Genomic DNA, 72,089 nt, shown 5'->3' with positions numbered 1-72,089 from the left:
CTTCAAACTTCAAGCATTTACAACTACTTCAAACTTTCATGCTAGGCTTTCTCAAGCCAACCTAAAGTTTGTACTCTATTTTATTTAACTATTTTATATAAACATGTACATATTTTACTAGTGGGACTGTTTCCAGACTCACCAGACAGGATTCAAAGTATTGACATTTGAAATATGACTCCTAATAAGCAAGTTTTAGTTACATTTAAATGCTGTTTCGGCTAAAGAAGGTATTTCAATTGTATGCTATATGATATAAATATGATATGTAATATGGTATAAAAATAATATGAATGTTTAGAATATATTTTATCTAGTGTTTATGCTGCCTCATTATCATCAACATCAACAACATCATTATCATCAACAAAGCTTGTGCTTGCAAATATGTGTTCAGGTTAAATGAGTAAAATGCACTTTAAATAAGCCCATATTAGAAAATCACCATCTTATAATGATTTCTGATGGATCATGTGACACTGAAGACTACAGTAATGAAAGAAAATTCAGCTTTGATCACAAATTGCATTTTACAATATATTCAAATTTAAATTGTAAAAAATAGTTCAAAATATCAGTGTTTTTACTGTATTTTGGATCAAATAAATGCAACCTTGGTGAGCAGAAGAGACTTATTTTAACGGTAGTGTAAGTCTACAATTAAGTAAAGTCTTTATGTAAAGAAAATGTATAGTCAGATTACTTATTTTAACTTTCTTTTAACATGATTTTGATCATTAAGTCTCCACACATTCATTCTCTTTCTGTCAAATTCCTCATCGATGGGCCCAGGGGAGGGGTATTTGTCTGTTGAAACGAGGAATGGATACAAGGAAAGAAAACAAGGACAGAATCAATGCGAGACGTTTCCTGACCAATGATTTGTGGTTAAGATCATTAAAAGATTAAAGGTGCAGTATGTAACAATTTTCATGTAATATTCACCTTTTTTGCCACTGTGTGAATGGCTCATAACACAACTTAAAAAATGAGCCCCTCCCAGACTTCCTAGGTTACCTATCCTGTGGGCCGCTTTTGCCAGGATAATCCAAAGGATGTGATGCTTATGTGCGCTCCCGAGAGCCTTGCCTTAGTGGTTCTCTTCCGATATTCAACAGCAACAACAAACTGCAACACTAGGTAACGTTATCTTAGAGATGGAATCCAGCAAATGTCCCAATAGCGTCTGGCTGCAGACTTGCACTCTCAGACTTGCACGCTCAGACACGAGCGCTTCCGCTGCAAGTGACGTCACTTGCACGCTCAGACACTAGCGCTTCCGCTTCAGCGTAAACTATTGACTTGTTAAAAGTTTAAATAATGTAAATCGCTGGTACAATTTTCTGAATTGGCTGCAAAATGACAATTTTATTATTATTATTATTACTGAACAAAACGAGCTAATGCCTGTCAGTCTAACTCTGTTTACTTTAAACAAAGACTGGCTGTGTCGGATTGAGAACAGATCATTCAAAAATCGTTTCAGTAAACATTATATATATATATATATATATATATATGCTTTTCGTTACATGATAAGATTTTTACATTTTACCTTAATATACGCTATTTTTTATCTCTGATACAAATAAAAAAAAACAATGTTATGCCTAACAACCACTCACGGTATTAAATACATAAAGGAAACTATTTAATAGAGTGCTATTACATGGTTTGCACGTTCAACCCAGTGTAGTTCAATAGCGTTTGGACCGTCCCGTCCTGTTTTAATGTCTACATTTTTTGTAAAATACGTACTGTAAAATACATGCAATATTCGGTCATTCGACCTTGCATCTCAGTTCAGTTCAGCACAGCTCATTACATTAGCGGAAGCGCTTGTGTCTGAGCGTGCAAGTCTGAGCGTGCAAGTCTGAGCGTGCAAGTCTGCAGCCAGACCCTTCTCAAATGTCCGGCTCCCAGCACAACAACGACTCCTACACAAACTCATAGTAAGCCAAAAAAACAACATTTATCTACTGAATCCCATCTGGCTAAGCGGGAACATTATCGTGGTCGAGCGAAAACTATAGTGAACATCAGCAGGGCATTTGATTCCTGGAGAGACCTTCATTCAGTTTTAGGGATCAAAACTGACCCAGAATTGGCAAAGCATATGAAATATAGTGCCATAAGGATTGATCTCATTTTTGCTAACTTGATCTTGGCTGCTAATGCTGACGAATTGCAAGCTACCTTGCTTCGTATCTTTCAAATAATTTCAATGATCTTTTCTTTATACTAAATGTCAGTTATACAGGATCAATTTAAGCAAATATGCTGTTTTTTTATTCGTAGTACAACATTTGACATGCAAAACATACAATAGTGCAAAAGTAACTGTCTGGTATAATTCGGTAGTGTGTAGCTGTTTGTGTGGATCAGTATGTTATGTTAGCTGATAAGTAGTTTTAGTTTAGTCTCAAAGTATGTAGTAAAACAATCACAACAGTAATTTTGTTACTAACATCTGTCAGTATGATGCCAGTGGATCATGTTCAGTCTCTTTGTATGTTACGTCATTGTTTTGGTCGATGCTCGTTCGAGTCCCTATGGAGTGTGTTTATGTGCATGAGCAACAGGTAGCAGCTGCAGTTCACTTAATGGCAACAGGTGTCATAAACAACAAGGGTTCTGAATATTACATTCTGCACCTTTAATATTTTGCCATTTTGGGAAATTGTTATTTTTTGTCCAGGAGTGTACAACCTATGATTGACATCAGAAAACATAATAGCGTCACTGTATCATATATTTAGACAGTTATGGCTGTAAATGTTTATTTTGTGATTGTTTGAAATAGAATAAAGAAAATGTCTAGGAGAAGCAACACTAGTGGTCTCTTTTGAGCGCCAAATATGCCTCTGATCTATGAAAAAAGGCCAATGAGAAGTTGGCAGACAGTATTTGCATACCCCGCCTCCGCACATACAGGTATAAAGGTGAGGAAATACTATGAGTTCATTCAGGATTTTTCTGAGGAGCCGGAAATGGTCCGGCCACTACAGTGGCTCGGCTTAGCGACATGGCCGGGAGGACACAATGTCTCGTTCCCTTCATCAGGGAACGGAGGTTACATACGTAACCTAGACGTTCCCTGTCTGTCGCTCTCTCGACGTTGTGTCGGAGAAGCGACACTAGGAGTCCAATTTCAATCATGCCATGTGCTGAGCCGTCTACGTTTTCTGCTGACACAGGAGCGGGCAGGTATTTCACGTGCACAGGCGACCAGCTGTGTCAGACTGGACGTAACCTTCCCCAATGCCCCAACCTGGGAACGGGCTGAGCCTGGCTGGGCCTCTTTTCTCTCTATGTTTCTCCGCATAGAGCAATAAATGGCCGGGGCCCTTACATGCATCGAGGGAAGGGGGTCTTACCCAGTTTCCTATTCTTTCAGGGGGAGAAGACCCTGCGGAGACCACACCTGCCTGGAAGGGGAGGTAAGAGTGGTGAATACATCACATGGGTTTATACATGTGGAAAGTAGCGCAGTGGTAGATCCATACTCAAGGAGGGGGGAGTTGCTACAACATGGCGACAGGAGGTCAGCTGGGACTGCCTAAGGGAGACGCGGGTCCACTTTTGTAAGGGGACCGTACCGCGAATAATACCCACAGGGGGAGTCCTCGTAGGAGTCCTTGACATGTGGAGCACCTATTCCAGTACAGGGTAGATTAAGTACCCGTAATGGACTGGGTCGGCGAGTTCCTCCGCTGAACTGCAGACCCAAAAGGGCTAGGGAGGAATCATTCAGGGATCCTAATGAGTGGGATCTCCTGGGAGAGAAAGCACACAGTTTTACCTCTGCCGAGGGAAAGGGCACTGGGAGCAAGCGATCCACCCCACCAGTTTGTCAGCGTGCCACCGAGTTCTACCGGCTCGGACCTGAGAAGACACGGGATGAAACTGACTCAACCCGGAGATTGTAAAATCTCGCAAAGGTATTAGGTGTTGCCCAACCCGCAGCTCTGCATATGTCCGCCAGGGAGGTACCCCTGGACAGTGCCCACGAGGACGCAACACTTCTTGTCGAGTGTGCTTGGACCCGCAAGGGGGGAGGCACGGCCTGTGTGTGATAGGCCAATGAAAGCTTCTGTTTGGAGACAGCATTCCCTTTCTGCTGTCAACCAAAGCAGACAAAGAGCTGCTCAGAACATCTAAAGCTCCGCGTGCACTCGAAATAGTCACAACGCGCAAAGCACGTACCGGACACAGCAGAGGCTGCACTTGCAGGTTCAATACCTGGTCTCTAAAGGGCTTCTTAATTCTGAAGACTGTTGTGTGTGAAAATACCAAAAATACTCAAACTAGCCCGTCTGGCACCAACAATCATGTCACGCTCCAAATCACTGAGATCACATTTTTTTCCCCATTCTGATGGTTGATATGAACATTAAGTGAAGCTCCTGACCCGTATCTGCCTTTATGCACTGCTGCCACATGATTGGCTGATTTGTTAACCGCATGAATAAGTGTGTGAACAGTGAACAAGTGTTCCTAATAAAGAGATCATTCAGTGCATGTTAAAGATTTTTTAACCCTTTAAACAGTGCTCTCATTAACATGACGTTTCAGAACACAACTTTCTGCAAAACTCTGAAATATGTGTTCTTAAGTGCATGTAATTTGAGTCTATAATGTGGCTCGTCCTGTTAAACACTTGATAATCGTAGATGTATTTCACTTCAAGCAGCGTAACTGCTCCATGCTCCCTACACACTGAGCAGGGAATGTCTGTAGCTGTGGTCTGACTCCCAGTGTCCCTCCACAGTGTTCACTGCTCCCTACTCACTATATTCACACAGTCGCTGTTTGGGATTGACAACCACAATTACTTTACAGGTGTGAGTCTTGAAATATTCTGTTCACACAACAGCTTTCAGTAGCTGCTTGAATAATTTCTGAATGAATGAATAACTGAAGACACAACCATATTCTAACATCTGTAACCATAGTGACAGTGATTGAAGTAAATATCAAGTTTTTGTGTTGTTCTTGTGAGCAGCTCTGGTGGAAGACAGCGAATGGATCTTCAGATGGCACTCACATTTCCGTCTCCATGGGTAAACAAAACCTCATGATTAACACTGGACACACGCGTGTATGGTTCAGTATAGCTCTCACATTATATGACGTGACAGACAACTAGTTGTCAAGAGTGGCTCCGTTCACACATCTCGTTCACTACACACATGAGCAAACTGCATAGAAAACACACCTGAGGTAAATTACTTCATCAGTACTCTGCTTCACAATGACTGGTTTGTAAATTTCCCTCTCCACTTCCTGTGAAGTGATGTGTTGAAGTAGATTTATTCCCTATGCTGTCTGAAGTGCCCTTCCAACTGAATATAAACGTGCCCTTCGGATTAGAATCTCACTTAAGACGGCTAAATACCATGTGAAGTCCACTTCACGGGACACTATCGGTCGATTGATTCTGATTTACAAATATTACAATTTCCAATTATCTTTTAGGTTGAGATCAGTTTTCACCCATAAATGATTCCTTTATATGGGTTTTTTCACTATTTGAAATCTTTTTCGATTTTTTGATAAAAAAGTACCACGCTTTCACATTTAAAACGGTTTAAGACTCTCCAGTGTTTCTACATTCTATGTTTAAATTTAACCTAATGCATTAACTAGCAACAGTAACCAAGGGGGGTGGGGCTTAGTGAAGGGTCAATTGTGATCTGATAAACATGGGATAATGTCATCATGATGCATTGATCTGTGTTCTCTTGGACACATATAGTATATTATAGTTTAGACATGAGACAATACCAGATAGCAAACTGGACAAAAGATGAGGATTTTGACCAAGAAAGTCAGATCTCGGCTGACATGTCGGGTTTGTTGGTTTGCTCAATAAAAACCTTTGACACCTGGAACCCCGGACAATGAGAGTTTTGTTACTGAGAGAGAAAAGGAGTCTTCAATACTCCACAACAACAGCAGCTGCTAGATGGTGCCGCTAGCTCACGCAGTGCTGACTGAAGCAGTCAATGCAGACTGTTTTATAATGCATCATTTTGTCAAGTCAAGTCAAGTCAAGTGGTTTTTATTGTCGTTTCAACCATATACAGTTAGTACAGTACACAGCAAAACGAGACAACGTTCCTCCAGGACCATGGTGCTACATAAAAACAACAAAGGACCAACATAGGACCACATGAGACTACACAACGAAATAAAATACCTATATAAACTACCTATATAAAGTGCACGTGCAAACATGTGCAAAAAGTACGGGACAGTACAACAAATTACTGACAATGAACAGGACAATAGACAGTGCAGCACCGACCAGTACTCAGTAGTGCAAAAAGATGACAGTTTCTAAAAATGTAAACATAACATACTATGAGATAATGTTCTATGCACATAGCAGTTATTGAGGTAGCAGACAGTTATAAAGTGACAGTAATTAAAGTGCAACTCAGGACACGTGTGTGTCAAACCAGTCTCTGAGTATTGAGGAGTCTGATGGCTTGGGGAAGAAGCTGTTACACAGTCTGGCCGTGAGGGCCCGAATGCTTCGGTACCTCTTGCCAGACGGGAGGAGGGTAAAGAGTTTGTGTGAGGGGTGTGTGGGGTCGTCCACAATGCTGGTTGCTTTGTGGATACAGTGTTTTTTGTAAATGTCTTTGATGGAGGGAAGAGAGACCCCAATGATCTTCTCAGCTGTCCTCACTATCCTCTGCAGGGCTTTGCGGTCCGAAACGGTGCAAGTCCCAAACCAGGCAGTGATGCAGCTGCTCAGGATGCTCTCAATAGTCCCTCTATAGAATGTAGTGAGGATGGGGGTTGGGAGATGTGCTTTCCTCAGCCTTCGAAGAAAGTAGAGACGCTGCTGGGCTTTCTTGGTGATAGAGCTGGTGTTGAGGGACCAGGTGAGGTTCTCCGCCAGGTGAACACCAAGAAATTTGGTGCTCTTGACAATCTCCACAGAGGAGCCATCGATGTTCAGCGGAGTGTGTTCACCTTGTGCTCTCCTAAAGTCAACAACCATCTCTTTTGTTTTGTCGACATTCAGGGACAGGTTGTTGGCTCTACACCAGTTCGTCAGCCGCTGCACCTCCTCTCTGTATGCTGACTCGTTGTTCTTGCTGATGAGACCCACCACGGTCGTGGTCATCGGCGTAACTTGATGATGTGATTCGAGCTGTGCATTGCTGCACAGTAGTGAGTCAGCAGAGTGAACAGCAGTGGACTGAGCACACAGCCCTGGGGGCCCCAGTGCTCAGTGTGGTGGTGGTGGAGATGCTGTTCCCGATCCGGACTGACTGAGGTCTCCCAGTCAGGAAGTCCAGGATCCAGTTGCAGAGGGAGGTGTCCAGGCCCAGCAGGTTCAGCTTTCCAATCAGGTGCTGGGGAATGATTGTGTTGAATGCTGAGCTGAAATCTATGAACAGCATTCGAACGTATGAGTCCTTATTGTCTAGGTGGGTGAGGGCCAGATGGAGGGTTGTGGTGATGGCATCGTCCGTTGAACGGTTTGAACGATACGCAAACTGCAGTGGGTCTAGTGAGGGGGCAGCTGGGTCTTAATCTGCCTCATGACGAGCCTCTCGAAGCACTTCATGATGATGGGTGTAAGTGCGACGGGACGGTAGTCGCTGAGGCAGGACACTGAAGACTTCTTTGGCATGGGGATGATGGTGGTGGCCTTGAAGCACGTTGGAACAACGGCGCTGCTCAGAGAGATGTTGAAGATGTCGGTAAGAACATCTGCTAGCTGGTCTGCACATCCTCTGAGCACTCTGCCAGGAATGTTGTCTGGTCCAGCAGCCTTCCGTGGGTTGACTCTACGTAGAGTTTTCCTCACATCTGCCGTGGTAAGACAGAGCACCTGGTCGCTGGGAGGAGGGGTGGACTTCCTCGCCATCACGCCGTTCTGCACTTCAAACCGAGCGTAGAAGTCGCTCAGCGCATCTGGAAGGGAGGCATCTTTGTCACAGGCAACTGATGTTGTCCTGTAGTTGGTGATGGCCTGGATGCCCTGCCACATGCGCCGCGGTCACCGCTGTCCTGGAAGTGACTGTGGATTCTCTGGGCGTAGCGCGCTTTGCCTCTCTGATTGCCCGTGACAGTTTGGCCCTAGCTGTTCTTAGGGCTGCCTTATCGCCTGCTCTGAAGGCGGAGTCTCGGACCTCAGCAGCGTGCGCACCTCCGCAGTCATCCACGGCTTCTGGTTGAGCGTGTGGTGATGGTCTTGAGAAAGTGACATCATCAATGCACTTGCTGATGTAGCTGGTCACTGATGCTGTGTATTCCTCCAAGTTGGTAGAATCGCCATATGTTGCAGCCTCCCTGAACATGTGCCAGTCAGTACACTCAAAACAGTCCTGAAGAGCAGAGATGGCTCCTGCTGGCCAGGTTTTCACCTGCTTCTGAAGCGGTTTTGTGCGCCTGATCTAGCCGGTCTGTATGCTGGAATTAACATAACAGAGATGTGGTCTGAGTAGCCGAGGTGGGGGCGGGCTCCGCCCGCACGCCTGGGATGTTTGTGTAAACAAGATCAAGCTGCTTCAGCCTCTCTCGTTGCAAAGTCCACATACTGATGGAATTTAGGGAGCACTGTCTTGAGATTTGCATGGTTGAAATCTCCGGCGACAATAAACAGTCCGTCGGGGTGAGCCGCTCTGCAGTTCGCTCATAGCCCCATACAGTTCACAGAGCGTTCCTTAGCGTTAGCGCTGGGGGAATGTAAACTCCGGTTATGCAAACAGTGGTGAATTCCCGTGGTAGATAAAAAGGTCTGCATCTAACAGTCACAAGCTCCAACAGCGATGAACAGTAACTAGCGACTAACATAGAGTTCTTGCACCATTCCGTGTTGATGTAAACACACAAGCCACCACCGCGAAGTCTTACCGCGAGAGAGCTGTATTTCTGTCGGCACTGAAACGAGGCGAGCCCGCTCTAGCTGAATGGCGGCATCCGAACTCTGTCGCTGAGCCACGCCTCGTGAAAACAAAGACGCAGCAGTCTCTAAACTCACGCCTGCGTAGCCTGCTGGAGTCGGATATAGTCCAGTTTATTGTCCAGGGAGCAAACATTTGAGAGCAGGATAGACGGGAGAGCCGGCCGGCTAGGGTTTGTTTTAGCCTAGCATGGACCCCCGCCCTCTTTCCGCTTCGCTCTCGCGACACCGCTACGACGTCCTCTCCCCGGCCACCGGCATCAGGCGACGCCGAGGGCTGGAGGCCTGGTCTCCGCAGCAAGCCGAGTACGCGTAGCGCCTCCTGCAGGTCATCATGCAGCTTGGTTTTTGCATGATTCTTATATTTGAGTAGTGTCTGGCGATGGTAGACACGAACACTGGTTGCTCCGATGTCCATGTGTTGCAAAAGTCGGGCTTTTTTAACAAAAATAGCACCGTTGTGGATCCGGAGTGGCCGCTGCGTGCTACCGCGCCGCCATCTTGGATCATCAATCATTTTGTGTTTTAGTAATAATCCTGCAAGTTCATATTGTGATTTCAATCTTAACTCAGTCTATAATGCTGCATGAACGGATGTCATATGCATGTCTCAGAGGTCAACATCTGTAGATTTTAAAGAGTGTTGAATGGTTTTCTCTCAACATGTACTTACTGCCAGTGCAGCTTTTACAACTGTCACGCTAGTTTTTCCACATTAAAGAGAAAATGAGAATGAATACAAATATTTCATGTTCTTGGTAGTGCCGACCGCTCTTCATTGTGTGGCTAGTATTATTTCTGGATTGAGCAATTCAATTAACAGTTTTTACAGAAAATGTTCTCCCAAAATAGTCTACATGTATTACAAGAGCTTCAAATGTGGGTGCATGCATCTGTGCCCCTGTATGTTATCAGACACACTGAAGAAGTTTAGTGGAGTTCTGGCGTATGAACACTGCATGTATGCGCTTTCAATCATTTTTAATAGCAGGAGAAATTTCACCAGTATAAGTCTCATGCCAGAGTTCACTGTCACTGAAATGAATTTTAAATTTTATTAACTGTTTTTATTCACCGGACACCTTTTACAAAAATCATCCAGCTGACACTACATGGAGTGGTGGTGGCGTAGTGGACTAAAGCGCATAACTGGTAATCAGAAGGTTGCTTGTTCAATCCCCACAGCCACCACCACTTTGTCCTTGAGCAAGTCACTTAACTCCAGGTTGCTCCGGGGGGATTGTCCCTGTAATAAGTGCACTGTAAGTCACTTTGGATAAAAGCGTCTGCCAAATGCATAAATGTGAAATGTGAAACGTACTAATGAAGAGATTATTATCAAGTCAGGGATGAATCAGTTTTAGAGTTTTTAGCACACGGGACAATGTACTTCTAGTCCCTTTAAAAAGACTGTGAGACTGCTATGAAGGGGACTGCTCTTGGTGTCCTTTGGACCTTTTTCTTTATTGTTTATTTTGTGCATCATCACCCCCTGCAGTACATTACATCTGTGTCCATGCATTCTGCTCTACACTACTGACTGTACTGATACATACACACAACATCTTTATTGTTAATTAAAGATCTTATGTTTCATTAATAAATCCTTGAGTTACTTTTTAAAACCCATGTGTCCCTCCTGTGTTGCAGCCTTTGAGCCGCGGGTCGTAACACTTACTGCAATAAAATATATAATGTAAGGCATTATACAGTGAGTCACACGCAGTAAATACACCACCCGGGCAAGACCGTCACACTATCATTTGTTAAATCTGTGAATGGTCAGATCAGTCAGACTTATTTAATAACACACAGAGACCCAATCTGATTTAGTAATTAGGATACTCTCACTCTCACCCCCAGTGGTTAAGATGGGTATGAGAGCTGAACACAGCAATCAAAGCAGAATTGGACATGAATTGGGACTGCAGACACAAATGCACTCAGCACACTCACACATTCTTCTTGAAATCATCATCCTCATGACGGATAGTTGTTTGAATGCCTAAAACAAGTCATGATTGCCAAATTCAAGAGTTCGATTAAATCTCTGCTCGACCAACATTGAGGACAATAATAAATATCTGGATTTAAAATTCTGAATCTGTCACATGAAATAATCTTTACTCCAGTCTCTCTTTTGCCCCATCAGTATTGCATAGGAATGAATCATCTCGCTTAAGGGGCGTGTCTTCATGGGGGCACCTATGGACTCATCTATGTGCTCATTTTAATTCAGTTGTATAGAATTGAGAAGATCAAGACCTCTTGAGATGAGACAGGCCAATTCAACATGTTAACATGGAGACATTGTGTGTTTTCAAACTAGCTGAGACTGTGTGACCTGACCATAACTGAACAGTATCGTCAAATGTTAAGCCTGAACCCAACCCGAAACCACTTAGACCACGTACACTACAAAGTTTAAATGCAGGAGAGAATCCCTTCAATTTGAATTCAATGTGTGGAATACAGGAGTTACTCCCGCACTTGTGGTGATTGACAAGTGATGACCTTAGCAACGCTGCAGCGTCTCGCGCCTGTGAAGAATAAACATGAATGTTACTAGTTTAACCTGTTTTGTTCACTGTCATTGAGTGAAGAGATTACCACCAGAGACGTTTTATTATCCTGCAATGTTTAGTCATCAACAGAATTGCTGTGTTTTGTTTAAGTGCGTCTATGCGGCTGTTTTTAAACAGTGCTCTCTCTCTCTGGACTCCTACAGGTTACCCCGAGACCACAGGACTGATGAGAAAAACTACAGTGGAGAGAGACGTCTGGAATAAATGAATGAATGAAGACACATATCTCTGTTTGTGTGATTTGCACCAGGAGAAGACGGACACATCTCACACACGCTATTGTTCACGTCTTTAACAACTAGTGTTTCAGTTCGGTTCTGTTCACACTGTGTGAATTTATGAAAATGCTGTTGTCACTACATTAATTTTTCAGGAGTTAATTTGGTTGTTGATTGTGGTTGTCACTCCTGTAAATGAACAAACTGTGTGTGTACAGAACAGGATTAAGCACTCAAAGGTGAACTGACAACCGTATTTAGCTGCAGTGTGTACGTGGCCTTACTCGCTTTATAATTTCTTCTCCAAGTGAATTTGTTGAAATGGATCAATACTTTGGCAACGTCACTACCTATGTCACAGAGGAAAGTGGTGACAAAAAGATCAGCACAAACAGTAAACACAACCTGTAGACCAACAGTCCTGTAAAAGTTAGCGGTCACCTTTAAATGTCTGGTTAAGCTAAATCTGGGCCTTTCTGTCAGATCACACACCCACTGACAGGATGGAGGGAAAAGAGATCCAGCAATCTTGTTCAGTAATTTCTCAAGTAACACACTTTGTCATTCCACTGAAAGTTTTGGACTCAAACTTGAAAAACTGACCTGAACCCCACCTGATACCTGACAGTTTGCAGACCTCTAGTCTTTGTGGTTAAGAACAAACAGAGCATCAGATTTGTATCATACAGAGTCTGAACATTCACTTCAGACAGACAGAAGAACAGATGGATGATCTGTCAGCTGAGCTAGTTTCATCATCATCATGATGTATTTTGATCTTGTATGCAGCACAGGTACACATAGAGCATCAGCACTGTATCATGTCACAGTCAACTGCAGGTAATCTCATTATCTTGTGTGATGACATTAATGAATACTCACAGAGCTTTTCTGCAGTTCATCACAGCTGGTATCAGTCGTCTTCTGCCCTCATCTGATGTGTTGTATTTCTTCAGATCAAACTCATCCAGCACCTCCTCTGACATCTGAAGCATGTAGGCGATCGCTGAACATTGAGCAGGAGAGAGTTTCTCCTCTGAGTGTTTGTCTGATTTCACAAACTCCTGAATCTCTCTGGACAGAGATTGATCATTTATCTCCAGCAGACACAGGAACAAATTGATGGATCTGTCAGCTGAGAGACGTTCATCACTCTTGATTGTGTATTTAATGTACTGTGTGATTTCTCTTATGCTCTCTGAACTGTTCTGTGTGTGTGTCAGTAGATCCTGTAAGAGTCTCTGATTGGACTCCAGTGAGATGCCCAGCAGGAATCGCAGGAAAAGATCCAGATGTCCATTTGCACTCTGCAGGGTTTTTTCTACTGCTCTTTTATGGAGATTATGCAGCGAATCAAAAAGTGCTTCTGTACTGCTACATAAATAGCAGTAAAATACATTGAAAGCAGCCAGAAACTCCTGAAAGCTCAGATGAATGAAGCTGTAGACTTTCCTCTGATGAATCACAGATTCCTCCTTAAAGATCTCAGTGCAGATCCCAGAATACACTGAGGCGTCAGTGACATCTATGCCGCTCTCTTTCAGGTCCTCCTCATAGAACATGACATTGCCCTTCATCAGCTGTTTGAAAGCCAGTTCAGCAAGTTTCACAATCACTTCTCTGTTGGACTGCAGGAGTTTCTCGTCATACTTCTGATTCCTCACATTGATCTGAATGAGCAGGAAGTGGATGTACATTTCAGTCAGAGTTTGAGGGATTTCTGCACTGTCGTCTTGTTTCAGGATGTTTTGAAGCACAGTGGATGAGATCCAGCAGAAGACTGGTATGTGACACATGATGTGGAGGCTTCTTGCTCTTCTAATGTGTGAGATGATTCTGCTGGCTTGATGCTCATCACTGATTCTCTTCCTGAAATATTCCTCCTTCTGAGGCTCATTGAATCCCTGAATCTCTGTCACACGCTTGATGTATTTGGAGGGGATCTGATTGGCTGCTGCTGGTCTGGAGGTGATCCAGATGAGAGCAGAGGGAAGCAGATCTCCTTTGATGAGGTTTGACATCAACACACCCACTGATGAAGTCTCAGTCACATCAGGAACTTTCTCAATGTCTGAAAACTCCAGTTTAATTCTGCTTTCATCCAGACCATCAAAGATGAACACAAGTTTACACTCATCATAAATCTTTGAGTCCAGATCGTGAAGTTCAGGATGAAAGTCCAGCAGAAGTTTGTGAAGACTGTACTGCTCATCTTTAATCAAGTTCAGCTCTCGAAATGGAAGCACAAACATGAAATCTACATCCCGATTGGCTATTCCCTCGGCCCAGTCCACAATGAACTTCTGCACAGAGACTGTTTTCCCAATTCCAGCGATGCCTTTAGTAAGAATGGTCTTTATTTCTTCTTTCCTCCTTTTCACCTGCTTATTTCCTGGTTCAGGGAAGGATTCAAAGATGTCATTGCAGGAGATTGGAGTGTCTTGATGGTGTTGAGTTCTGGGTGTTTTCTCCATGTGTAAAACCTCATGTTCTTCATTCACCCCTTCACTCTCTCCCTCTATGATGTAGAGCTGTGTGTAAATCCTGTTCAGGAGCGTTTGATTCTCGTGTAGTTTGATTCCCTCAAATAAGCTCTCATACTTGTTCTTCATGCTGGTTTTGTGTTTGTCTTTGACTGTCTGAAGAACATCATCTACTGGTGGATGAGAATCCTGCTGCAGGTCTCCAGTCACATCATCTCTATTCACACGGCAGAAAACAAGGAGAAAAGAAACTGATGAAAGAAGAACATCAAATATCTTCATACACAAAGATGAAGATTTCTCTTTTAAATCCACAGAAGTGTAATTGACTCATTTCAGACAAAACATGTCTGTAGCTGTTGTCATGGTTATCTCACCAAAAGAAAAACAGCAGGTCTGAAATGTGCACAAATATTTGCCAAATTTGCTCCATTTCTGTAAAGAATAATTGATGACGAACCGTTTATTTATTTAAAATAACAAACATCAAAAGTTTCTCGTGCTTTTATGATTTTTTCTGGTCTGATTTCATCACTGTATTATAAAAGTCTGAGATGATCTTGTGTGTTTTTAGATCAGGTCGAGTTTAAAGGACTGTTGTGTTTTACTCCATTATTAATGAATCAATCCATACTTTAAGATACTGTATTTTTCTCTGATCAATTTAAGGTCTTGTTCATTAAAATCTTCAGCTTATCTTTACTATGTGCATTCATGAGTGAAGCTTGTTCACACGTCCTCATGCTCGACACATGCACTGTATGTGATCATGTGACCTCACTGCTTTCTGTCGGTTAGCATCCAGGAAAAGCACACATATGCACCATACTGAACAATAAACCAATTAACATCTAAATCTAATTGTGAGTGTACAAACAGCATTGTACAGCACATCGTTTACACTTGTTGTTTTTAAATGTGCTCTAGAAATAATTTGACCTTGAGCTTCTGGTTGTATTAAAACCATGTTAGTTCTTGCATGAACATGAAATTACGAGTTTGAGATGGCATGAGGGGGAGTAAATCATGAGAGAATTATCATTTTTGGGGAGAACTATTCCTTTAACACAATCCTTCATGAATTTCAAGTGTTATTGCTTTTGACTCGTGTTATAAAACTGACACATGTAATGACACCTGACCTCACTGCTGTACGCTCATGATGTGTGTGCATTACACAGTGATTGTAAACTAATGTACATATCACATGTATATATGCATGACAGTGACATGTAATCAGTATTGATCCATTTGATAACATTTCTTTTAACTGTTGTGTTATTTTTTACACTGGATTCTTTCTAATCGCCCCTCAGACTGTGATGTACATGTTCATACTGTCAGTCAACATGAGAGTCCTCACCTCACATCAGCACAAGGAGCTCCTGAACTGAATTCAGGTGGAGGACCCATTGACCCGTCACTCTTCATGGACACACAGCTGGATTCAGGAGATTCTCCATGAATGACACTAGAACACAACAACAATTAAACACTGTTTTAAAACTACAAACTCACAAACACTCTTTTCCTCTCATCATTTGAATATTTCTCTCTCTTCTCCAAAAGAGGTCAAATCTCCTTTTTCAGTCACAGGTCACTTAGAGAAATTGACTACTGAGAATATTTGTATTTAGGACAAGAGAAAGCAGCACACTAGAGATTACTGTGCACACAGTCCTAACATGAGACTTCTGAAATACACCAGCTGAACATTGATGATTCTCACACACATTGTACATTTATGGAAGACAATAAAAACAATAATGACACAAATATATTCATGTATTCATTTTAAAAGGCAGATTGTCATGGTTACACACAGTAACTGTTTTCATGTTTGGTCCAGCAGATTTAATGTAAATTTAATATAAAATTAAGTTCTGCAGCAACATTTGTTGAAAATGAATCAATTCATTAATTTCTCAGTGTTTTTATACTGTAGTGTTGTGCAGCATATCAGAAATATCTATCAGTGTATTTTATTAAACCATTGAAATCCTCTGACCTCTTGACCTCCCCTGTGTCTGTCTGTCCACTGAGATCCTTTGTGGAGTCCATGACATCATCTGAACAGTCCATTGAACACCTGTCAACAAACGGGACATCATCTATATTCAGGCCAATCAAATCAGTAACATTTCAGTGCAAGGCCGGATTTACCACCAGGCCGATTGGGCTGGTGCCCGGGGGCCTCCGACCTGTAGGGGGCCTCCAAGACCCCACTAACTGTGTGGCCTCATCCTTTTTTTTTTTATAATTGTTTTTTATTTAAAATTAAATTCAAATAAAATTAATTAATGAGTGTGTGTTTGTGTGTATGTGTGTTAACAATAACTTATTTGCACACAAAAAAGTATCGTGATAAGTTATTTGGCTGTGTCTGATGATGACAATGAGTCCGCGGTTACCGCGGAAACTGTTGATAGCGGCAAGACCGGCGGTAGAAGATAGTGTGAAAAAAGAGAATTGAGGACATCGAAAAAACAAACATGGATAACAGTGGAGCCACAAAATGGAAAGCTAAAAGGGAGAAGGATAACAGAGATGATTTAATTAGGAGAAATATTCCAACCATCTCCACTTTTTTCAAAAGTCAGCTCGACGCAAATAAAGAGCCTGGCGGCGCCTGTGGTGATGCTAGCGAAGAGGAGTTTAGCACAACATCCAGCCTTGCTATTTCAGATGAACCTGAGCACCAGCACGACAAGACAGAGAACCACAGCCCGGCTGGAGTGACAGACACCTGTTCAAGTGCCCCCCCGCCACCACAGTCTCTGACTCCGCTTGAGACCAAAACCGAAGCAGGCGCTTCGGAAGCCGCTGAAGGCGGCAGAGAACCGGCGGTGATGGGTAGGTTAACGTACATTACCAGTTTGACAGCCTCAGAATTTAGATCTATCTATTACTTTTTCCCCCTTATTAAAAACCCTGATTATTCTAGATGCCCGGATCGGCTCCGAAGCATTCCGTATCTGCGTGCACCGACCCACCTAAATAAATATTTTTTCTGATTTAGCTAGAGTCCAGCACCCCTCTGTCCACATATGATAAGTTGCTTTTTAAATCATGTAACGTTGTTGTATTAATGTTGACGGTTCATTTTTATGACCATATATGCGTTCTAGGCTTATCAATGCATAATATGTCATTCTCTAGTTCAGGGAGAATATTTTCCCTGTAAATATTTTTAATATTTTTTTAGAACCTTCCTCTGATTATCCCTCTGGGGTCGACGGACGCGGCGGCGCCTCCTGCTGGATTTTTTTCATCATTACAGCGGAAACAGAAAATTCTCCATTATTTTGGGTAGGGATGTCCCGATCCGATACCTAGATTGGTATCGGCTTCGATGTTGACGTTTTTAGACGGATCGGGTATCGGTCTGACGAGCCCGACCCAAATCTGATACTCTGTGTTAGTCATGTTCGTTACTGTCAAGCTTAAAAAAATGCCATAAAAGAACTGTTAAAACACCATTAAAGCGGTTCATATGACTCGTGCATTTTATTCAAAGCCACTTGAAGACACTCGATAGCTCTGTGAATTGCAATAGGCTGTGTTTAATAAGTAAACATATAAATGCACGCGCAGCTTCAGCCCGTTAGTGAATGGTGCTTCGGTTTACACACACGCGCGGCTATTTATAGCCTTCACACGTGCACAATATTTGTGCGCTACAAACGAACATCTCAGATGTAGATGCTCAGCAGTTCGGTTCACTTATAATATGGACTTAGAACGGCACTGGAGGTGCATTTAACCAGAATATAAATAAGAAGCGAATTAAACTGTGAATAAAAAGGGTGAGGGTTTAAAAGTTAAAGCTGTCATGGAGAGACTCACAAGCAGAGATATGAACTCAGCAGGGTTTATTGAGCAGAGGATTGAAACAGCAGGTAAGTAATATCCAGACAGTGTATAGACACGATGAAAGAGATAACTTACAACAATTTTATGATACTTGCAGGCAATAATGAAGACACATGTTTGACATAGTATTTCTGAGACTCCAGAACTTTCTACTATCGATGAGAGAGAGAGAGAGAGAGAGAAACGGGGTATTTATGCAGTCATTGATTAGCCACTAATGATATGCAGGTGCGTGTAATCAGAACTCGGGGAGTGCCAGTATCCAGTAGGCTATGCTAGTTAATAATAAAGTGTTTCTTAATAAGCTATACATTTATATTGAAATAAAGTGTAGTTAAAGGTTTGTGTTTCTTTACATATTAAAGAGTACACCCAATTATTTCCACACAATAATGTAAAGATATTATAAACTGATTATGCAACAAAACAACACTAGTATCGGCTCGGGATCGGTATCGGCCAATACTGAGATTTCCGTTATCGGAATCGGAAGTGGAAAAAGTGGTATCGGGACATCCCTAATTTTTGGGTATACAGATAAGTGTAAGACATCATTAGAGACTATAAAGGGTCTACTTCTATTTGTGTACACTCACAATAACAACAAAATCTGGTGCTTTTGTAAAATCAAGAAAATAAACAGGGTGCGCTGTCAGACGTCTCTGTCTCCACAACCCTATTTTTGGGGGGGATTTTGTGCCCGGGGGCCTTTGCTTTCTAAATCTGTGAGCGTTGATTTCACCTGATTCTGAGCCATTTGGCCACTTGTCCAGTTTGAACTGCTGATTGTTATACTTTCCCATTGGCTGTGGAGTAGTAGGGTTAAACCTTTTCTGTAAGCGGGTTGGGGGGGGTTGCCTACCACTATTAAACATGCTGAGGATCCTCGAATTTCTCTTCCTTTTCTTCCTTTTGTGTGTAGCCTATAACAATTTTATATTTGGTTTGCAGTTTTAAGACTTAAAATAAATCATTATTATTATTATTTTCATCAAGATAAATTGCCTCCTTTTGCTCCTTTACTGACTATTTCGGTAAACAAACATCAGAGGGATTTCATGCTTTTTAGACAATTCATCAACTTTAGTTTTTTATCTTAAAAAACTTTAACAGATGTGCAGGGAAAAACTTAACAGCAGTGGTACTCATTTAATGTTGGTGTAGGATACAGACCATTGTAATAAATACTGTATATGTCTTTGGAAAACAACATTAATCTTTTTCAGCATTTTTATTTAATTTAGGGCTTTGTCCTAAATGCACGGACCTCAGCTTTTAATTAATCTAACACGGAGGAGCGTAAACAAGCAAGTTATGCCCTCCGTAACACTATCAGTGCAGCCAAACGCCAGTACAGGCACAAACTTGAAGGTCAGTTCAACACCACTGACTCCAGAAGTATGTGGCAGGGAATTAATACCATCACGGACTACAAACGGAATAAAGACTCCACCGTGAACACCGCTGCATCTCTCCCGGACGAACTTAATACATTTTATGCTCGTTTCGAGGACAACACCACCGCCCTCGCGGAGAGAGCACTCGCGGCTGACGCTACAGAGGTTGATTCACTCTCCGTCTCTGTTGTGGATGTAACCCGATCCTTCCGACAGGTGAACATCCGTAAAGCCGCGGGTCCAGACGGCATTCCGGGCCGCGTCATCAGAGCGTGTGCGAATCAACTGGCTGGTGTTTTTACGGACATTTTCAATCTGTCCCTCTCCATGTCTGTAGTCCCCACATACTTTAAAACATCAACCATTGTGCCTGTACCAAAGCAGGCCAAAATCACTTGCTTAAATGACTGGCGTCCTGTTGCTCTGACCCCCATCATCAGCAAATGCTTTGAGAGGTTAATCAGAGATTACATGTGCTCTGTTCTGCCCCCCTCTTTGGACCCATTGCAGTTTGCCTACCGCAACAACCGCTCCACTGATGATGCCATTGCATCTACACTACACACTGCTCTCTCCCATCTGGAAAAAAGGAACACATATGTGAGAATGCTTTTGTAGACTACAGCTCAGCATTCAACACCATAGTGCCCTCCAAGCTTGATGAGAAACTCCGGGCTCTGGGCTTAAACAGCTCGCTGTGCAGCTGGATCCTGGACTTCCTGTCAGGCAGACGTCAGGTGGTTAGAATGGGCAGCAACACCTCCTCATCACTGACCCTCAACACTGGAGCCCCGCAGGGCTGTGTTCTCAGCCCACTCCTGTATTCCCTGTACACACATGACTGTGTGGCAACACATAGCTCCAATGCCATCATTAAGTTTGCTGACGATACGACGGTGGTAGGTCTGATCACTGACAATGATGAAACAGCCTACAAAGAGGAGGTGCACACTCTGACACGCTGGTGTCAGGAGCACAACCTCTCCCTCAACGTCAGTAAAACCAAGAGCTTGTAGTGGACTTCAGGAGGCAAGACGGAGAACACAGCCCCATCACCATCAATGGAGCACCGGTAGAGAGAGTCAGCAGTTTCAAGTTCCTCGGTGTCCACATCACTGAAGAACTCACATGGTCCGTCCACACTGAGGCCGTTGTGAAGAAGGCTCACCAGTGCCTCTTCTTCCTGAGACGGCTGAGGAAGTTTGGAATGAACCACCACATCCTCACACGGTTCTACACCAGCACTGTAGAGAGCATCCTGACTGGCTGCATCACCGCCTGGTACGGCAATAGCACCACCCACAACCGCAAAGCCCTGCAAAGGGTGGTGCGAACTGCTAGAAACATCATCGGAGGTGAGCTTCCCTCCCTCCAGGACATATACACCAGGCGGTGTGTGAAAAAAGCTTGGAGGATCATCAGAGACTCCAGCCACCCGAGTCATGGGCTGTTCTCACTGCTACCATCAGGCAGGCGGTATCACAGCATCAGGACCCTCACCAGCCGACTACATGATAGCTTCTTCCCCCAAGCAATCAGACTGTTGAACACTTGATCTATCAGGATCAATAATTAGCACTGCACTTTATTAATCTATAATCTCACACTGGACTGTCAACATATTCTCCTCAATATACTACTTCATATAGATATATATATATATTTCATATACTCGTTACTTATTGTATTGTATATTGTGTATTCTATATTGTGTGTATTGTTTACTGTACATTGTATATAATTATTGTGTTGTGTAAGTATGTGTACATTTGATATGTAAATTGTGTTGTGTAAGTATGTTGTTTACTGTAATTGGTATATGTCTCGTAACTGTCATGACTGCTATGTTGCTCGGAACTGCACACAAGAATTTCACCTACTGTTGCACTTGTGTACATGGTAGTGTGACAACAAAGTGATTTTGATTTGATTTGACCAGCAGAGGGCACATTGTGACTAATTACGGGGATTGTTAAAACCTAAACGGACCTCTTTTTGTTTAGATATTAAGCACTCAGACATATGCACACAGGTGATATTACCCATTTTGATGAAATGTACAGCCTTCCAATGAGTGTCAGGATTAGAATGAAAGTTTGTAATTAGGTCAGATAGTAACTGATTTGACTTTCCTGACAGCAGATGTTCACTACTGTGCCAAACTCCTAGGTCATCCTTAAAATTCTTATTAAAGCCTAAAACCTGAGAAGTGTTTAGCCAGTTACAGCCTATTATACATAATAAATTATATATATTAATGTGGTTCAACAGTTTTAATTGTGTTGCATCAATATTGTGCAAATGGTCTGATGGCTCTGGTTAAATATCAGCAGACTTCTCATCTCATTTTTTGGCAATTAAATCATGAGTTTGGCTATCCATAGCTGATTTCACACTGCATCATTTTCTGGGTGTATCGTCTCGCTGTATGAAAGGTACGGAGCGTGAAAGGGGGGTCTGATTTGATCCACCTCTGTGCCAGGAACATGGGTAGTAACAGAGATGGAACAATGTGTGTGTGAAAAGCCACAGCCGGCATGCTGGTGTTGTGTCTGTTTCTGTCACACCGGAAAATCGCATCACTATGTGAAAGCCTGGTTGCAGGATTATGCTGCAAGCTTTTGTTTAGAATGAATGAGCGAATCTGGCATATTGGAGATACTGGGGAAATGAAAAATCCGGTGCATCAAGTTTTATGTTTTTTATAGCTCCTATATTAGTGAGAACCCATAAGAAACTATGCCGTGTACAGACCTTCATCAGAGCATACATAACTCAACATTGGATAGGCAGGCAGAAATAACCAATCACATTCCAGTCACTGGCAGTACCAACACATCTGTGCACGCGTCAATGTGCAAACCCCGATGACAGATGCTCCACTTCCTGGGAATTGAGGTTTTGAGTACTGAATGGCGTACTGTGATGCATGCCAATAGAATCTAATCACAAATTAAATGGGGATTTGAGAGGGATCAGGCTTGAGCCATCATAAATCAGAAGTCCCCAGATCTATAAGAAAAAAGCATCTCAGAACAAAGGGCTAATGGAGAGTTATCAGGTGAGGGGCACCACAAACCATAGACCCTAAACTGTACATGAGAGATGAAGAAAAGGAACATCTTGGATTACAGCACAACACATATCAATATCCACATTGAGGATTTTCCCTTGTTGTTTGGCACTGGGCACAATTGCCAGATGGATTATTCCCATCTTTTAGATGAGCTAAAATATTCTGTTTAGAACCTGCCTTAATGTTAGCCCTGCACCAGCTTGTTGCATAAGTTAAGACCTCTTCTATAGACAAAGAGGGGGGGATCCTTAAAATGCTGTGTATGCTAATGCTTATGCCGGATCAGAGGCCAAAATAGGCCAGTGTTTAAGAATAGTGTTCTGACAGAGTAACTTGGATTATATGATATATCAATTAAGACTTAGTCGATCTTAAATTATGTTAACAGGGTTTCCCACCCCAAGCACCTGGTTAAAATCAGGACATTGTCATTATTTTACCATTTCATCAGGATTAACGGTATATGCTAGTCTAGTATGCCCCCAGCTGGTCATAACCTACATTCATTAAAAATGTTCAGAGTAAAGTTTCATGTTTTCAAAATACATATTTATTACAATGGTCTGTATCCTAAATCAACATTTAGTGAGTACCACTGTTGTAACTGCAGCCACACAATTGTTGATGTAATGATATAAAACTAAAGATTGATGAATGGTGTAAAAAGCAAGAATGTCCACTAATGTGTTTTTTATCGAAAGAGGCAGTAGTGGAGCAAAAGGAGGCAATTTATCTTTTTATAGGCTACACACAAAAGGAAGAAAAGTACCAAGAAATAAGAGAGTCGTAAGTATGTTTAATAGTGGCAGGCAAACCCCCCCAGGCTTACAGAAATGGTTTAACTCAGCAGCCAATGGAAAAGTGCAACACTCACCCCTTCAAACTGGACAAGTGGCCAAATGGCTCAGAATCACATGAATTCAACATGTTGACAACCTGTTGTTTGCACGTAGTCCACGTGTTGTCTACGTGTCAGAAGTCACGTGCTTGTGAGCTAGCTGGTGTTCCATAAGTGTGACGCCACACGAGTGTAGATGACGTCACCCACACTGTTGACTAATCACTCACGGACCCAACTCTGACAGACTCGCTCCCTCCTCGTATTTCAACATGAAATAAAAACTACATATTTTTTTTAAATCGTCAAATTTGAAGGTCGCACGATGTATTTTGCTTTGGCAAACTTTGGTTGCCGTTCAGTCCTGTAGTAACTTTTGAACACTATTATCTCCCTTGAGTTTCGGTTTGTTTAGCAGCAGTTCAGTACTCACCTGTCAAGAGCTGTTGATGTTCACTTCCTGTTTACTGACTAGAATATCACCTACAAAATACTTCATCAATTGATTTATTGTTTCAGACAATTCAGTGGAGCACAAACTGTCAAACTTTTTCTATTTTTCTCTCGTCGTGTAATTTCCTGCTCGTGTCATAAAATGTCTGCTGTTTGAATAGTTTCACTTTCACCTGTCACCTGAGGAGGAGGAGGAGTCTGAAAACAGACAAACAACATTTAAAGCTGCAGCAGAGGTCTGTAACATGAAGGTCTCTGAATGAACTCAGGGTTTCAGGTTGACAAATTCAATCCAATCAGGTTTAATTGTATCATGATGCAGCTCATCAACTTTCTCTCGCTGTGTCTCGTTTGGAAGGATCTGTTCACTCAAAGAGTTTGCAGGCTTGTTCAGTCTTCATACATTTCAGTGATGTAAAATAGTTACAAACTAAATCTCTGTTAAATACAGAGAAATAAGGTTTTGTCTTCATAAATTTACATTTGTGTATTTTTTGACAAAAAGTTCAAGTATTGTAGTTAAAGTTAAATCAAACTCTTAATAATTCACTTGAAGGATAAATACAATTAAATATTTTAAAGTGAGTTTCCTTTGCTTTAGGAGCCACTGGAACACGAATATACTGGATTCACCATTTATTTGCAGTTGGTTTATCATAAACTTGTAATATATCATTAAGATATAAAAGTGTAGGATATAATATAGAATTAAAGGAAGAAGGAATATGTTTGTTGGGAAGCGTTGTCATGAGGTCATTACCATCAAAGAGAAGGGATGTGAGTTCACAGAAGACATCTAGCGAGTGAACAAAAGGGTTTTGTACTAAATGAAGGACATTTTTTGAATTGGCATTTATAATACGTTTAAATTGTTTGCGTTCACAATATAGGTTGTATTTAGTAAAAAAATCTGTAAAAGTTAACAGATTCCCATCCTCATCCATTAAGTGAACTACAGGCCAGATTCCCTCTTCAATAATCAATAATACATCGAGACTTATATCTGAATAAACACATCTGTTATTCCAAATGGGGTCCTATGTGGGGTAAAGTTGTGATTATATAATAACTTCCAATAGAGCAAAATCTCTCGGTGAAAAGATCATTTGACAGGAAGTTTTGAAATAATAAAGTCACATTTTAATAGGAAATCAATTCCACCCAATCTCCTAAATATACCTTTGGGAATGCAAAACCAAAAACTATTTTCATTATTTATAAACCATTTAATCTTCAACATGCCATTTATACACTGAAAATCAAAGGCTTGTAATCCACCATTCTCATCATCTTGTGTAAGTTGTGCTCTCTTAATGTAATGTACACGCTTTTTCCATTAAAATGAACATTAATTTGATTAATGGTCTTAATAGCTCTATTGGAAATAGAGACCAGATGCAGGTAAATACACCTGCAAGACTCTCATGTTAGTTCAATAAATCCTTCCAAAAATAGATAAATCCCTTTGCATCCATACATCAAGTCCACCGTTGCGTTCATTCCTTCTATTCCAGATATTTAGTTTCTCCTTGACAGCTTCATTCTTGGGAATGTGCATAAATATTCCACATTGGATTTGACTGGGATATTATATGCAGTTTCAAGGGAGCATTCATGTATTGTGATAATTTCACATTTATCAATATTATGTTTTAAACCTGAAAATGTGGAAAATAATTAATTATTTCAGTTGCTTTGAGAATCTGATCAAGAGCTCTTAAAAATAAAGTTGTGTCGTCCGTCAATGGACTAATCACAATTTGATGTCCAAACACATTTATTCTTTCAATATTTGAGTTTTTTATAAGGATGGCCAACATCTCTGTAGCCATAATAAATAATGAGCTGAGATGGGGCAGTCTTGTTTAACCCTCTTTTGATGTCAGATCTAAAAGTGCCTGTAAGGCATCTGAGATATTGATATCTGTGTAGAACAACTGAATAATCTTACGAACATTTTCATAAACCCATAAATGTGTAAACATTGAAAAATAAAAGAATGATCCAGCATATCAAACGCTTTATAGAAATCTAAAAATAAAATAATCTTCTATTTCTTTGTTTTACTCTAGCAAGTCTAAAACCAGTCGAATATTATTATGTTTAGATCGGCCTCTAATAAATCCAGTTTGTGTCTCCCCAATAACTTTAGATAAATCAAGTCTCAAGTGATTGTTATATATATGGGTTAACAGTTTATTATTTAACAAAGTAACGGGTCGTAAATTGTCCAACAGTCTAGGGTCCTTCCCCGGTTTGGGAATAAGTGTGATTAATCTTGTCTCATTGAGGTAGAACCGAATTATTAGATATTTCCTGAAAAGTCGCAAAAAGAAATTCCCTCAATAAACCCCAAAAATGACGATATAAATGTGACGTAAAACCATCTGGACCAGGTGATTTATCTGATGACAAACACAAGACAGAATCAAGATCTTCAATTGTTAACTCTGCATCACATGTCATTTTAAATTGTTCATCTATTTGAGGGACAAATTCACCAATTTCTTCAAAAAGGGAATTCGGATCTAAAATGAATGAAGAGGACGAGTACAGGTTCTGATAAAAGATGCCGATTTCTTTTGTTATTAATTTAGCATCAGAACATTCGACACCATTAATGATTCAAGTTTTAATTGTGTTTTGTTCCTGACACTTTTTCTCAAAAATAAGCTGATTTAATTCCCCTTTTTCCATCATTTATCTCTTGATCTAATGTTTGCACCTCTGACTTTTCTCATATAAATTATGACTGTGATTACAGAGATAATAATCGTGATGTGTCATTCTCTGTCAAACTTCATTTGAACATTCATTTATTTCTTTAATGAGAGATCTCTTCTAAAAGATAACATATATTTAGTTGTTTACTGTAAGAAATAGATAGTTGATGAAGTTTGTATTTAAAGAATTCCCATTTACCCTCCCAGGAACCCAAACTATAATCTCTAATAATATCTGAAACAGTTTCTTCCACCGCTTCTTTTTCCAGAAGACCAGAGTTAAACTTCCAATATCCTTTGTTACAGAAAGGTTTATCTTTTTAATTGATCATCAATTCAATTGATCAATGGTCTGTAAGGGGAGTATGGGCTGAAATATGTGCCACCAGAAACTGAATTTGAACCATTATATTTGAATTTGAATGGCTAAACTTGAATAATTGCATTGAAAAACTGAATTTGAATCACATCATTTGAAATTGTATTGTTTAATTAAAATTGAATTTATTCAAAAACTGAATCTGAATTGTATCATTTGAAATTGAATTTATTCGTTTGGAACTGAAGTCCAATAAAATTTGATCCTCACTGAAAATTAAACTCTCTATATATCTTCACATTCACTTCTCACAATTCAGATTCAGTTCTCAAATTCAATTTCAAGTTACTGAGACAGACATCCGGGTAGTTGGAGGATGAAGGAAGAGCAATCGGCATGAGATCGATAGATAGCGTTCATTGGCGCACAGGACTCCTCTTGGGCCAATCAGCACCAATGTTTTGGAGCACAGTACGTTACCCGCCATGAAACTATGGAATTACGATTGTGTCAATAATAATGAATGTAACTTTATAAAACTGAACGTAACTTTTTCAGAAACTATGAAAAATATTCCATTACAAAAGAAGAAAAACACAATTCAAATGAAAAAAATGAACTCAGTCGCATCGAATTTAACAGGCTCTTCAAATATGCTTCATTTTTTGTTAATGTTTTTCAAAGATTCGTTTTAGCAAATCGTGGATTCTGAATACATTGCCACAGATTTAACGCTACGCTCGCAGTTTTTCGTTTGCTGTTTTGAGACAAACCTCTCGTGGGGGTGGGCTTAACAGTGATCTACTCTGATTGGATAGTGAGCTTTTGATGGACAGGTGCTCTCTGACCCGGATGTACAGGCGTCACTCAGTGGCGCGCATATTGGAAAGCTCTCGCGGTGATTTGTAGTTATGCAATACGTGCGTGCTTTGTTGTATTACTTACTAACAATATGTAAATAATATTTGACCTATAATTATATAATTTAATATTATATGAGACCTTCGATCAGTCTGTAAAGATGAGCTCTCAGGAGAGACACGGAGCGGCATCATCTTCCTCCTCCTCTTGTCCTTCAAGGCAGCTTGAAGTAAGTTCGTGTCACTGAAGTAACCAATAACATCGATAAAACTTTTATTCATGTAACGTTACAGTGTGCAACAGTTCTGGCTTTATTTTGCAAATTTATTGTTGTATTGTAAATGCATGCTAAATAAAATGTTGCTGTTTTGTCATTGTCATGACTGCAAAACTGAAACCTAGCCATATCTTGGTCCACTGTTTGACTCTGCCCCGACTGCTGAACGGACTGCTGCTGACCCTGCCTTGTGCTGGTATTCCCGAGCGACTGGTTAAGAATTTCAAGGTTGTTATGTACAGATGCAGCATCTGCACCAAGATTTCTGCCTTGCTGTAGAATAAAGACCAGTTTGATATCTGCACTGTCTACATTGACACGTCCTTGAATATAATAACTGTGCAAAAGAGCAAACAATCAAACTACATAACATGATGACATGACATCAGTGCATTGCAAACTTGTGAATGACAATAAAAAATTATTAAAAAATATATAAAATTATGATATTTTATATGTGTTTATCAAAACATTGTGAATAAATATAATAAAATATATGCAATATTCCACCACTGTGTTGAAATTTAGAGTGTTTTCTGTAAAATTAGAAAATTGTATCGATGTTATTGGTTACTTCAGTAACACGAACTTACTTCAAGCTGCCTTGAAGGACAAGAGGAGGAGGAGTGGAGCATTTGTTTAATAAGCAAGGTCTTTTATTCAGATATTCAGAATTTATTTCTGAATACCAAATACCAGTAACCCCAAAATAATTTGCTACAGTAATGGGTGCTATTCCCTCTGGTTTATGTATGCTTTTTAAAAACCGTAATTACTTCACACCAGTATCTACTGCATCTTTTCCTAAACCTTGTGATACTGTTGGTCGAATCTGTTTTTCAGAGTCGAAAGCTAAAAACTATAAGATCTTTATTTCTTAAGGATTTGATTTCTGTTCCACCTGTTATTTCCTTTTGGAATAATTTGTTTGGTAACCTTAATTGGAAAAAATCTGGTCTTTACAGCAGAAATTCATTCTCACAAATAAAGTGAAAGAAATTTCCTTTAAGTTGATACACAGGTTCTATCCTGTTAAGAAATTTATACAAAGATTTAAATCTGACATTGAGCTAACATGCTCTTTTTGTGTGAATTCTGATGAAACAGTGGTTCATTTATTTTGGTCAGTGTCATTACACTCAGAGGCTCTGGAATGAAATTGATGTTTTTATCAAGTGTAAGATTTTGCCAGGCTTCTCAATACATATGACAAACATTATATTTGGGTATTTTGATTCAGACCCCACAAACGAAAATGTCTGTTTTGTTATTAATTTAATTATTTTCTTAAGCAAATTCTATATTCACAAATGCAAATTTTTAAACTGTAAACCTATCTTCTCTGTCTTCTTAAAAGAAATAGAAAATTATCTAAATTTGATTTCAGTATCTACTAATAAGAAAGCCATAAGGACTGTTAGAATCTGCATTGCATTTGATCTCTTCATGTGAACATTTTTGTGTGATGTAATGCCCTACCTCTTCTTTTATTGTTATATACATTATTATTATTATCTTTTTTTTAATTATTATTATTTTTTCTATTTATTTTTGTCTTCTTTATTGTTTTGGTTGATATTATGTGATGTACGTATGCTTTCTCTTTTGTATGTTCCTGTTCTTTGCATTAAAAAACATATATATATATTTCTTTTTAAATAAATAAGAGGAAGATGATGCCGCTCCATGTCTCTCCTGAAAGCTCATCTTTACAGACTGATCGAAGACGATTATTAGACGATCGAAGGTCTCATATAATATTAAATTATATAATTATAGGTCAAATATTATTTACATATTAGTAAGTAATACAACAAAGCACGACGTATTGCATAACTACAAATCACCGCGAGAGCTTTCCAATATGCGCGCCACTGAGTGACGTCTGTACATCCGGGTCAGAGAGCACCTGTCCATCAAAAGCTCACTAATCAGAGTAGATCACTGTTAAGCCCACCCCCACGAGAGGTTTGTCTCAAAACAGCAAACGAAAAACTGCGAAGCGTAAGCGAAATCTGTGGCAATGTATTCAGAATCCACGATTTGCGAAAACGAATCTTTGAAAAACATTAACAAAAAATGAAGCATATTTGAAGAGCCTGTTAAATTCGATGCGACTGAGTTCATTTTTTCATTTGAATTGTGTTTTTCTTCTTTTGTAATGGAATATTTTTGATAGTTTCTGAAAAAGTTACGTTCAGTTTTATAAAGTTACATTCATTATTATTGACACAATCGTAATTCCATAGTTTCATGGCGGGTAACTTACTGTGCTCCAAAACATTGGTGCTGATTGGCCCAAGAGGAGTCCTGTGCGCCAATGAACGCTATCTATCGATCTACGCTCGATTGCTCTTCCTTCATCCTCCAACTACCCGGATGTCTGTCTCAGTAACTTGAAATTGAATTTGAGAACTGAATCTGAATTGTGAGAAGTGAATGTGAAGATATATAGAGAGTTTAATTTTCAGTGAGGATCAAATTTTATTGGACTTCAGTTCCAAACGAATAAATTCAATTTCAAATGATACAATTCAGATTCAGTTTTTGAATAAATTCAATTTTAATTAAACAATACAATTTCAAATGATGTGATTCAAATTCAGTTTTTCAATGCAATTATTCAAGTTTAGCCATCCAAATTCAAATATAATGGTTCAAATTCAGTTTCTGGTGGCACATATTTCAGCCCATAGGGGGAGCTGCAGATATGAAAGAGGTGGACTGATAAAGCTAAAATCGATGAGAAATGAACCAAAAATCAATTCGGGACTTGCTAGAAGCATCATGTTTAAACCAAGAACATTGTTTTGAATACGGGTTTGGTTGCAACCCGGTATCACGCTAAAGCGTGTAATACACACGCTGGTCCAATTGCGGACGCGTGTCAGGGTCACGCTTTGCCTCCTCAAGGCGTGAACATGACACGCATGAATGAAGGTTGAGTACCAGCAGGGGGCAATAATTTCCTCAATGCCAAAAACTCTCCACGGACCAAACAGAAGCGATATAGTGCATTCTCCAAAATTCCCGTGTCGTTCAGGTCGGTCAAAGCCATATTTTTATTATGGTGCAGTCATTTAAGAAATCTACGTTGCTATAGCCTAACGTTATATTTGTGTGTATGAAGACTGTGGAGCTTTTTAATCTATGGTGCTGTTAACGTTACTGTGGTCAATAACGTCAATGGAAATTGATATTAATTGGCTAATTAATTAACCACATAAAGCTGCTGTCGGTCCTGAAATATCGATACTGATGTTGTATCTATTCTAAAGGATAGATCCTCACATAAAACCAGTAATTTTATTCATTTAGAACGAATTTATTTTATTCAGAAACAGGGGCGTAGCACCAAATTTTGGGCCCTGGGTACAAACCATCTTGCTGGGCCCCCGTACCAAATATGTATGTATAGAAAACTGACTTCTAAGGGGCCCCCCCTGCCTCGGGCCCTGGGTACTCGGTACCCTTTACCCCCCCAGTCCGACGCCCCTGTTCAGAAATGATGCAATAAATCGATTATACGTGACCGTAAAGGCGTTTACATTGTTACACACACACACACACATATATATATATATATATATATATATATATATATATATATATATATATATATATCAATCATATAAGCTGTTCTAATAATTATAATGCTGAAAATTCAGCTTTGATCTCAGGAATAAATTACATTTTAACATATTCAAATAGAAAACAGATCGCCTATTTTAAATAATATTTCACAATTTTAGTTTTTACAAAGATTTACTGTATTTTTGATCAAATAAATTAAGCATTTGTAAGCATATTAGACTTCTTTTAACATTAAACATCTTACCGACCCCACATGTAAAATTTACTATAATTATTCTAGTTTGTGCAATTACATTTAGTTTTTATTGATCGTTAAAGTTCATATACATAGTGTTATGTTCTGTAATTGATGTTAATAAATCTGTCAGAAGAAAATGTGCAAAATTGGGGGTACAACACTGTAACCCTTTAAAAACAATAACCATACACACAACTAATTACAGGCGCATCGAGAGGACAAATCACAAAATCTTTTAGTGGTCATGAGAATGTATTCAGATTAAGCATATTAATGATGCATTCACCTCATTTATCATGACACACTGCTTCTGTTCATGAATGCAGTTTACATGCTGAATATGCAATAACAGCAGCATCACAGTTATCTTCTTTATTTTGTTACAGTTATATGTATAATATGACAAATCCAGGAATCTTTGCTGCAAAATAATTAACTATGTTTTTGTTTTCCTTTGTCCATCAGCTCCTGTTTTTACCCACCATCCTTCCCTGTTACCTCCACCTGTCTATCTTTATAAGAAACCAACGGCTCTTTTAAGAGCCACTCCTCTATCTTTCTCACTCTCACTCTCTCAGTCTCAGTCTCTCTCTCACTCTCAGTCTCACTCTCAGTCTCACTCTCAGTCTCACTCCCAGTCTCACTCTCAGTCTCAGTCTCAGTCTCTCACTCTCAGTCTCACTCTCAGTCTCAGTCTCACTCTCAGTCTCACTCCCAGTCTCACTCTCAGTCTCTCACTCTCAGTCTCACTCTCAGTCTCAGTCTCTCACTCTAAGTCTCACTCTCAGTCTCAGTCTCTCACTCTCAGTCTCAGTCTCAGTCTCAGTCTCACTCTCAGTCTCAGTCTCTCACTCTCAGTCTCAGTCTCTCACTCTCAGTCTCTCACTCTCAGTCTCTCACTCTCAGTCTCAGTCTCACTCTCAGTCTCAGTCTCTCACTCTCAGTCTCAGTCTCTCACTCTCAGTCTCTCACTCTCAGTCTCTCACTCTCACTCTCAGTCTCAGTCTCACTCTCAGTCTCAGTCTCTCACTCTCAGTCTCAGTCTCTCACTCTCAGTCTCTCACTCTCAGTCTCTCACTCTCAGTCTCAGTCTCAGTCTCACTCTCAGTCTCAGTCTCAGTCTCACTCTCAGTCTCAGTCTCTCAGTCTCACTCTCAGTCTCAGTCTCTCACTCTCAGTCTCAGTCTCTCACTCTCAGTCTCACTCTCAGTCGCAGTCTCTCACTCTCAGTCTCTCACTCTCAGTCTCACTCTCAGTCTCAGTCTCTCACTCTCAGTCTCTCACTCTCAGTCTCACTCTCAGTCTCAGTCTCTCACTCCCAGTCTCACTCTCAGTCTCAGTCTCTCACTCTCAGTCTCTCACTCTCAGTCTCAGTCTCAGTCTCTCACTCTCAGTCTCAGTCTCTCACTCTCAGTCTCTCACTCTCAGTCTCACTCTCAGTCTCTCACTCCCAGTCTCACTCTCAGTCTCAGTCTCTCACTCTCAGTCTGTCACTCTCAGTCTCACTCTCACTCTCAGTCAAATTCAAATTCAAATTCAAATGAGCTTTATTGGCATGACAAATTGTACATTGTATTGCCAAAGCATTTATATGAGCATGAAAATTAACAGTAGAACAAATTCTGTATTGAACAAGTGTGTAAATAAAAATAATAATAATAATAATATATATATATATAATAATAATTAACAGTGTGTATACTTTCAGTGGTGTGTGAGTGAGTGAGCGTGTGTGTGTGTGTGTGTGTGTGTGTGTGTGTGTGTATAGTGTGGGTGTATTTGTGTGTGTAGTGTGGGTGTGTGTGTGTGTGTGTGTGTGTGTGTGTGTGTGTGTGTGTGTGTGTGTGTGTGTGTGTAAATGGGCGCATCACTGTTTGGTCGACTCTTCCCTCTTTTTGTGGCAGGAATTGATGTATTTTGCTGCTAGTGAAATGCAGTCTCTTTGTTCACCAAGTAAATACTGCCCTTCTCTATCATCAGGCTGTGGTCGCTCAGTCTGTACCTCGTCATGTGTTTCCTCAGTTTGTGGTCTCTGACTGTACTCAGGTATTCTGCTGTCGTGTAATCTCTGTTTAGGGTCAAATAACATTGTAGTTTACTTTGTTTTTGTGTTGTTTCATTCCAATAAGTTCGGTACTTTTCTTTTTGTGTGTTGATCATGTGGTTGGGCCGGATTGTGTGGATGAGGGTGTCCGTGTCCTGAGGCTGATTATTGTTAGTCGTGTTAGTCTGTGTGTGGAGCCTCAGGACCAGCTGGATGATGGGACTCTTCTCAGCGTTCACTTCATGGTTTTTAAGGGCTTTATAATGATAAGAGTTGGGGTCGCTCAGTTTTAGATGTTTCCAAAATTTGATGGCTCGTTTCTCAATGTGGATTAATAGAGGGTATTGGCCTAATTCTGCCCTGCATGCATTATTAGGTGTGTTTCTCTGTACCCGAAGAATGCTTTTACAAAACTCTGTATGCAGGGCTTCAATCGGATTTTTGTCCCATTTGTCAAATTGGTGATTTAGGAGAGGACCCCAAACTTCACTGCCATATAGTGCAATAGGTTCAATGACTGACTGGAATATTTTGAGCCAGATTCTGATTGGTATTTCAGATTGGATAGATTTTTTAATGGCATAGAAGAACCTTCTTGCTTTCGCTTTCAGTTCATTCACGGCCAAGTTGAGGTTTCCGTTTGCACTGAATTTCAGCCCGAGGTATGTGTAGTTTGTGGCATGATCAATTTTGGTCGTACCAAGGGTGAAATTGTGTCTCTTTCCCTGACATCTGGGTCTTTTCTGGAATGTTAGTACTTTGGTTTTAGTTGGGTTAATGGTCAGGGCCCAGGTCTGACAGAACTGATGCAGGAGGTCCAGGTTCTGCTGTAGACCCTCTTCTGTTGGAGACAGCAGGACCAGATCATCTGCATACAGCAGGAACTTTATACTGGAGTCATGTAGTGTGAGGCCAGGAGCTGCGGATTGTTCTAGGAGTTTTGCCAATTCATTAATGTAAATATTGAAGAGGGTCGGTGATAGTGGGCAGCCCTGTCTCACACCCCGCCCTTGAGTGAAGAACTCCGTTTGTTTATTGCCAATTTTAATTGCACATTGATTGTTTGAATACATCGTTTTTATGATGTTGTATGTTTTGCCCCCTACACCAATTTCTGAAAGTTTAGACAGAAGTCCTTGGTGCCAAATTGAATCAAAGGCCTTCTGGAAATCTACGAAGCAAGCAAATATTTTGGTTTTGTTTTGGTTGATGTATTTGTCAATCAGGGTATGTAGGGTGAAGGTATGGTCTGATGTTCTAAAATTTGGTAAGAATCCAATCTGACTTTTGCTCAGGACATTGTGCTCGGTAAGGAAGTGAACGAGTCTTGTGTTGATGATGCTGCTGAACATCTTCCCCAGATTACTGCTCACACAGATGCCTCTGTAGTTGTTTGGATCTAATTTGTCTCCACTCTTGAATATGGGCGTTATGAGTCCTCTATTCCAGGTGTCAGGGAAATGACCAACACTCAGAACCAAGTTGAACAGTTTCAGTAAGGCCAATCTTAATGTGTGCTGTGTGTTCTTCAGCATTTCATTGAGGATGCCATCTGGTCCGTTTGCTTTTTTGATTTTTAGGGCCTGGATTTTGTCAATCAGTTCATTTTCTGTGATGGGGTAGTCTAATGGGTTTTGGTATTTACCAATTGTTTGTTCCATATTGATATTTTTTTCATATATTTGAGTTTGTTCTGGGTTCATTTGTATTTCACTATAAAGTTGTTCAAAGTGATTTTTCCAGATGTCTCCATTTTGTATGGCTGTTTGTTCAAGTTGTTTATAAGTGCGCATACTTTTGGGTGGTCCATTGCTGTCACATATTTTTCTGTGCTGTTTTGCGCCCATCTGTATTTCTTTCTGATGTTGTACAGCTTACTAGGCTGTGAAGTTATGTTCAAATGTTTTGTCCTTTTTAGATACACAGTAATTTGGCTGTGATCTGATAGGGGTGTTAGTGGTCTGACCGTGAATGCTCTGAAAGAGAATAGATCTAAATCTGTGATCATGTAATCTACTGTTGAGCAACCATGAAATGAACTGTAGGTGTACCTCCCTAGAGAATCCCCCCTCACCCTGCCATTGACGAGGTACAGACCGAGGCTTTGACAGAGCTCAATCAGAAGCTTCCCGTTTTTATTCACTTGGGCATCGGAATTAAACCTTGGGAAGTTTACGGTGTTTTGTGGGAAGTTTTGTCCGAAAATATGGTTATTCCCATTTTCTGTAGTGTAGTCGAGTAGGGATCCTGTTCTGGCGTTGAGATCCCCACAGATCAACACACTTCCCTGGGCCTGGAAGTGGTTGATTTGGCTGTGGAGGGTCTCAAAGATGTTCTCATTATAGTAGGGAGATTCAGGGGGAGGAATATAAAGAGCACATAAGAACAAGTCTTTTGATGTTTGGAGAAGGTTCTTGTTGATTTTGATCCAGATATGAGATTCTTCTTTTTTAAATGTTTGGATGTAATTATCTATTTCTTGTTTGTGCCAGATTATGATGCCTAAGTTTCCTGTAGTATGATTATGTCCATGTTTGATATGTTTTTCTTAAAAATGTATTTTATTGCCTTGATCTACCTTGAGTTTTCTGTTTTTTAAGTGTTTTTTTGTGTGTGTGTTTGATTTATGTATCACACGCAATAAAAGTCAATAAAAATAAAAAAATAAAAATTCTCTGCTGAAAGCGTATTATTGTGAAAATAATAATTTAAATTCATTTAAATGGTGCAAAAGAAAGAAATAAAATGTATAAAATAATTAAGTGCATTTAAACTGCTCAAGAGCGATTTCTCAAGAGAGATCATGAAGACTTAAAACATGATTTACACTAAAGTGATCAGACCTCCCCATTTTCCGGGGACAGTCCCGGTTTTTGATGGTCTGTCACCGACTGGAGCTGTCCCCAGAAATGTTCCCGCACGTTCAAAACAACCCGCAAATACACGACTAAAGTCCGATCAACACAGCCCGCGGAGTACCAGAGCAATGATGTAGTGATTATTTTCACCACCAGAGGGGGCTGCGAGCTACACTGATTACTTGGTCACGCGCCGCTTTAGTCATGAAGAAATGACGACGAGACATGAGACAGCATCATCAAGTTATCATCCAATATCAAAAGAGACAAAGTTATCGGGTTCAAGGTACTACTCATGTTAAATTAAAGTAATACTATGTGTATGTACTATAACAGGGCCTGAACAGGGCGCGGGATTGTTTTGCACACAATTATAAACTTTACCTCAAGTTCCGTCGTCACAACGCAGAATTCCCGCACACATCTACCACGTGTGTGAAAGTACACAGAGATATGAACAAATTAAAATAATATTCTTTAAACAATTACACTTGCAGCTGTTACATTTGCAAAAAAGGACATCTGTGTTCCAAAAGAGCCTAAAATGTCAAATAATAAGCCTAATTAGGGATGGTGAAGGTCCATTTCCAAAAGCACAAACATTATAAGAGATTTTAAAAGTTTTAATTACTGGTTGTAATGACTGTACAGTATGTTCACAGTTTGTTCAAATGAAAATATTAAATACAAATAGAAAATGTTAAATATGGTAAATACAGAATGATTTGTCATGTTTTCATATTTGTTATATTTTTGTAATGTTATTGAATTTTGTCATAATGTAATACTGTTAAAACATCCAATTAAAACATGCTTGTGGAAGATGAATTCAGATCAATATAAACTTATTGCACAGAAAATCTGATCAGCGCTTCCGACATGCTAGCAACATCAGACGTGGAACAATATCCAAAACTGCAATTAAAAGTATCAGCAAGAAATATTACAGGAGATTGAGAATTACACACCAGTGGAGGAACTTCTGGCAGGTAACATAACCCACAGCCTCAATAAAAGCGTCCTGAAGGTCATTTCTGATTAAATAAAAACATGCAGCTTCATGACAAGATATTATTGGAGACACAACTGACACAGTCAATCATCAGATAAACTGACTGCATTTTACAACACACCGTCTGTGCAACATTTTCAAGTGGATCCGTTTGGTGCACACCTCTACACTGAAACACCTCTACACTGAAACAGGAATGAGTACATTGACACATAGCTTAAAACGATCACCTCTCTCCTTGTATTTGGATGCAACAGGAAGTGTTATCTCAAGATTCAAAAACACAAAAGGAGAATCCTTTATTATACTCTCACCTTACCTGGAAAAGATGCACCCCCATTGCCAGTAAGTGAAATGATTTCTACGGAGCATTCAATCCCGCCAATAACAATCTGCAGTTTTTACTCAAACTGTCCACATACTTCACTCTACAGAGACACCGTGTAGAGACTGACTACAGTTGGACAATAATGCAAGTGGTACTACTGACATTTCACAAGTAATCAATGCTAGCATACCTTGAAAGGGTACATTACATTTATGCATTTGGCAGATGCTTTTATACAAAGCGCCTTACAGTGCACTTATTACAGGGACAATCCCCCCCGGAGCAACCTGGAGTTAAGTGTCTTGCTCAAGGACACAATGGTGGTGACTGTGGGGATCGAACCAGCGACCTTCTGAGTACCAATGTATTATACAGTGCACTTATTACAGGGACAATCCCCCCGGAGCAACCTGGAGTTAAGTGTCTTGCTCAAGGACACAATGGTGGTGACTGTGGGGTGGTGACTGTGGGGATCGAACCAGCGACCTTCTGATTAACAGATTACCAGTTATGTGCTTTAGACCACTACACCACTCCAGGGTACATGTGATCTGCCATAAACACACCCTTCTTCTGAAGGGAAGATACAGGGAATATATCATGAGGAACAGTTTCCCCAAGATATCCTTATCCAACCAAAGAAGCCGCCCAGAAATGTGGCATTTGCAGAAAGAGGCAAAAATCCCACTTTAACACCGTGTCCTAACTACACACGCCGCGACACGCGATAAAAGGTATCTTTTCCATGTTAATCAGAGTTTTTGTCCTAACCAGACGCGACGGCGACACGCGAAGTTTCTAATTTAGAAACGGTTCCTATTTCTGCGACGTCGCAGCTGACAGATCCGCCCACACAGAGATCTCATTGGATTGAAGTTCTGCGTCTCATTAATATTTAATCATCAAACCTGGACGACGAGGAACTGATTGTCGAAGTTCAAAGGCATTCAATTCTCTACGATAAATCCCACAAATTCCACAAAGACATCAGGAAAAAGGATTCCGTCTGGAGAAGTATAGCTGAAGCATTGAATACACATGGTAAGTTAAGTTTAGACTTTCATCTACAGCGAATGAATGAATGAATGTAGCATTTAGCTATAGTAGGCTACTAATGACGCATCAACCTGTGTAAAACAAATTCGCTTTATTTTTCAATGAAGAGTGAATAGGCATGACGATTTGTGTCCCTGTATCCAGGGGTGTCATTCCAGACAATCTACTGAAATACAGGCAGGGTGGGGAGTCGCAATGACAATGACAGTAGTCCGAGCTGTGCACACAGAGAGACTCCGCCCACACGCTGTTCTGAATGGCTGTGATTTTTGATTGACGTGTGGCGTCTCACAGTCGTGTCGCGTCTAGTGTGGACAGACACACTTGCTGTCGCTGGAATTTTATCGCGTCGCGTGTAGTTAGGACACGGTGTTACAGTGTGCCATATGACATGCCCACACCAAAAGCAAAAAGGCAAAGGACTAGTGATCTAAAAGATGTACCAGAAGATGATCTAGAAGACGCTGTTGCTGGAGAGGTAAATGAGAAGATATAGAGTAGTGAAAATGGATAAAATGTGTGTCTTTGAGGATCTATTGAGAAACTATTTTTTTACTGTCGCAACAGTCCATCAACAAGCGGACATTGATTGACGAACTTCAAAATAACCAAAAATGACACCGCAAAAAAAGTGCAGTGACGCAGCCAAAGAAAATGATGTGACAGAAAGTGTTGCTGAAGAGGAAGAAGTTTTTCAGTTTAGGAAATGTTTCATGTTCTTTTGAGTGTATTTTGTTTTTACAGGTCACAACAGTCCGTCATCAAGCTGACATTTCCAAGTTAAAACATAAACACAAAAAACAACACCAACCAAGTGCAATGACAGCCAGTGTCAGAGATGTTCCAGAAGGAGGGGTTGCAGAAGAGGTGTTTAAGAACTGTGACAGTTATAATATATTTGACTGTGCACATGAACATTATTTAGAGACTGTTATTCTCGACCTCGCTGCCTCGTTTTCATTGTGGTCACAAATTAAATAAGGGTCTCCTCTGAATAAGGTCCAACAATATATTTACAGGTTGCAACACTGAGGGGATGTGAAGTGAATGAACAGGTTGTGACACATATAAAAGTTCTGCCTTAAATGTTCACAAGTGTTTTGATGCACGCAGACGTCCTGACTCAACGAGCACATGAGATGTTAAGTGGTGAAGTGCAGATTTTGATAATAAACTTAAGCTCACAGCCTCCACATACAGTAGATAAAGACATTAATAATTCCAACCCATTCATAGACTTATTTATTATCATTATTTATTATTATTATTATTATTATTATTATTATAAATTGATTTTAGATGCTGTTTTTCAGTTATGTGGAACAGATGCTTCATCACTACACCACCGGAGTCATTTTGTGGTTTGAAGGACATAAGTATAGTATGGAGACATGCATGTGTAATGTAGGCTACACCTTTAAAACATCAAACTATATATAAAAACATATAAAAGTGCAAATGTTTAATATTTTAATATTGAATAATGTAGATCATGCTGGTTTATTGCACTGTACAGGTTCATTTTGAAATCTTTGATGGATTCATGTCATTATTGAATATAAGAACCGCTGGATGTTAGTGGTAAGTGAAGGAGTTTCTTCATGTTCTTATCTATACATATAGGCCATGCCTGAATTTAGTACAACATAAACACTTTAGTGACAGTTCTGTGACACCAGTCACTATACTTTAAAATCCCACTTCAGTTCCACTCAAACACATGCAATTCAGATCAAAAACATTCAGGGTTGGACCAAATTTGGTTTTGATCTAATGATAGCAAAGGGCTGGATTAAGGTCCACCTGGTGCGACACCACCAACGAATGGTTGAGCTCGGTTGCTGTTCACGGCCCTGAATCGAGGTTTGCAACATTTTGCAGTATTTAACTCCACTACTTGCGTTACATTTGCAGTGACTTTTTTTTTTTCAATGTAGCAACTGTATTGGCGGGTGGAATTATCTTAAATGTTTAATAACTTTATGATGTTTAATATCACTTTGAACAGAACAAACATAAATTGCATATGTCCACATGAACTGAGCCAGTGTTGCATTCAATTCAGTCAGACTTAACAGGTGTCATGAAAAAATAAATAAATAAATCAGTTCCTACAAGACATGAGTGACAATAATGTGGTTATTTTTAAGAGACCTGAAGTGCTGGAAGTTTACGTCATTGCCATGGTAACCACATTCATTTCAGCTGATTTGCTGAAGACTAGAATGAAAATATCATCAAATCATCATGTGACTCATCAGAAACCCTGAGTAGTAAATTATTTGTAGAAAGAGTTTGGATTTGTGTTGATGTGAGATACAGTGAGTATATTTCACTCATCCAATTGTGTGTGTGTGTGTCTCTGATGTTCAATTTCACACAGACTCACTGAGGCATCAGAATAATGATTAAATCCAGCATAGAGGGGTCGAGTGAATTTGGTGTTGAATGTGTGTAAGTGTGTGAGTGTGTGTGTGTCAGAGACGCTGTAGAAGGACAGAGTGCCGGCCGGCCAGTCCAAATAAACTCCTACTCTCTTACAGTCGTCTGAAGGGGGACGTCAGTGCTGTTATCATTTCCCTCCCTTTTCTCCCCAATTTGGAATTCCCAATGTACGCCAAGTCCTCATGGTGGTGTAGTGACTCGCTTCAATCCGGGTGACGGAGGATGAATCTCAGTTGCCTCCACGTTTGAGACCGTCAATCCATGCATCTTATCACGTGACTTGTTGAGCGTGTTACAGAGGAGACATAGCACGTGTGGAGGCTTCACGCTATTCTCCGCTGCATCCATGCAGAACTCACCACACGTCCCACCGAGAGCGAGAACCACATTATAGTGACCACGATGAGGTTACCCCATGTGACTCTACTCTCCCTAGCAACCGGGCCAAGGAATGGTAAATGGTCTGCACTTATATAGCACCTTTTTAACCTTAGTGGTTACATGTGCAGTAATGTGGGCAAGGAATCTAACTGCCAACCCTGCGATTCTACCACCTGAGCCATAGCTGCCCCTTAGGAAGGATTGGGAAGCTTGACTGGAGTCACTCAGGACACCCCGGATTCAAACTCATGACTACAGGTTTGAAAGTCAGCGTCAATACTCGATGAGATACCCAGACACCCCAGTATTTGGATTCTTGAAGAAAAGATTGTTTTAAGATTCTTAAAGAGGGACAACTTGAAGACAGTAAATCATTTTGTGTAGTTTATTTTTGCAAGCCAGCTGACACACTCATGTCATTTTACAGATACACTCACCTAAAGGATTATTAGGAACACCTGTTCAATTTCTCATTAATGCAATTATCTAATCAACCAATCACATGGCAGTTGCTTCAATGCATTTAGGGGTGTGGTCCTGGTCAAGACAATCTCCTGAACTCCAAACTGAATGTCAGAATGGGAAAGAAAGGTGATTTAAGCAATTTTGAGCGTGGCATGTTTGTTGGTGCCAGACGGGCCGGTCTGAGTATTTCACAATCTGCTCAGTTACTGGGATTTTCATGCACAACCATTTCTAGGATTTACAAAGAATGGTGTGAAAAGGAAAAACATCCAGTATGCGGCAGTTCTGTGGGCGAAAATGCCTTGTTGATGCTAGAGGTCAGAGGTGAATGGGCCGACTGATTCAAGCTGATAGAAGAGCAACTTTGACTGAAATAACCACTCGTTACAACCGAGGTATGCAGCAAAGCATTTGTGATGCCACAACACGCACAACCTTGAGGCGGATAGGCTACAACAGCAGAAGACCCCACCGGGTACCACTCATCTCCACTACAAATAGGAAAAAGAGGCTACAATTTGCAAGAGCTCACCAAAATTGCACAGTTGAAGACTGGAAAAATGTTGCCTGGTCTGATGAGTCTCGATTTCTGTTGAGACATTCAGATGGTAGAGTCAGAATTTAGCGTAAACAGAATGAGAACATGGATCCATCATGCCTTGTTACCACTGTGCAGGCTGGTGGTGGTGGTGTAAGGGCGTGGGGGATGTTTTCTTGGCACACTTTAGGCCCCTTAGTGCCAATTGGGCATCGTTTAAATGCCACGGCCTACCTGAGCATTGTTTCTGACCATGTCCATCCCTTTATGGCCACCATGTACCCATCCTCTGATGGCTACTTCCAGCAGGATAATGCACCATGTCACAAAGCTTGAATCATTTCAAATTGGTTTCTTGAACATGACAATGAGTTTACTGTACTAAAATGGCCCCCACAGTCACCAGATCTCAACCCAATACAGCATCTTTGGGATGTGGTGGAATGGGAGCTTCATGCCCTGGATGTGCATCCCACAAATCTCCATCAACTGCAAGATGCTATCCTATCAATATGGGCCAACATTTCTAAAGAATGCTTTCAGCACCATGTTGAATCAATGCCACGTAGAATTAAGGCCGTTCTGAATGCGAAAGGGGGTCAAACACAGTATTAGTAAGGTGTTCCTAATAATCCTTTAGGTGAGTGTACATCAGTGATTAAAATAAATTAAAATTATATTTGTCTTTGAGACAGCACAAAAAAAAGAAAAGATGACTGAAACAGGGAAAATGTTTGCAATGCAGACAGTGTTTGTATTGTACTGTGAGAACTTAAACGATAATTTAAAATGTCACAGTTACTGTTGAATCCTCCTTTCCCTGAGGGAGGGAACGAGACGTTGTGTCGAATGAAGTGACAAGCGGTCTTCCTTGGGAGCCTCGCTTACCTAGAACTTGAGAAAAGGCCAATGAGAAATTGGCAGACATAATTTGCATGTCCCGGCCCCGAACATACAGGTATAAAGGGAAGCGGGCATGTGTCTGTCAGTCAGGTTTTTGCACCGAGAATAAGGTACGGCCGTTTACAGTGGTAGGTCTAGTGCCGGGGCAGAAGGGAAACAATGTCTCGTTCCCTCCCTCAGGGAACGGAGGTTACATTTACATATATGCATTTGGCAGACGCTTTTATCCAAAGCAACTTGCAGTGCACTTATTACAGGGACAATACCCCTGGAGCAACCTGGAGTTAAGTGCCCTGCCTTGGTGGTGGCTGTGGTGATCGAATCAGCATCCTTCTGATTAACAGTTATGAGCTTTAGCCCACTACGCTGCCACCACTCTGTACAACAGTAACCGTGACATTTCCCTTCTGTCACTCACTTGCACGTAACCCTCCCCAATGCCCAGAAAAGGTGTCATATACAGACCTTAGGTTTCCCAGCACCCCTGAGAGGGGAACAGGTGCTACATGACCAACATGGGAGCAACCCCTGCATCTGCGGCCTTTTCTCTCTCTATGTTTCTCGCATAGGGTGTGGAGGAGTTGGGGCTATCTTAACGCTATGAAATGTGTCGGGGAAGGAGATCTTTCCCGATCCTATTCTTTCAGGGGGAAAAGACCCTGTGGAGGCCACATCCTTCCCAGACTAGGGGGAGGTGATAAGTGGCTAATACACCACATGGGTTGTCAAGCCACACGTGGGAGTGGCACGGTGGTAGGTCCTGCCTGATGGAGGAGTTCTACAAATATGGCGGGAGATGTGGGTCTGCCGACATGGGGACCGTACCATGGAAAATACATCACAGGGAGTTGTCTCTAATGTTCAATTTCACACAGACTCACTGAGGCATCAGAATAATGATTAAATCCAGCATAGAGGGGTCGAGTAAATGTGCTGATGAATGTGTGTGAGTGTGTGTGTGTCAGAGACGCTGTAGAAGGACAGAGTGCCGGCCGGCCAGTCCAAATACACTCCTACTCTCTTACAGCCATCTGAAGGGGAAGGTATGAAAGTTCTGTTATCATTGTGACAGGCAACAAAGCTGTCATTTAAGCACCACAGATTCCAGGAGTTTACATTGAATCCAAAAGCACACTCATAACCCTTTCCTTTCCTGCTGATTTCTTTATATGACACTGCTATTTCAACACGTCCACTCCATTGAGTCTCCCAGTAACAGCGTCCAGTCAGACTCTCTCTACACAAAACCTGACGACACTTATCAAATCTCTCTGGATGATCAGGATATGACTGACGCTCTCTCACACGTGTCACCTTCCTGTTCCCCTCAGACAGAATGAGTTCAGGGTGTGCTGTGTTTGAATCCAGTGTGAGATCACAGACATCTGAACACAAGAAGAGAAAAAAACACCAAGAACACAACAATCACTAAACCTGTGTGTGTGTGTGTGTGTGTGTGTGTGAGTGTGTGTTTGAATCCAGTGTGAGATCACAGACATCTGAACACAAGAAGAGAAAAAAACACCAAGAACACAACAATCACTAAATCTGTGTGTGTGTGTGTGTGTGTGTGTGTGTGTGTGTGCGCGTGTGTTGTGAGTTTGTGTGAGAGTGTGTCTGTCTGTGAGAGAGTGTGTGTGAGAGAGTGAGATTGTGTGTGTTAGTGCATGTGAGAGTTGTGTGAGTGTTGTGTGTGAGTGAGATTGTGTGCGAGTGTGTGTGTGCGTGTGTGTGTAGACCTATATTTGCGTAGTCCTGCTGTAATCCTGAACTCTCCTCCATGATCCACACTATAAAAACACAAACACACAAATGATGACATCACATTCAGTCACTTTTAGTCTGTTTTTCTCTGTAAATCACAATTTATAGATGTATTTTATCACATCAAGTTTATCTGATGATATGTCTTCATTAAACTGATTTGGATATTAGCTTGTTGTCATTTTTAAATGTGCTCTAGAAATAAATTGACCTTGACCTTCTGGTTGTATTAAAACCATGTTAGTTCCCCTTCTGTCACTCTCTCCACGTTGTGTCGGAGAAGCGACACTAGGGGTCTCTCGAGTGCCGATATTCACCTCTGACCTATTGAAAAGGGCCAATGAGAGTTGGCAGTCAGTATTTGCATACCCCGCTCCCGGACATACGGGTATTTAAGCAGGGCAAATACGGAAGTTTAGTCAGAAAATTTCTTCGGAGCCGATGGTCTGTTTGCAGTCTGCTGCGAGAATACACACCCTGAACGTTCCGGTCTCTCTGACGATCTGCTTGCTGTTGGATTTGACGGCGCACAACAGCAGCTTTCTCCTACTTTGCACGGCGTGCATTGTTGCCCCTGAGCGCTTCGACAGCGCAGACACACACACACACACACACACACACTGTGTATTAAAAGAGTGATTTCCTTTAAAAGAGCAAATTTCTCTAAAAGAGCAAACACAGCGGTGTTGAACGTCCTTTTAAGGACGCGTCTTTTTCAAGATGCCCTTCCGCCCCTGTGTCGTTCCTGGATGCGGTAGAGTGCTCTCCGCTTCAGACGGCCACAGGCGCTGTCTCGTGTGTTTGGACCGCGATCACACCGAGGCGGCGTTTGTGGATGGTTCATGTTCTCACTGCGAGAACATGACCATGACCACGTTGCGGTCGCGGCTTGCTTTCAACAGAAAGCAAGCCACCCCAACTGCACCCCGCATTGCTCCTTCTTCCCACGGGATTGAGGACGATGTGGTTGGCGCTGGGGGCGATTGGGGGCGCAGCGGGTGCAGTTTCGCCGGGTAGCCCTCCGCGAACCTCCCGTTCCCCGACACGCTTGCTGGTCCCCGTCCATGCTCGCGGCGATAGCGGCTCACCTCACGGCCTGGCTGTCTATCCTCCCGAGCCCGAAGCAGATGAGCTCGCCGCTGCATCGGAGAGTGTGATGTCTGGTGCCGAGGACTCCCCTGGACTGCCGCCTTCGGGCCAGCATGCCCAAGCTGAGGCCGATGCTCAGATGTCTGACATGCTTTCCCGGGCCGCCGTGAGCGTGGGGTTGGATTGGAACCCTCCATCCTCCCCACAGCCTTCACGGTTGGATGATTGGTTCCTGGGGGCAGCGCGCCGTTCGCGGCCTCACATCCCCCCCCGGTCCCGTTTTTCCCGGAGGTGCATGACGAGCTGACGTCTATGTGGAGAGCCCCCGCTCTCCGCTCGTCTAGGTGCCACCCGCTCCACTCTCACCACCCTCGACGGCGGAGAGCGCCACAGATACGGGGCGATTCCCCAGGTCGATAGGGCAGTTGCGCACCATCTATGCCCCGGTAGCCCTACCTCCTGGCGTGGTCACCCCGTACTCCCATCCAAGCCCTGTAGGACAGCATCCTCGCTCAACGCGAAGGCCTACAGTGCGGCTGGAAAGCGCTCAGAAACATGCACAGGGGTGGACCTGATCCTGATGTGCTGCAGGAACTGCGCTCAGCGACCGACCTCGCCCTGAGAGCAACGAAGGCCACAGCGCAGGCACTCGGACAGGCGATGGCCACCCTAGTGGTCCAGGAACGCCATATCTGGCTCAATCTGGTCGAGATGCGTGAGGCCGACAAGAACCGCTTCCTGGACGCACCTGTCTCCCAGATTGGCCTTTTCGGCGACACCGTCGAGGACTTCGCCCAACAGTTCTCCGCGGTGAAGAAGCAGATGGAGGCCATCTCTCACATCATGCCCCGCCGCACACCTGCCGCTACGGGCCCTGCCCCATCTGCTTGCCGAGGGCGTCCCCCTGTGGCGAAGAAACCAGCTCCTGCTCCGCCTCAACCCGGGCCCAGCTCTCAGCCCCAGCGTCGAGCACCCCGCAGGCGGCGCATGCCCCCTGTCTCACGAACCCCCTCTAGGACCCGGAAGGCTTCCAAGCGTTACTGAGACAGCCGACCCAGAGCCGAAGACGTTAGCTCCGGAGGTGGTAAGACAGCTCCGTCCCCCGGTGGAGGGCCGGGTGGAGAATCCTTTGTTTTTTCATTTGCCACACATTTGCCCTGACGGGGGCTGTGGTACCCACATTCTCAATAAAAGAGCTATTTCCTTTGCCTCTGGGTCACCTGGCCCGCAAATGCCGTTCTCACGGCAATGTGCTTTCAGATTACGACGGTCCCGGTACACCAGACACGGCGATCCTGCCTTCCGCCTGCCCACGACTGTCCCCCGGCCGGCCGGTTCAGACGAGTCCAGAGGACGCCAACCGGGCGCGCGGAGCAAGGTAAGTGCTTTGAGTCTATTCTCAGCACCTCAGCCTCAGCCCGCAACGAAGCCGCCCGACGCTGCATTACCTGTTCCGCCCTGCTGCGAGGCCCCGCCGGGTACGTCCAAAATACTCGTCCCTTTGGTGCCCCTAGCGCAGAGCTGGGAAGCGTGGGAACCATTCTACTCGGTTATGCAATTCAGTTTGCCCGGCTCCCGCCCCCCTTCAGGGGCGTCCGCTTTTCCGCAGTACACGGTGAGCATGCCAGTTCCCTGCGCACGGAAATCGCGACCCTCTTAGTCAAGGGCGTGGTAGAGCCCGTCCCTCCAACCGAAATGAGGAAGGGTTTCTACAGCCCTTACTTCATTGTACCCAAGAAAGGCGGCGGCTTACGATCAATCCTGGACCTGCGAGTTTTCAATCGGGCCTTGTTAAAACTCCCGTTCAAAATGCTCATGCAGAGAAATATTCTGGCTGGTGTTCAGCATCTAGATTGGTTCGCAGCGGTAGACCTGAAGGACGCGTACTTCCATGTCTCAATTCTGCCACGACACCGACCCTTCTTACGGTTCGCGTTCGACGGCCAGGCATTTCAGTACAAAGTCCTCCCCTTCGGCCTGTCTCTGTCCCCTCGCGTCTTCACGAAGGTCGCAGAGGCAGCCCTTGCCCCGCTACGAGTAGCCGGCATCCGCACTACCTCGACGACTGGCTCATCCTAGCACACTCTCGAGAGTTACTATGCACACACAGAGACCAGGTGCTTCGGTACCTCAGCCGCTTGGGGCTTCAGGTCAACTGGGAAAAGAGCAAGCTCACTCCGGTTCAGAGCATCTCTTTTCTCGGGTTGGAGTTAGACTCAGTCTCAATGACAGCACGTCTCACGAGCGAGCATGCTCAGTCGGTGCTGGACTGCCTCGCTTCCTTCAAGCCAGGCACAGTGGTCCCTCTAAAACGTTTCCAGAGGCTCCTGGGGCATATGGCGTCCTCCGCAGCTGGGGTTGATGCATATGAGACCACTCCAGCACTGGCTCCAGACTCGAGTCCCGAGACAAGCATGGCACCACGGCACTCATCGGGTAAGGATCACCCCGGCCTGCCTCAAAACACTCCGACCCTGGACAGATCTCTGCTTTTTACGGGCAGGAGTGCCCCTGCAGCAGGTGTCCCGACGCGTTCTGGTCACAACCGACACCTCCCGGTCTGGGTGGGGTGCCGTGTGCAGCGGGCACGCAGCAGCGGGCCTTTGGAAAGGGGCCCAGCTGCGTTGGCACATCAACTGCCTGGAGTTGCTGACCGTCCTTCTTGCTCTCAGGAAGTTCCTCCCGTTAGTTCGGGGAAAACATGTCCTCGTGAGATCGGACAGCACCACAGTGGTGGCGTACATAAATCGCCAAGGCGGCGTACGCTCCCACCACATACCGGCGACCGTTGTGAATACAATCAACCAAGCCAGAGCCCCCTCTACCAGGCACCTTTACGCCCTAAAGTGGCACTTGTTCGCAGATTGGTGTTCTTCCCGAACTGAAGACCCGCAGAGATGCTGCGATCAAGTCAGTGCTCCTGTTCCTACAGGAGAGGCTGGACAGGAGGCTGTCCCCGTCCACCCTCAAGGTGTATGATGCCGCCATTGCCGCCCACCACGATCCTGTAGACGGCAAGTCTTTGGGTAAGCACGACCTGATCCTCAGGTTCCTGAGAGGCACCCGGAGGTTGAATCCCTCCCGGCCAGGCCTAGTTCCCTCCTGGGATCTCTCGGTAGTCTTGGCAGGACTCCAGAGACCTCCCTTCGAGCCGCTTGAATCAATTGGACTCTGGGCCCTCTCTCAAGACGGCCCTGCTGATCGCGCTCGCCTCTATCAAGAGGGTCGGGGACCTGCACGCGTTCTCCGTCAGCGACACTTGCCTGGAGTTCGGTCCGGCAGATACGTCTGTGATCCTAAGACCGCGACCGGGCTATGTGCCCAAGGTTCCTACCACACCCTTCTGAGATCAGGTAGTGAACCTGCAAGCGCTGTCCCAGGAGGAGGCAGACCCAGCCCTTTCGTTGCTATGTCCAGTGCGCGCCCTGCGCATTTACCTGGACCGCACACAGAGCACCAGACGCTCTGAGCAGCTCTTTGTCTGCTTTGGGGGATGGCAGAAAGGGAATGCCGTCTCCAAACAGAGGCTCGACGCCATCACACTGGCTTATCACACCCAGGCCGTGCCCCTACCCTTGCGGGTCCGAGCTCACTCAACAAGGGGTGTTGCGTCCTCGTGGGCACTGGCCAAGGGCACCTCCCTAGCAGACATCTGTAGAGCCGCGGGTTGGGCAACACCCAACACCTTCGCGAGGTTTTACAACCTCAGCGTTGAGTCGGTTGCGTTTCGTGTTTTGTCAGGTCCGAGCCCGTAGAACTCGGTAACACGTAGACCGACCGGCCGGGTGGATCGCTTGAGCCCAGCGCCCTTTTCCTGACGTCAAGGTAAAGTAGTGCGCCTTCTTCCCAGGGCGCCCCACTCCGAGTCGGGCCCCTGGTCGATTCCTCCCCAGCCCTCCGGGTCCGCGGTTCAGCGGAGGAACTCGCCGACCCAAGCAACTGCGGGTACCCTAATGGCTACCCTGTACTGGTATAGGTGCTCTGTAGGTAAGGCCTCCTGCTTGGACTCCCCCTGTGTGTAATTCCACGGTTCTGTCCCCTTACGAGCGGACCCCCGTGCCTCCCTTAGGCAGTTACAGCTGCCCCGGTCGCCGTGCTCTAGCAACTCCCCCCTTTCAAGGCTGGATCTACCACCACACCACACCATACTTTCCACACGAGCCCTAAGACGGCCGTGTGACGTGTCTACCACTTTTCCTCCCCAAGAAAAAGGGCAGGTGTGGTCTCCGCAGGGTCTGGGTAAGACCCCCTTCCCTATATGGGGGAGCAGAGAAGGGGAACGTTTTGTTACGTATGTAACCTCCGTTCCCCGAGGGAGGGAACGACACGTTGTGTCTTTCCTCCGCCATGTCGCTGAACCGAGCCACTGTTGTGGCCGGACCATTTCCGGCTCCTCAGAAAAATCCTGACTAAACTTCCGTATTTGCCCCGCTTAAATACCCGTATGCGGGGGCGGGGTATGCAAATACTGACTGCCAACTCTCATTGGCCCTTTTCAATAGGTCAGAGGTGAATATCGGCGCTCAAGAGAGACCCCTAGTGTCGCTTCTCCGACACAACGTGTCGTTCCCTCCCTCGGGGAACGGAGGTTACATATGTAACCAAACGTTCTTGCATGAACATGAAATTACGATCGCAAGCGTGAGGACGTGTGAACAAGCTTCTCTCGTGAACACACATACGACAGCTAAACTTTTACTGAATAAGGACTTAAATAACCAAATATTCAGCAGCTACCTCATGCGCTTTGGCCGGTTGGAAGGATTGTTCAAGTTTCAGTGAAGGACAAAACTTACCTAAGGCCAGTGACCAAAATCATCAGCCTACCTCCTCTGCCTGAGTGACGTACCGATAACACACCACTTAGTAAGACCTTTTTTTTTATTGTTCAAATTCACATTGTGAATTTGGGGGCAGCTGTGAAAAAGGCCACCCTTCAGAAATTGACTCTTCCAAACTCCCCCGCCTCTGTTCGTGATTTGGACTGTTCCAAAACTTTCCTGGGAGTTGGAAACAAGATATTGTGGAGAAAGATGGGCTTGTTAATAGTGAATAATAGTTAAATTAGTCAGAAGTGTTGCCAGCTAAGGAATTTGTGGATTATATGTGTGCGTTCAACTAATTGGAAGTACATTTGCATATTTTGTTGCATAATACATTTATGAGAGAGAGTAAAGATTGCTATAGCGGCATTCTGTCTAAATGTTTACATTGATAATTATGTTTGCACATTATCCTATCACCTAAATGTCATATAATCCTCCCATGTTATTTATCTGTACATTATTTAATGTTGTCACGATTCCTCGTTATCTGCTCAGTGTTTCTCCCGTCACCTGTCCCGAACTACACTTCCCATAATCCCCTGCCCTCATTACTGCCAGTGTCATTGTTCTCACCTGTGTTCAATTTAATCATCATCATCCCTGTGTATTTAAGCCCTGTTGTTTGTTCTTTCGTTGTCGGTCGTCAAATGATTGTAATGGTTGTCCTTGCTCTCCGTGGATGTTTCTCCTGCCTGTGTTCTCCTTGGATGTTTTTCGTGTTTATGTTTTGTTATCCCCTCGTGGATGTTTTGTTTGTTCCCTGTATTGTTTAGTTATTCTGAGTTATCCTGTACACCGCTTGTTTCACTCATTAAAGAAGCTGCATTTAGATCCCCACCCCTCGTCTGATTCATAACAAATGTTATATTTACATTTACATTTATGCATTTGGCAGACGCTTTTATCCAAAGCGACTTACAGTGCATTACAGGGACAATCCCCCTGGAGCAACCTGGAGTTAAATGCCTTAACTCCATAAAACTGACACATGTAATGACACCTGACCTCACTGGTGTACGCTCATGATGTGTGTGCGTTACACAGTGATTGTAAACAAATGTACATATCACATGTATATATGCATGACAGTGACATACAGTGAGGAAAATAAGTATTTGAACACCCTGCTATTTTGCAAGTTCTCCCACTTAGAAATCATGGAGGGGTCTGAAATTGTCATCGTAGGTGCATGTCCACTGTGAGAGACATAATCTAAAAAAAAAATCCAGAAATCACAATGTATGATTCTTTAACTATTTATTTGTATGATACAGCTGCAAATAAGTATTTGAACACCTGTCTATCAGCTAGAATTCTGACCCTCAAAGACCTGTTAGTCTGCCTTTAAAATGTCCACCTCCACTCCATTTATTATCCTAAATTACATGCACCTGTTTGAGGTCGATAGCTGCATAAAGACACCTGTCCACCCCATACAATCAGTAACAATCCAACTACTAACATGGCCAAGACCAAAGAGCTGTCCAAAGACACTAGAGACAAAATTGTACACCTCCACAAGGCTGGAAAGGGCTACGGGGAAATTGCCAAGCAGCTTGGTGAAAAAAGGTCCACTGTTGGAGCAATCATTAGAAAATGGAAGAAGCTAAACATGACTGTCAATCTCCCTCGGACTGGGGCTCCGTGCAAGATCTCACCTCGTGGGGTCTCAATGATCCTAAGAAAGGTGAGAAATCAGCCCAGAACTACACGGGAGGAGCTGGTCAATGACCTGAAAAGAGCTGGGACCACCGTTTCCAAGGTTACTGTTGGTAATACACTAAGACGTCATGGTTTGAAATCATGCATGGCACGGAAGGTTCCCCTGCTTAAACCAGCACATGTCAAGGCCCGTCTAAAGTTTGCCAATGACCATTTGGATGATCCAGAGGAGTCATGGGAGAAAGTCATGTGGTCAGATGAGACCTTTTGGTCATAATTCCACTAACTGTGTTTGGAGGAAGAAGAATGATGAGTACCATCCCAAGAACACCATCCCTACTGTGAAGCATGGGGGTGGTAGCATCATGCTTTGGGGGTGTTTTTCTGCACATGGGACAGGGCTGACTGCACTGTATTAAGGAGAGGATGACCCGGGGCCATGTATTGCGAGATTTTGGGGAACAACCTCCTTCCCTCAGTTAGAGCATTGAAGATGGGTCGAGGCTGGGGCTTCCAACATGACAATGACCCGAAGCACACAGCCAGGATAACCAAGGAGTGGCTCTGTAAGAAGCATATCAAGGTTCTGACGTGGCCTAGCCAGTCTCCAGACCTAAACCCAATAGAGAATCTTTGGAGGGAGCTCAAACTCCGTGTTTCTCAGCGACAGCCCAGAAACCTGACTGATCTAGAGAAGATCTGTGTGGAGGAGTGGGCCAAAATCCCTCCTGCAGTGTGTGCAAACCTGGTGAAAAACTACAGGAAACGTTTAATTGCAAACAAAGGCTACTGTACCAAATATTAACATTGATTTTCTCAGGTGTTCAAATACTTATTTGCAGCTGTATCATACAAATAAATAGTTAAAGAATCATACATTGTGATTTCTGGATTTTTTTTTTAGATTATGTCTCTCACAGTGGACATGCACCTACGATGACAATTTCAGACCCCTCCATGATTTCTAAGTGGGAGAACTTGCAAAATAGCAGGGTGTTCAAATACTTATTTTCCTCACTGTATAATCAGTATTGATCCATTTGATAACATTTCTTTTAACTGATGTGTTGTTTTTTTACACTGGATTCTTTCTAATCGCCCCTCAGACTGTGATGTACACGTTCATACTGTCAGTCAACATGAGTCCTCACCTCACATCAGCACAAGGAGCTCCTGAACTGCCTTGCTCAAGGACACAATGGTGGTGGCTGTGGGGCTCGAACCAGCATCCTTCTGATCACAAGATCAGATTACCAGTTATGTGCTTAGACCACTACACCACCACCAATCCGTACAGGTTATATCTGCATTATAACGCGTAGACTTAAAACGTGTCCCATGCGCTGTTAACACTATGTGCGCTAGGCATGTAGTGTGGTAGCATAATAATTTGTATAAATAATATTTGCTTTATGACTAGTTCTCTAATGCCTTTTACCCTGCTGCTTATATTTACAACCAGTATTTAAGTACTGCTTTATAGGTCTAGTACTGTTTATACATCTGTGATTTGTACATTTATGTTTATTTATATTTTGTATATTCTTTTTATGTTTACATAACCACACACAATAAATCATCTACAAGTACACCCTGGTGTTCTAACCGGACATCCTGTAACCGTTCAATTACTCCGAACCAGAGTTAGATTTAAAGGTAGTGAGAGATTTGAGAAAAATATCTTCATGCAGTCAAGAAAAACGTATTAACAAATCACAAACGCATCTGATTTTAATTCATTTTTATCCTCACAGTAATATGTATTTTGTCATTTTGATTAGATAATCATCAAGTGATCTGTGTGTGTGTGTGTGCGCGACGAGTTTCTTTGAGAATTTAAAGGATATAACGCATAAGAAGTTCACTAGTTTGCCCTTGTTTCACATTAAAGACCCGTCACCAGAAGTTAAGTGATCAGCCACTTGAAGACGTGCGACAGCTCTGTGAATCACAAAAAGCGGTTTAATAAGTAAATATACAGTATGCGTAGCGCGTTATTGAATGGAGCTGCACTGTTTACACACACACCCACGGCTATTTTAGCCTTATATTGCGCAATATTTGAGCTCTACTCACGAAAAACATCTCAGATGTAGATGCTCAATAGTTCAGTTCACTTATAATATGCATTTAGAACGGCACCGGAAGAGCATTTGACCAGAATTTAAATAAGAAGTTAATTAAACTACTGTGAACTAGCCCACAAACATACACATACAGGACGTCCTGGAGAGATCAGAATGTCAAACTAAAAGCGTGAGGGTTTAAAAAGTGCACTGTTGTATTTATTTTTTAATTGTATTTATTTATATTGTATTTATTTATTTATGTTGTATATTATTATTATTATTATTATTATTGTCATCATTAGTATTTTTTTTAATTTATAACTATATTTAAATTGAATGGGTTCCAAAAAATAACTGTGTGAATGAAAAGTGGAAGTCCAGAGTCCAGTCCAGATGTAAGTTGAAACATTTTTGGGAAAAAGAAAGAAAAATCTAAATTAATACACTGGTTTCTATTGATGACTTATACTGGAATTCCTGTTAATGTTGCTGCTACATTATCCAGTATACTAGTTAATAATAAAATGTTTCTTAATAATCTATACATTTATATTGATATATAAATATTATATATTGTGTTAGAGGTTTGTGTTTCTTTACTTATGTGGCAGTGGGGGCGTGGTCAAGTGCCCGTCCGGGGGAGAAAGTGGTAAGGGCGCTTGCACCTGAGCTAAATTATGTCTAACACCTGTCTCTAATTTCAGTGAGCACAGGGAGAGCGGCATAAAAACGGTGACAGAATCTCCAGTCAGCAGAGAGAGACAGACTACAGTGTCTGTGTTTAAGAAGCTAAATTTGTTCTAAAGTGCTTGTGAAGCCAAAGTTTTGTTGAGGTGTCTATGAAGCTAAGTTGTGAACCAAAGGCAGAAAATAAAGCGCCTTACCTGTCTCACTGTTCCCGTCTTTGAATTTTGTTACAACATATTAAAGAGTACTCCCAATTATTTCCACATAATAATGTAAAGATATTCTAAACTGATTATGCAAAAAAAACAACACTGGTATCGGATCAGGATCGGCTTTGCCTGATACTGAGATTTTCGGTATCAGAATTATCTGGTATCGGTGCATCTCTACTTTAAATGTTATTTTTACATTCAGTATCAATTTTAAAAACTAACGGCCGATTAATTGATTATCGGCTTATCTTCCCAACTTAGTTATCGGTATCGGCAAAATCCTCTATCGGTCAACCTCTAGTTCACATGTCCTTCAAAATATCTTTATTTGAGTTGTGCAGAAGAAAGAAAGTCATGCGAGTTTGAGATGGCATGAGGGGGAGTAAATCATGAGAGAATGATCATTTTTGGGGAGAACTATTCCTTTAACACAATCCTTCATGAATTTCAAGTGTTATTGCTTTTGACTCATGTTATGTTATAAAACTGACACATGTAATGACACCTGACCTCACTGGTGTACGCTCATGATGTGTGTGCGTTACACAGTGATTGTAAACAAATGTACATATCACATGTATATATGCATGACAGTGACATATAATCAGTATTGATCCATTTGATAACATTTCTTTTAACTGATGTGTTGTTTTTTACACTGGATTCTTTCTAATCGCCCCTCAGACTGTGATGTACACGTTCATACTGTCAGTCAACATGAGAGTCCTCACCTCACATCAGCACAAGGAGCTCCTGAACTGAATTCAGGTGGAGGATCCATTGACCGGTCACTCTTCATGGACACACAGCTGGATTCAGGAGATTCTCCATGAATGACACTAAAACACAACAACAATTAAACACTGTTTTAAAACTACAAACTCACAAACACTCTTTTCCTCTCATCAGTTTCTCAGCTTTACTTTTTTCAATATTTCTCTCTCTTCTCCAAAAGAGGTCAAATCTTCTTTTTCAGTCACAGGTCACTTAGAGAAATGGACTACTGAGAATATTTGTATTTAGGTCAAGAGAAAGCAGCACACTGGAGATTACTGTGCACACAGTCCTAACATGAGACTTCTGAAATACACCAGCTGAACATTGATGATTCTCACACACATTGTACATTTATGGAAGACAATAAAAACAATAATGACACAAATATATTCATGTATTCATTTTAAAAGGCAGATTGTCATGGTTACACACAGTATCTGTTTGGTATTGTTTAATGCACAGTCCTAGTTCAACATTCAGGACTTTCACTTCTGCTTATTTAAAGAAGATTGTGGCAGGACGGCCTGAGGGATAAAGGCCGACCGGAGAAAGGGGGGGGGGTGTATGTCATGCCCGGGGCTCTCCGACCTGAGAGGACGAGGGAGGAATGTGGCAGGGTGGGGGGCTGTGCCGGGTCATGATGCTAAACACCTGGTCCCTAATCAGGCTAATTAAGCCCTTGAGAGGGATAAAGGCCAACTGGAGATGGCAGTTCGAAAGAGAGATTTAAGGGCAGCTGTGTGTGTTTGTGTCTTTTTGGTTCAGTTTATTATTAAAATATTATTTATATTGTCAAGCCAGTTCTCGCCTCCTTCCATTAATCGCTTTACACTGGTGCTGAAAACCTGGGAAGGAGGAGGGATGTGCCATAGTAGAGCCCTCGTCACTACCATCCACCCTAATGGAACAGCTGCGGCCATTTGCCGGGGGACGGAGGAGCCTGGTTGCCAGAGAGCGGATGTACAGCCGCCGACCACGAGGGGAGAAAGGGCTCCTAGCCGACTGCCTGGAGCAGTCAGGGCCGCTGTCAGGAGTGGGGGGAGAACCCTTCTGTTCCCCAAGAATGCGGCGTGGCGTTCCATCTGCCAGGGACCGGAGGACTGCTTCCGATCTGCCCGGAAAAGCACGGCTGATGTCCATTAGAGGGTGGAGGAGTGGCCGAAGACCAAGCTACGGTGTATCGGAGAACCAGAGAGTAAGCGTTTTTTCTCTCTCTCTCTCTCTCTCTCTCCGCTGCCGCTCCACTTTGGCTTTTTTTTCTATTAAATTTTACTGTGTGTTTTTTGGGGGGTACTCTGTGTTTTTTATTATTATTGTTGCCCTCCCCCATCCCCTCCCAGATTCAGGAAGGCGGGGATGACCTGCCGGCAGCTTGGACCGGAAAAGGGTGTGGGGGGGATGCATGCCATGCCTGGGGCTCCCCAACCTGAGAGAACGAGGGAGGAATATGGCAGGGTGGAGGGCAGGGCTGGGTTGTGATGCTATGTAAGGCTAGGTGCCAACCCAGCACATGCCCACATGGAACAACAAGACTTCCGGTAAAAACAACACTCAAACTCTCTCACAAATTAGACCTACACCTGAGAAAACAAAAGACATCACTGTGTGAAAAACCCAGATTATCAAACATTGTCCACCGGAGACATCCTGCCATCCACATTCTGCCCCACAAACTCCAGCTGTTGCCAGGTATGTTCTTTGACTTGTTTCTTATTTTTAGGAATGTTTATTTATTCTGATCTTTTGTGAAATTGGCTTTGAATATCTGTAACTTATGTTTTAAATCCTACCTGGCAAATAAATTGTTATTAACTGATTTATTCTGTATTCCTCCAAAATCATTTCATTACTGGAGCTTTAATATAGGAGAAACCGCCCTGGATATAGCAGTGCAAGAGAAAGCCATTTAAAGAATTTCAGTTAGAATATTGCAGCGTTAAATAGAGTAAACCACTCAGGAGAACCAGGTAGGACTGCCACTTAGGAGTGCAGTAGGAGAAAGTCATTTAAAGACTCTGTTTGAATTACAGATCAAAAGGACAATAAATAGAAGAGGATTTAGAGTAATCAAAAACCTACAAATGTTATATTAAAAGAACGATCAGAAAATAATTAGAGCTTTAATCTAAATTAGAGGTCAATTTAAATTGGAGTCAGATTAATATAAAATTGGAGTCAGATCAAATTAATAATGGAATGAATTTGTAAAGTGGAAATTATCAATAATTGCTTTACTTCAGCGCTCAGCAAGACAGAACAACGCAGAGACCATCAAAGGGCAATCTATTCTATTCAAATGGATCCACTCTGGACTGATTGGTTTATGAGTTTGCCCTTCTTTTGCCTGCCAATTTACAGTGTGACAGCGAGAGAGAGATTTAAGGGCAGCTGCCCGACACCTGTGTGTGTTTGGGCATTTTTGGTTCAGTTTATTATTAAACTATTATTTATATTGTCAAGCCGGGTCTCGGCTCCTCCTTTCCATTGATCCCTTTACAAAAGATATATTTGAGCACATGACATCACACAGCAGATCTGATCTGAATGCACCAAAACTTTCAGCTATGACTGAAGAGGGTCTAATTTACATGGCAGTTATTAAAATGTCCAGAGAAACACATTTGAGTTTCATCTTCTACATTCAACTGACTGTACAAGTTTTCCAGTTCTGTCTGTGACTGAATCAAACCGTCTCACTGTCATCTTACTGTAGATCTCACTTTACCCTAAAGCTGTTTTCACATGTTTCTACTTGAGATAATCCAGTCAGAGTGTTTTTATACTGTAGTGTTGTGCAGCATATCAGAAATATCTATCAGTGTATTTTATTAAACCATTGAAATCCTCTGACCTCTTGACCTCCCCTGTGTCTGTCTGTCCACTGAGATCCTTTGTGGAGTGAGATCCCATGACATCATCTGAACAGTCCACTGAACACCTGTCAACAAACGGGACATCATCTATATTCAGGCCAATCAAATCAGTAACATTTCAGTGCCAAAGAAACACATACTGACAATTCAGATAAAAGAGCAAAAGTCTCAGTCTCTGTTTGTTCTGCTGTGATTAATACTTACATATCTGTTAGATGTCTTATTCCCAGCGGGCACCTTGATATCAATTTGACGTCAAATATTAGTCAAGACTTGATCAAGATGCTGTATAACATAATTTTTCATTCAGTTTGATCGGCAATTTTATCCAGTGGTAATTGGGTGAAAATAGGAAGTTAATCCCACAATGAAACTTGTTTCATGTATATGTAGGCCAATATGTTTGACGTTCAATTTACATCAAATCAATGTGTGATTTTAGACATCAAATTGACATCAATGATAAAAATTTATGGCAAAATATTAATTTGTCGTCATCTTGATTATCTTTAAATAGCATTTTAGAGGCTTGCCGATGATGGTCAAGTTTTTTTCCAGAAAAACAAATAAATAAAAATAAATGCTTCAGGTTTTACCATCTTCCACAAGCCACAACATTCCTACAAATAAATGCTTTGTAACATAAAACATTTTGACTTTCAATAGACAATATTGACACATGTTAACTGTCTTAAGATCAGCTCAGTTTTCAATTTGAAGCAGTAAATTCAACACGGCAGGGAATTTCCCGGCATATCCTCTCTGGAAGTCCTCTCAGGCAAACGGAAGATGACGATACATTTATTATTCACGCCCAGTAACCCCTTAACCAATCCTATATGCCTTTAGCTTATATTGTCATGAGTATCTTGGCAGTTTTTAAGAAATAAAATTGGTGATTGGACGGCGAAGATATTGAGACTAATTGTTCCCAAATTTGAACGCTCCGGCTGGAAAGGGTTCATTATTGTAAAATATACCGTAGGACTAATTTTTCACAGTGATATTTCATGTCTGAAAAACAAAAACAGGCACCCCTACAGATTTTTTAAATATTCTCATTTCCTTTCTGCATTTCAACAGATCTAGACGCAATGCCCATTCAACGAGACTATGCTGTTTATAACCACACCTGTAGATGGCGCTAGTGACAAGTTCAAGTCGAAGCCACAAGAATTTAAAACAAACCAAATACAGAAAAAAAAACTTTCACATTAACGTGAACTCGTGTCCAGTTTACTATTTATCAGGTGAGTAAATGTGTTGATATGTCATGAAATGTAAAACACAAGTTAAACTTAGAGGAACACATGAAACATGCTTTGTGCAAACTTACTATTTTTAGTACTTTTTGAATTTCCCACCAGTGAAAGCTAATGTAGCCTATATGAAAGTTCAAGCTAGCTGTGGAGAACAGAGGAATTTAGATGTCGCTTGATTATGATAAGTATTGTTAAGCTATGGTTTTGAAATGTCAAAGGGGATAATGTTCATTTTACTGTTTGCGTTCAAACTCATAAGAAGGTGCGTTAACTTCTCAAATGGCTGCTCCCATTATTTACATGTGCTCTACTCACGATCAAGCGAAATAGCGTCGGAAACTCTCCGTTTTAGACTATTTCCTCAGTTTCAAGCAATGTAAATCACGCGGCCTCTGGGATTCGATCCTGTATGCATATAATTACTTGGTGGATTGCTGTTAGTAAGTGATGGTTGCTGAAAATCTTGTAATTTATGCTGTACTTTATAATGTCTTAAATGAGTGATGTTGCTCATTCTTCATTCAGGTGCTGTACAGCAGGTAAAACCACCATCATCAGAGGCTGATATAAATAAACACATGAAGAACTACCTCCGGTCTGCTCCCGACAGATATGGGGGCATGGGACGCCAAAAGGGCCGGACGGCGATTGATCTGTTCAGATTCAGAATAGTTAATCCATCCACAGCACAAAGCTGAATTTTAAAAACAGGGTTTTTTTTCTTCATATTAACGATATGGGGTGCCAACTTCACAGAGTTGTATTTTTGAATTTGAAGCTTGTTGAATAAAACTTTTCTTACATTTTATTACTTTTGTGTCGTTTTTTTTTAAATCTAGAATAGGACATCAGTGTGTGGATGTCAAGTTTTGACATCAGTTTGATTTGCATATTTTCAACATCAATTGCCCATCTGCGCGCGCGTGTTCAGATCTTTTTTTGTTATTTCTGCTCGCGACTTGTTAATTTGTGTGCACAATCATATTTTATTTTTGCTTTAAAGCTTTTGGATTTGCAAGTTCTGCAGGTTTACATTTTACTTGCGAACTGTGACATGACGCTCACACTTGCGCGCTGTGTTTATGCGCTTGCGCTGTTTTGTCCAACATTTAACGCTATACATTCTTCCACAGAGTGGTAAAACAATAAAAAAGCAATTTTGTCTGGATAGACGATGAAGTTGCTTTATTACTACTATTACTCTGCTGGAGAAGCGTCAATAAACTCAACCTTGAGCAGCCCAAACACGGTCCAGTAGTCCGCCATTCTAGTTTTTTATGTCTCGCGCGTTGTTTTGAAGCACTCGCACGCATGCCTATCTACTTGTTTTTATCTTTTGGTTCTCTCTCTCTCTTTATTTTAGAAACAAGCTAGGAGTATACATAGTACACAATAATTCAGATATGCACAAGAGTGCAAAGACATTATATTCACTACACAGTGCATTGGTTCTCAGAGCTTTGGAGGTACAAATAATATTTCAAGTCTTTACAGTGTAAAAGGGTTTTACAGACAGAAATGAACACTTGTGTATAAAAAAGCTGAGCAAGAAAAATAAGCAGACTTATCAGAAAATACTCACCTTTTAAGTTATCAAAACTGTAGAAACCAAAAACGTCTTTATAAGAAAGAAAAACTAGTTAAAATAAAGGAGCGTACAAACAAACAATTTTCTCAAATGATACAGCGTGGACACATTCCCAAAACAGGTGAGGGCAGATTCATCCGCAGCCTTACACAAGGAGCAAAGTACATCTTTATCAGGAAACATGTTTCTTAAACATTGACTGAGTAAAAACGGTGTAACAGTTTAAAGGACACCTCCTAAACCTTGTTAATAATTAAATATTTGTGAGGTAAAGATCATACGTTCTTCCAGGGAATGTCTTCATAATACCTCCAATAAGAAAATAATGAGGGGACAGTACATATATCTTTCTGAAAACGTTTTCTAATCTTTCTATTTTTGAGAGTCGGATTGGACAAAAAACAAATATTACCTCCTGAGGTTTCACATGGAAGCGTTAAAGAAGTACAAGGGGGCAAAGGTCCACTTGAGCCTGTTAATAATTATATACCACCTCAAGGAATAACTAGAGTGAAATGATTGACCGGAATACAGTACTTTACCAGAAACTCAGAACAAGAAAGCAGAAGACCTTTTATATTTATAAGTTGAGAAACCAAACTAACATTATTACCGTTGTTACTATAATGGTGTACCGTTATATCTGGACGACACAACGTACAGACAACCACTTTCTAGAAATGACATCCAAGTAACGGTATAGAAAGTTCGAAGGTCAAACGAATGTCACAACTTTACCACAGTCGGACCCACGCGCACCTGAAATGGAAATGACGTCACTTGAGCGCCAGCAGTCTGGTGTATACGCGATCAGCTGAATGTTTATCAAATTAAATTCGTCATAAAATAACATTTTGAGTGTTTCCAGTTCACAGACGGAGCTGTAAGAAAGACGTCTGCATAAACGGGTTGTTTATGTTGCCAAAATAATAATAATAACTGTGAAATAATTAATGCTTCTCAACAACTTCTCTGGGTGATGTAATGTGGAATAATGAAGGCCTCTTTAAACTTCTTTTGTTGGGTAGCTGCAGCTGTTCCTTGTTCAATGGATGTGTTCTTTAGGAATGTGTTTCTTGTCTCTACTCTCACGCTTCACACATAGTTCAAACATGTATGTCACCCCCATATATCGGGAATTTTAGTGTAGTATTATTAAAAGGGTGACATTATGGGACAGGGAATAAGCCGTCCTCGAACGAAAATTGATGTTTTGCAATGAATAAGATTATATAATACGGAGCCATATATCAGCAATTTGGCTGGGTGGTCAGAGAAAGGAGAAAGAAAAAAGGAAAAAACGTAATTAGATCAATTCATGAGTAAATCCAACTCTATGGATAAAAGGGTGAAAGGACCCTCAGTGGGATTATAAATACATAAAAGATTCATGAGGTGTGGAAGAAAGGAGTAAGATTTCAGACGGAGTAATTAGTAATCTAAATACACTGTCGAAGATATAATAACTAGTTAGTAATTAATTACTTTTTTAGAGTAAATTACCCAGCACTGCGAACTATCTTAAGATGGTTTTAGAATTCATCTCTTTTTCATTTGAGTTTAAATTTATTTTTTAATCTCAGTCTTTATGTATATGAGCCATTCCACCGAAAGGGTGACATTTGCCTGTTGTAACTTTAAAAAATGTAACTAATTTTTTATCTTTTTTCAACACTGAATCTAATAACACACATATTTCACTATACAAAATGTATATTGGTCAATCTCAGGTAACTTTATTTCATTTTTTACAAGGTTTCAAAGTGGGAGATGGATGCATTTTTCTCAGTCCTGTTACCAAAAATCGTGTGTCTTTTAAAAACCATGTTTAAAAAAAAAACTAATTTCTTTGTTTTCCTCTCACAAAATTGTTTATTTTAAATAAATGGTAGGTTGCATGTTTAAATAATTGACATTTGTCACAAAAAAATCACTATATATGCACACAAGGTGTATTAAAAAAAAAAATGCAAAGCCATTTTTTAATTTTAAAGGAGACCCAAACCTTACATTTATAAATGTTTTTATCATGTAATTAATTATACCATTGGATAAATGATGAACATAACACAATTGAGAAAATCAGTGGTTTAATTTAATTTTTTAGAGAAAAACAATTTAATAACAGGAATGAAAATTCCGTAACAGGAATGAACATAACAGGAATGTATCCGGACTGAGTGAGTGAGAGATTTCTGAAGGAATGTGCTGGTTTGTCAGCAAAGATGATGAAAAGAGAACAAAGGAGTGAAAGACAGAGAGAAAGAGAACGGAGATAGAGAGTGTGGCGGGTGTATCTCCTTCCCCATCAGCATGCCATGGTGGGTGTTTCTGGCCCCTGGGTCCTCTCCATCTTCATGTACAAAACAAAACATCCAACAGTGTTTTAGCTAGAATTGCGCTAAATTAAAGAACAAAAACTTGCCTGGCCCTTTCTAAAAAGTATTTAGTTTGGCCCAGACTTGGCTCTCGATTTCCATGTGACGACCTGTGACTGGCCTCGGGGGTGGGATAATACACACAATGTCCTCAAACAAGTACCAAAGGATGTCTTCACGGGCTGGCCAGAAAAACGGTTGACCCCAATCTTTTGCATACAACGGACCTCAACATGTGTTTCACTTGTATCAGTGATGACACCAGGGAAAAGATCACCATCGTACTTCAGCACACACCATTTGCCAACAACCTCAAGACTTTGCCACTGAACTTCTGTCTCTGTGGGGGCCATGGGAGCTGTCTGCTGATTGCTAAACTTGAAATGCTTTGCATTCAAGCACCCACAGTTCAGATTTTGTGTTGTTGTGCACAAGCAGCTGACGTCCCTGTATATGAATTCTCCATGGGCTAGGGACACTACCTGATGGATCCTCATAATGGACGGAACTGGTGGCACATCATTGGGCATCTCTGAAACTGCACTATCAACTGCTTCCTCGCTGACAAAAAACAACTGGATTTTTGTGTTTGTCTCTTTCAACACAGCAAACAGCTCTGCAGCATCCGGAATATCTCTCCCTTGGCTGACTAGATTGTCAGCCCTCCTCTTCAGGGCCCCTCCCACACCATCCGGGGCACCCTTCCCGTGGCTCGCCTCGAAAAAGTTCCACGTCCTGGCAGTGAATCCCCGCTTGAACAGCTCAGTACAAAACAAGAATAAATTAACTCGTTGTTTGTACTGAGTGCAGAGGCCATCGCTGTAAAAATGGACAGTGGAGACCTCTGGATGTGCACTCTGCACATAATCAAGCACTGGTGACAAGTGTTGCCAGATTGCTGGTGGGCCCTTTATTCTTGAGGGTGACACTGTGCAGAAGGACATCGGGCGAGGGGTTGCATGCACATAAAGCACACCTGTGTGCAGTGTTGCCTGCTGATGTGATGCTCTGAAGTGGACTGTCTGTATTTCTGTGCTGTACTTGCAGAGGTAATTTTCTGAAAAGTCAACATGAATTAAGAATTCATGAACTTTTAAGTTTTGTCTCAATGCCCTGTAGTGTTTGAACTGATTGTTGATGTTAAATGTGTGTCTCTTAAACCTGTGCAGCAGCAGGTTTAGCCGTTCCAGCAGTTCTTCTTGAGTGGTCTGGAACTCTTTTTTTGATTGTGATTTTAGATGTTTTACCATTGGGGTCATTCTTGTGCCGCTTATCCACAACTACCCATTGGATATAACACACATTATTTTCTGAGTTGTACTCTGTAGAGACTGGGCAAGAGAGGTCCTTACACTCAGAACATTCTCCATACATGCACATTATATTTTCTGTCTGACATGAGATCTCTTTCACAAGGTCATCCAGATTGAGGGTGCTGATTACTTTCAAGTAGTGCAGCTTCTGGACAAGAAAACCCAGATTCTCATGCATCTTGCACATGCATGTGTCCCGATCACTCAGAGTCGGATGAACAACCCAAAAAGGTCTGAGCTTACAGAAGAGTGAGTACGAGATGGAGCTTTGTTCTTCAGCTAAAAACTTTGTGTGGACATTTTTTATGGTATCCAAAAGGAACCGTTTTTGCTTTTTGGTTTTCTTCCGAGTGAGGGTCTGCCTCTTTCCAGTTGTGATGCGACTCACATCATCCCTTGAGTAAAAATCCCTCACTCTGCTTATCAGAACATCTGCAACTCGGTTGTTCTGCTTCCGTTGGTAGGTGTAGTTAACCGTCAAATTTTTCTCATTTTTGCATCTTTTAGTTGAAAAGCCCAGTGAGTTCAGAGCAAACCGTTGCATTCTGTACTTTTTCAGAACTTTTCCTGTTATCACTTTTGAAATAATTTGCTTTTCCCTCTCCCCCCGTGCATTTTTGTACTTGTTTCGAATGTCCTCCACCAGAGCTTCATGAAACAAATGAGACCTCCGAATGGCCACACTTGGAAGCTGTCTCAACTGTTTTTTTACCTTTGTGCGTGGAGATGCATTTTTATTTTTAAAGCGCTGGAGTCTTTTCTTGTACTTTTGTGTTTTTTGGTTTCTTTTTTCAACAGAACCTTTAGCTCTTGAATTTGCTCATGAAGCTTTTTTCGTGTTTTTCTGATTCTTCTCTGTCCTTGATTATGTTGCCTAAAAAACACATGCACCACAATAAATTAATAAACAGATTTTTTTTTTTTTTCAAAGGCACATTTATAAAAGCTACTTAAATGCCCTAATTGAACCAAGGCCTAATCCTGACTGTGAAACCGGGCCATCGTGTAATGTAATCATGTCTATATTCATTAATCCTAACCCCTCTAGCACATTGTCTTTGGCACATGAGTGTTTCATGAAGTAGACCTGGAAGTGCTTGGTTGTGGATGTACAGCTTGCTCTGGTGATAACTGGGGGCTGTGTGGAGGGGTGACAAGGTGTTGGAGGGCTTCTTTCCTGTCCTTGATACTATGATAATTCTCCCTCCACTTTCTGCGACGTCTGCCCTTTTCTCTCTGACTGAGGTCATTGATTAGTTTCTTCCTGCCTGACTCAAGGTCCTTCCTGTATTTTTCACCTTCCTTCTCTAAATATTTCTGTCTCCTCTCTGGGTCTGCAACGCGTCGGGCGCGATAGAGTCGCTGCCTTTCTGCAGCACTTAGTGGTGGATTGGCTCCCTGTAAGCATGGTATTCACATTGTAAAACTTATACGTCTACAACTTAAGGAACGGTAACTGTAAAATTTTAAAAAATCAAGTAAATTTTATTACATAAACTAATACTTACACTAATAAATCAATACACCGGAGGATGCTACTCACTCCTGTTACTGTTACTCAGTCCTGTTATGGCTTATATGGGTAACAGGACTGAAGGTAACAGGACTGAGTTTTTAGCATAGAATTAGCAAACACATGAAATATAGCCACATAGCATACATGCTAATAGCACGAGGATACTTCGCAAATTCTAGTGATTTACCAAAAATTTGTATCTTAAAAATAAATTAATAACATCTTACAAATAATTTAGGTAACAGGACAGTATGTTGAGATTGACCTTCTCGGAAATATCTGCAATATCATCAAATATACAGAAAATAAAATGAGAGGACTTACTATTTGTCTTCCCATTGCCTTCAGAAGGTCTAGATGATGCAACTGAAAATGTGTCTTGTGGAATGTTCCAAGTTTTTTAGAGGGGGGAATGTTTTAGCCTAACAGGACTGAGTGAAAACCTGGGGACATGACTAAAATGTTTATTTTATTTAAAATATTAGATAAAATATTGTTTTCTCAGGATTTTATTTTTAATAAAAGCATAGATTGGATATAAAGTCACACAACAATGCAAAAGAAATAAGATTTCTGAAGGATTTTAATCATTATATTTCATGGTAAAATATAGACATAGAGAGTGGGGACATGCAACAAATGCAATATTTGTAGTGTTCTAGGTAGGTTTTATAATGTTTTTAATTAAAATTTACATTTGCATTTAGCTTAATGTGCGGGACACTTTGCTTAATAATAAAATGGATTTTAGAGTTAATTCTCGTGCATTTTTATACATATAATGTCCTGGGGACAGAAATGTCACCCATTCGGTGGAATGGCTCATTTAGTAACAGATCAAATACCTCAACTCAAAGAAGGTGTATATTATATGTGAAAATACACATATATAAAGTATATTTAAAGTGAAAAAAACTGTTTTTCACTTTAACTAAACTAAATCAACAGTAGACATTATTTTGATATAATTAGTCGATCTAAAATAAAAAGTGAAGTATATTCTGAAACTGATAAACTGATCAGTATTATCTTACGCATAGAGCCGCAAGAGGTCATGTGACAGTGTACTGGAGTCTTATTGGACGTTTATAAGCGTCTCCGCCCCACTAGAAAGGCAATGCGCCCCAGTGGCCTAATGGATAAGGCACTGGCCTCCTAAGCCAGGGATTGTGGGTTCGAGTCCCATCTGGGGTGAAACTGTTTTTCTCCTTCTTTAGTGTGTTTACAGCGTCCTTTGCGTTTTGCGGTCGCGTGATTATTAATCGCGCGTGTGAGGAGCTCGTGCAGGATTCATGAATGTTGTTTAGTCAGAAGGACACTTTTTCACTTTAATTTCGGATTTTCCGCTTTAATTTCGGTTTCTGTGGATCGACAGAGCGACAGCAACATAAGCATGACAAACAACAACATTTGTTTTTATTCTCGTTTGTTGAGCTGCAGTATCAGTGAGCAGCGAAAGTAAGTAATATTTTCTTTATTTAATCTTGACTTTCATAAAGCATGCATGCTTTAAATGTAAAAGCATAACACATGTTCAGTGTCTGTGCATGCATTACAACACCTGTTGTTTAAGTTGAGATGGTTTTGCTGGTACAATGCGCATCTATTACTCCTGCCAGTCTGTACGACTGGCACACGCGCTGGCAAGCACCGGAGAACAGTGGGCAAAAACTTCTCTAGATACAACTCATGTGAGAAACAACATTATTTAGTCACGTCATACACTAGAATTATGAGAAATCTAATATCTTAAAATATTATATTTATGGTGTTTTATTCATATTTTATATTGTCATTATTAGATGTTGTATTTAGGGATGACCGATATGAATCATATCATCCGTTTTGGTTGGCATTTATTGGCCAATTATTGACCAAATTAAAACCATTGTCATATTGGTCTTAAGCATGAAAATGGCAATATGAAAAACCAATGGTTTATTAAGAATGATTTAAAATTATTGCATTTTATGGTTTTTGCATTGCAAGTTTATTTGTAAAATATAAATATCAATGACCAGCATATCGGTGCATCCCTAATTGTATTTAATTGTGTGATGATTTGTAGGAAATCTTTTTTTTTTTAATTTACTGTAAAAGTTTTTAAGTAGTGTAAGGGCCTATTGGTCCAATGGCGGCTTCCAACAGCGAGAATGAAGGTCTCCATCTTTCTGTGTTCATGCGCATTCAGTATAAGTTATTTAATTCCAATTATACAACTATATTATTCATTTTAAAATCCTCGTTTATTTTATCTGACTCCAATTATAAAAGTTTCTAAGGATATATTAATGTTCTAATCTTAGTTATTATTATTAAATTTGATTTTACATTGAATCATTGTATTTAAATCTATTTTCTATTGTGTTCGTTCATTCGGATTCCTGTCGCTTAGAGAGTCTCGTGCCGGCCGTGAACGCGGATCTCACGGTCACAAATACGCCAGTTTTGGTCATTAAAACAGTAATTGACTAAATACTAATTAGCTGGTTGCTCATGCTTGCCCTTTTATCTACAAGTACTTTGTTTAGTCCCCTTAGATAGTAAACACTTAATTAGAGTAACATTTCTACCCAGAGGTCATGACCACTACATTTACAACGATAGACCAACATACCCAAGTTAAAGTAGTTTTATATGATCATGCCATAGTTTCCTACGTACACTTAGCTAGAAAATATTACAATAACCAGAGGTTTAGACTTCACCCTATTTAGGCTTGGTCAACACTAAACGGAAATTCCCTATCGAGCCTGTACACAGAGCTCTAAAGTCTCAGATGGTGCGCCCCATGCTCCACTCAAAACCGGCTTTAGTCCGCTGCTAACCTGGTCGAAGATTTGCGGAAACATGGACTTAACGTAATCTACTAAAGACAATAGTTTCAAACCGTGTCCTAACTACACGCGACGCGACGCCGCGACACGCGATAAAAGGTATCTTTTCCATGTTAATCAGAGTTTTTGTCCTAACCAGACGCGACGGCGACACGCGAAGTTTCTAATTTAGAAACGGTTCCTATTTCTGCGACGTCGCGGCTGACAGATCCGCCCACACAGAGATCTCATTGGATGGAAGTTCTGCGTCTCATTAATATTTAATCATGAAACCTGGACGACGAGGAACTGATTGTCGAAGTTCAAAGGCATTCAATTCTCTACGATAAATCCCACAAATTCCACAAAGACATCAGGAAAAAGGATTCCGTCTGGAGAAGTATAGCTGAAGCATTGAATACACATGGTAAGTTAAGTTTAGACTTTCATCTACAGCGAATGAATGAATGAATGAATGAAGCATTTAGCTATAGTAGGGTACTAATGACGCATCAACCTGTGTAAAACAAATTCCGCTTTATTTTCAATGTAGAGTGAATAGGCATGACGATTTGTGTCCCTGTATCCAGGGGTGTCATTCCAGACAATCTACTGAAATACAGGCAGGGTGGGGAGTCGCAATGACAGTAGGCCTATAGTATTAAAATTGTTTCATTTGAGTTTGAATATAATTTTCCTTCCATCCATAATAAAGCGACGGGATGGATATGAATTTCCCTATGAACAAGATCGAATAAACTGATTGTCATATGAAGAAATTACACTGGTTATTTTTATTACTGGTGGTACACATTTTAGTTAAAAATAGGTCACTGTGCCACAAGCGATAATGGATTTGAAAGCATATAATATAGCGTTCAAACTGAATACTATGCAAACATACAACTGTACTTCATAACAAAATTAGTCAATGAGTATATTTTGTTAATGTTTTGATTTTTAATAATGTTATTTCTTGATTTGATTATGTTCTTACCCATTTCCAATGCGAGTGCGGGCCAGCAGTGCGCTTTCACAGAGAGACTCCGCCCACACGCTGTTCTGAATGGCTGTGATTTTTGATTGACGTGTGGCGTCTCACAGTCGCGTCGCGTCTAGTGTGGACAGACACACTTGCTGTCGCTGGAATTTTTTTGACGAGATAAAATTCCAGCGACAGCAAGTGTGTCTGTCCACACTAGACGCGACGCGACTGTGAGACGCCACACCCGCACCCGCATTGGAAATGGGTAAGAACATAATCAAATCAAGAAATAACATTATAGGAAAATTATATTCAAACTCAAATGAAACAATTTTAATACTATACTGTCATTGCGACTCCCCACCCTGCCTGTATTTC

The 72,089-nt window shown here is 41.5% G+C and overlaps 2 protein-coding genes and 1 non-coding gene across 3 annotated transcripts in view; 1 reads left to right on the top strand and 2 right to left on the bottom strand.

Annotated features, from left to right (window-relative positions):
- The window catches only part of LOC127652407 (uncharacterized), a 746,522-nt gene extending 722,532 nt beyond the window's left edge, over positions 1 to 23,990 (bottom strand). Inside the window, exons 1-4 of the mRNA XM_052138529.1 lie at positions 23,833 to 23,990; positions 16,224 to 16,304; positions 15,579 to 15,686; positions 12,615 to 14,432 (exon numbers count right to left, since the gene is read on the bottom strand). Of these exons, the coding sequence (XP_051994489.1) occupies positions 12,615 to 14,432; positions 15,579 to 15,686; positions 16,224 to 16,297 (2,000 nt within the window). The 5' untranslated portion in view covers positions 16,298 to 16,304; positions 23,833 to 23,990. The remainder of the gene's footprint in view (positions 1 to 12,614; positions 14,433 to 15,578; positions 15,687 to 16,223; positions 16,305 to 23,832) is intronic.
- A 15,231-nt stretch (positions 23,991 to 39,221) lies between these two features.
- Positions 39,222 to 62,972, bottom strand: LOC127652458 (stonustoxin subunit beta-like). The gene is made up of 5 exons (XM_052138618.1): positions 62,698 to 62,972; positions 59,832 to 59,918; positions 56,935 to 57,042; positions 45,638 to 45,684; positions 39,222 to 45,279 (listed from the first exon to the last, which is right to left on the bottom strand). The coding sequence occupies exons 2-5, from the start codon at positions 59,888 to 59,890 to the stop codon at positions 44,795 to 44,797; spliced, it is 699 nt and encodes a 232-aa protein (XP_051994578.1). The 5' UTR covers positions 59,891 to 59,918; positions 62,698 to 62,972; the 3' UTR covers positions 39,222 to 44,794.
- A 6,059-nt stretch (positions 62,973 to 69,031) lies between these two features.
- On the top strand, positions 69,032 to 69,104 carry trnar-ccu (transfer RNA arginine (anticodon CCU)). Its single transcript has one exon. It is a non-coding gene; the product is annotated as a tRNA-Arg (tRNA).
- The last annotated feature ends 2,985 nt before the right edge of the window (positions 69,105 to 72,089 follow it).

Source organism: Xyrauchen texanus, chromosome 12 (assembly GCF_025860055.1).
Source record: "Xyrauchen texanus isolate HMW12.3.18 chromosome 12, RBS_HiC_50CHRs, whole genome shotgun sequence".
NCBI lineage: Eukaryota > Metazoa > Chordata > Actinopteri > Cypriniformes > Catostomidae > Xyrauchen > Xyrauchen texanus.
Note: the sequence above shows the minus strand (reverse complement) of the source record. Positions and strands in the feature narration are given on the sequence as shown.

Excerpts from the sequence above, each read along its gene's own strand:
- LOC127652458 (XM_052138618.1), bottom strand. The coding sequence starts at position 59,890 with ATGGGATCTCACTCCACAAAGGATCTCAGTGGACAGACAGACACAGGG. Across the intron at positions 57,043-59,831 it reads GACACAGGGGAGGTCAAGAG|TGTCATTCATGGAGAATCTC; the intron begins GTCAGAGGATTT and ends GTTGTGTTTTAG. Across the intron at positions 45,280-45,637 it reads TACAGCAGGACTACGCAAAT|ATGTCTGTGATCTCACACTG; the intron begins ATAGGTCTACAC and ends TCTTGTGTTCAG.